Source organism: Euphorbia lathyris, chromosome 6, assembly GCF_963576675.1.
Source record: "Euphorbia lathyris chromosome 6, ddEupLath1.1, whole genome shotgun sequence".
Lineage (NCBI taxonomy): Eukaryota > Viridiplantae > Streptophyta > Magnoliopsida > Malpighiales > Euphorbiaceae > Euphorbia > Euphorbia lathyris.
The window spans coordinates 35,227,929-35,300,017 of record NC_088915.1 but is presented as its reverse complement, the minus strand read 5'-3'; the positions used below and the strand labels follow the sequence as shown (position 1 = coordinate 35,300,017).

General features: G+C 37.4%; 5 protein-coding genes across 5 annotated transcripts; 2 read left to right on the top strand and 3 right to left on the bottom strand.

Annotated features, from left to right (window-relative positions):
• Positions 1-16,332: 16,332 nt before the first annotated feature.
• On the top strand, positions 16,333-19,318 carry LOC136232166 (uncharacterized). Its single transcript, XM_066021205.1, has 2 exons — positions 16,333-17,199; positions 18,849-19,318. The coding sequence occupies exons 1-2, from the start codon at positions 16,898-16,900 to the stop codon at positions 19,069-19,071; spliced, it is 525 nt and encodes a 174-aa protein (XP_065877277.1). The 5' UTR covers positions 16,333-16,897; the 3' UTR covers positions 19,072-19,318.
• Positions 19,319-21,097: 1,779 nt separating this feature from the next.
• LOC136232001 (uncharacterized) lies at positions 21,098-24,147 on the bottom strand. The gene is made up of 4 exons (XM_066021034.1): positions 23,944-24,147; positions 22,786-22,900; positions 22,340-22,416; positions 21,098-21,421 (listed from the first exon to the last, which is right to left on the bottom strand). Exons 2-4 carry the CDS (start codon positions 22,884-22,886, stop codon positions 21,276-21,278), a joined length of 324 nt encoding a protein of 107 aa, XP_065877106.1. The 5' UTR covers positions 22,887-22,900; positions 23,944-24,147; the 3' UTR covers positions 21,098-21,275.
• A 10,922-nt stretch (positions 24,148-35,069) lies between these two features.
• LOC136232604 (mitochondrial import inner membrane translocase subunit TIM10) lies at positions 35,070-36,428 on the top strand. Its single transcript, XM_066021837.1, has 6 exons — positions 35,070-35,303; positions 35,430-35,482; positions 35,590-35,628; positions 35,711-35,780; positions 35,962-36,051; positions 36,146-36,428. The coding sequence occupies exons 1-5, from the start codon at positions 35,259-35,261 to the stop codon at positions 36,010-36,012; spliced, it is 258 nt and encodes an 85-aa protein (XP_065877909.1). The 5' UTR covers positions 35,070-35,258; the 3' UTR covers positions 36,013-36,051; positions 36,146-36,428.
• Positions 36,429-38,879: 2,451 nt separating this feature from the next.
• On the bottom strand, positions 38,880-41,593 carry LOC136232603 (uncharacterized). The gene has a single exon (XM_066021836.1). The coding sequence runs from the start codon at positions 40,429-40,431 to the stop codon at positions 39,331-39,333; it is 1,101 nt and encodes a 366-aa protein (XP_065877908.1). The 5' UTR covers positions 40,432-41,593; the 3' UTR covers positions 38,880-39,330.
• A 4,872-nt stretch (positions 41,594-46,465) lies between these two features.
• LOC136232602 (serine/threonine-protein kinase BSK5) lies at positions 46,466-50,215 on the bottom strand. Its single transcript, XM_066021834.1, has 10 exons — positions 49,754-50,215; positions 49,465-49,673; positions 49,242-49,377; positions 48,913-49,046; positions 48,734-48,839; positions 48,553-48,638; positions 48,125-48,313; positions 47,431-47,595; positions 47,004-47,117; positions 46,466-46,838 (listed from the first exon to the last, which is right to left on the bottom strand). Exons 1-10 carry the CDS (start codon positions 49,833-49,835, stop codon positions 46,596-46,598), a joined length of 1,464 nt encoding a protein of 487 aa, XP_065877906.1. The 5' UTR covers positions 49,836-50,215; the 3' UTR covers positions 46,466-46,595.
• Between the last annotated feature and the right edge of the window lie 21,874 nt (positions 50,216-72,089).

The window sequence follows — 72,089 nt, the reverse complement described above, 5'->3', positions numbered from 1 at the left end:
TTGTAAAATTTTTTAATTTTTTTTAAATAGGTAACCAGATACTGATAATATAATACGTGCTGACAAAAGAAAGTGAGAAAATTCAACTATTATCCTACTCTTAAAAAAAAATTAGAATGTGTTTTCTTAGATTAAAAAATAAATATATAAAAAAGAATTTTGAAAGATCATATGACATTCAAGATAATGAAAGATCATATGATATTCAAGAAATTTAAATGAAGAGTGTATTTATTAGCAAAATATAGTTCACAGTATTTCCTTAAAAAATCACAATATTCTTTTATTTTTAATAACCATCTAATTAATTCTTTTATTTCTAAAAAACCATTCAATTATATTATAATCAATTAATTAATTGTTATGAATAATTTATAATGAAAAAGTTAAAACTATAAACATATTGTAAAGCAAAGTTACATCGATCAAATAGTATTTTTTGGGCTTTTCTTTTATAAGTATGTTTTCAATTTATAAATTATCAAACTTCAGCAATGGTATTTCCAGATCCAATAACAACAAAATCATAATCTTAATTTATCTTTTTACATCTCTTTTGTCTGTTGTTAGAGTAGCCTCATCAAATGAAATGAATTAGCAGTTTGTTCCACGTGGAAATCCTTATTAGACAGTAACAAATTGTATCCTACCTCTGTTTCTCTGCAATTTCAACTCACCAGTATGCTTCAACAAAACTAACACCACAAAAGATGTAATTCATATTAGACTTTTTCTTTGCTGAAAAGTTAAGCCATGCTCACAAGTTGTATTAAATTTGTTAGACAAAATTCAGTTAAATTGCAACATTAATATAAAATAGATCAAACAAAAGAAACAAATAACACAACTTGACAGGATCGGTGATGAGAAAAATCAAAATGAAACTGGAATTCAATAGAAAAGAGGGAAGAAATACAAAATAATTAACAAAACAGCAAATGAAAAAAAAACTCGGAAATGAACCCAAGCATGAACACATCAGTTTCACAATATAAGTTGAATATTATCATTGAATCCAATATCTTCATTATAAGCATATTACTTTCCGATAAAAGCATTTCAAAGTCCAAAAACATTAAATCTATCTCTAAGCCTATGAAAATCCAATAAAATTATATAATTAGAGAAAAAACATTTGGTAACAGATCATCTGCCATCATAATGGTCTCCACACTTATCCCACCAGGACTGCAGATTATCAGTCTACCATAATTATGTGCCCTTTGTCAAGTCATGCCTTTGGAATCATATTTCTCGCACCTATGTTCAATTTAGTAAACTATTAATACACAAGGATAAGTGGTTATACTTCTTTTTACAGAAAATGTATACTTACAAAATGATTTACATATAACTTTTGATTCTTCCTAGCATTTCCCATCTTGTTAACCATTATTTACATGAAAATCTAGCATTGAAATATCATGACCCGAGAATGTAGTTTTCATCAGCAAAAAAAGTACCGTATGTGTCACTGTAAAATTTTCCATAAATGTGAAACAAACCCAAATCAAAATCATTTATAGATAAAACCAAAATACTGTGAAAAAGATAGATGATGATTAGAGGTTTGTATAATGCAAGAGAAAGAAGAAAAGCGTTCATCAAAGTGGTAATTGAAAAACTATTGTTCATAAAGATGAAAACAATCTGGTTCTCTTAAATATGTTTTTTTTATACCCGCTAACATTTTAACAATACAACTCAGTAGGTTACAATTTAAGCAAGTTCTTTTTTTTTCACATGCTAACATTTTAACAATACATTTTAACTAAAATTGTGTCTTCACCTGCTAACATTCACTTCACCTACTAAGATAATGTAGGCAATTGTTGAATTATGCAACATTTCGAATTGAAAACCATACCTGATTTTCTTCGAAATGGTATCAAATTCATCTTTGAGTGATAATTCCTGCAAGTCATTTCTGCAACTATAAATGTTCAAAACCTGAAATAATGCAATCAAAATTGCACATAACAAAATTTAGAAGAAACAATCATAATTTTATAGTTACTGTTGTTTTTATACCATATAGAATAACAAAAAAAAAATCATATGCAACCACTTCTACATGCCTAACAAAGCAAATTACTTGCATCAAATGAAAAGTGGTTTTTTAAATACCCAAAGCAACACCCAATGATAGACATTTTTTTAAATGGAAATGACGTAAGATAGAAGAAATTGGATTTGAGATGAAGTAAACCTGCCCAAACCACAGTTGCTCAAGACACTATTTGTAATCTGTGTGTTAAGATAGCCTCAATCAGGAGAATGTCGAGGTATAATGCCAAATTAAGCAATTCTAATCAAACTGCAAATCCTTTCAACAATCTAATATCAGAAGTTGTTACCTTTATATTGGTTATAATGTTGATGCCCAAACCACGGTTGGAGAAGATAATTTTTATAATTTGCACAATTTCCTAATTGACACATTCTGGAATCTGAACATGCAATTGAGAATTAGAAATTCAATATTAAAAAATTAAGCTATAAGAAAAGGAAAACTGAAATCATTGATGAGAAAAGGGGATAGATAGGACAGATCAGAATGTATACTCACCAGTGAAAAATCGATCCGAAGAAGAGGAAACCATCTAACACAAAGAGGAAGAAGAGTATAATCGATTTTCTAGAAACAGAGAGAAGTCGGAATGAGGAAGACAATAGTTTGAGGGTGGAGATGAAAGGTTTTAGAGTGAGAAAAGATAAAAATAAGAATCGATTTTCACAAAACATAGCATACGAAGCAGTTGAGAGAAATAGGCAAATCGAGTGAGAGAGGGCGAAGATGAGGGAACAACGTGAAAATAAGCATAGTTAGTTTCTTTAACAAACACTTGCAAAACGATTTTAATTGAATAATAAATAAAATTATATAAAAATTAAAGGGATGCTCTAGAAAAATGACATGTCAGCAATAACCTTTAAAATTCAGCCACATCACCCATTTTAATATCCAGCTTTTAATATATTAATAGATTTTGTCAATTTCATTTACAGGTCAGCAAATACCTTAGCCCATACATTAGCACGGGATGTAGCGTCTGCGTTTGACCGAGGTGGTTGCTCATCTTGGCCACCATTTTTCCTATGTAATGTATTATTGCTTGATTCTTAATACAACATCATTTTTTTTTAAAAATGTGCCTTATAAATAATGTCTGAAATTGATCCAATTTGACAATATAAGGAGTAAAATTGCTCTTTGCTACCAACAGTAGGGGTAAAATTGTATCATTTTAGATGTTAGGGGTAAAACTGTTCCTGCCTGTAATGTTATAAATTGCCATGATATTATTTTTTTTGACAGAATGTCTGAAACTGCACAAATCACAAAATCCTATTTGCAAGTTTTTAAACCACGGTACCGTATTTACAAAAAAAGGTTAAATCTCATTTTTTTTTTTGTATTTTACTCTAACAATACGGTAAAACGTTGTTGCCGTGTGACCTGAGGTCACGGGTTCGAGTCTTAGGAGCGGCCTCTTGCCAATTAAATTGGCAAGGGAAGGCTTGCCCCCAATACACCCTTGTGGTGGGACCCCTCCCCGGACCCTCGCTCAGCGGGGACGCGTAATGCGACCGGGCCGCCCTTTTTTTACTCTAACAATAATATAGTTGCTAAATGTTTCGTTCTCTGTAAATTGTCCTAAAAGTGTGATCTTTATTTGGTTTTTCTTGGTTGAGTCAAAAATTAATTTTAATAAACACCCTTAAAAATATATAATTCATAACGTATACTAAATATATAATATAAAATTATTTTTTAATATATAAAAAAAACTATATATAATAATTATATATATATATATATATATATATATATATATATATATATTATTATTATCTCCTACCTTTAAGGGAGGAGAGTGGGTAGTGCTTCACGTACCACTGCCAACTATCGCAGGAATCCCTTAAAAGGGATTCCTGCTTTTGCCTTATTACATTACCGTAATAATGCAAAACAAAATAACTTTTTCCTATTACAGTGGATAAAGCAATGTAATGAGACTGTTTTTTTAAAGAAAATGTTGTAAACAACCCATTTTATAGAAATAATTTTTAACTATTGAGAATTATTTTTCAAATTAGCACGATTTAGGGGTTTAACCCAACAAAGTGTCCGTTTGTTTTCATTTTTCGAAATTATTTTTTGCCTTTTAAGTCTAAATAGGAGACAAAAAGTGTTCGATAAAAATTCGAAATAACTGCTTTTAATAGAAAAGGCAACTAATATTTGCTACATATCAATAATAGCAAACAACAAATAGAAACATATGAAATAAACAAGTCCAAAATAAATTACAAGGTAGGTATTATTAAAAAATAATTAAAAGGTCACATCACTAAATGCTGAAAGTAAGGCATAATTTTGTAAGTTGCATTACATTAAAAAAAAATGTAAAAGAAAGGTGATTTTGACTCCGCTTGTTTGATGGAAAATATTGGGTAAAGAAATATTTTATATTGTAAAATAAAATATTGTTCGGTGTTAGCTATAACACCGAAAAAACAAAAAAAAATGATGGATGACTATTATTCTCAAAATGGTAAGAAGGAATGATTAAGAGTTCCAAAAGTTTAGGAAATGCTTTACTATTTTCAAAAGATAAAACATTTTTTTCACTTTTTTTTATAAATTTTTTAGTTGACTAACTTAAAATTTTCGGTTTAATACCAAAAGAATTAAAAAAAAATATTATCGTGTATAATAATTTTGAGCAAAGAAACGAATGAGTAGTGGTTGCGAAATGAGAAGAAAAAAGAAATAGTTACCAAAGAGGCTTTTATTAGTTTTATAGTTTTAGGCCTTTGACCTCTCTTCCAGTGCGACAGTTTTCATACAAAAATGAAATCAAGAATAGTATTAATTTAAATTTGTTCGTGATTTTTGATATGGCTATTAATTAATCATGTAAAGAAACGTGGCATAAAAGATTCCAGAATTGTTAAATTTTCGTTAGCACCAAAACATAATAAATCGAATTATGATTTGAGTTTGATTAAGAAATTAATTAGCCTGCCTGCAAGTTAAAAGATACCAAAAACTCATAATTGTATATAAATATGAATATGAATGTGAAATACATAACCATATTAATCTGAAGATGGCATTCATCATATTTCTTGCTTTCTCTCTTCTCCTTCAAGGAGCTCTCGGTACGTATTATTTACTTATTTTTATAGAAATTTCTTTATTTTGTTTACTAATTAATATTTGATTGAATATATAGGAAGTGAGATAGTATGTGAGGAATTGGGAATAGAGGTATGCTCATATGCAGTATCATCTTCAGGGAAGAGATGTTTGTTGGAGTATCAAAATACTATCAAAGAATGCAAAACTTCACAAGTCATTGTTCATCATTTACAGGGATGGATTGAGACCCAACACTGCATTAACGCCTGTGGTCTTGATCGGAATACTATCGGAATCTCTTCAGATTCTCTTCTCCAACCTCTTTTCTTGTCCAAACTTTGCTCCAATCTTTGTTTTCAATCTTGCCCTAACATCATTGACCTCTACTTCAATTTGGCCTTGGCTGAAGGTTTCTTTCTTTTCTTTTCTTTTTTTAATTTAATAAATCACTCCAAAATTATAGATAATTCATTTCAATCTTTACATTTTCCAGGACTTTATTTGCCGGATATGTGTGCCAATCCTCGTCGTGCATTGTCAGAGGCTAAGAGTTCCGGTGATGCAGCGCCTACTCCCATGCCTACCTACGGTGAAGTGAAGCCTGCTTGTTCTCCATCTCCCAATTGAATTAATTAGGGCTAAACGTTGACTACAAAGTTATTTTATCATTTAAACCATGTTATTCCTTCTCTTACATTGTTATTGTTGTTGCTCTTTATATTATAAACAATATATTTATATTTTTTTGTCTTAAGTTTCCAAATTATTAATAATATATGCTAATTGAAATGAAATTTTATAAATTATTTATATGAAGGCTTCAATGTACAAGTCAAATTGATTTCTCAGGACGTCTAATGAATCCGGATTTATCAATAAATAAATCAACAGAATTAGGTTTACCTCTTGTAGCGCAAATCCGTTGAACAACAACGGAAGTAATCAACCTTGGCTCCATATTACCGATCTAGAAAGTTACCACACTAAATGAGTAATCTCTATTGTTCCATGAACTAAGAACGCAACAAGGACAAAGAGAATGAGGGGGCGGTGGTTTTGGAGAGAGAGCAGTCTCTCTTTTGTGTTTTCTCTTGTACAATGTCTTAGGGTTTAGCCTCCTTAGCTAACCCTAACCATAATCCTAAACTAACTAGGTTACAAGCAGTCGTAAATGGATCAGTAAATGAACCAAGACCTGTTTACTCCATTTATCCATACATCTCCCACTCGCACGTAACGAAAACATATTCCATCACTTTGTCTCGTTCATACTCGCATATAGTTCATGCGACTGTCATACAATCAAGAACTCAAACGATGTATACTCGTTGGAGATATACACCCTCTCGAATTACGTGTATAATTAATAAATAGTATGCTTTATCCTAGACTTCATATCACGTCTACTGTAATTTTCATTATCTCAACAGTTCATCTATATTCACAAGCGTGCACATATGCACAACTATCCGGATTTGCGAAATATAGGACTACGAGATGTGAACTTGATAAAGTCTTTCTTGTTGAAACACAATTTCCACATAGATTTTGATTATGACAAAAGTATTAAATTAATATCTCCATAAAGAATAACACATTAAAAGATAAAAATGATTTATTTATACTAATGTGTTTGTTGAAGTGGTTGGTTAATTATAAGCAAAAGTTCAAAGATGTTACTCTGGGCATTAAGGCTTAAACTAAGCCCATCATCAAGAAGGCTTGCAAATCAAAAGCGTAAGCCCTGATCATAGAACGATCCAGAAGTTCTCTTGCTAGCTCTAAATCAAGAGAGTTCCGGAAGACAAGAATCAAGCCACGCTTGACAAGATCAACAGAGACAGAGTTGACCTGCACACAACTGTAGATTGCCCATACCTGATAAGGAAAGTTTCAGAACCATAAACGATATATCCCCTGGTCAACCTGAGATTGCCTGATTTGGTTAGACCAAGAAGTAGGGCTGCACAAAACTAACCGAAAAACTGATTTCCGAAACCGAAAAATAGGTTAACCGTAACCGATGGACTAGTTTATGGTTTTTATTTTAAAAACTGATGGTTAACCGAAACCGAAAAATAAGCCGATTATGTATTAATACACATAAAACTAGTATAAATATATGTAGAAATTTAATTATCAATCTATAAATATACATATTTATATTTAATTTTTAAGTTAAAAATATCAAAATAACTTAAAACTTATTTGTTTTGGCAATTTTGTTAATTAAATTTGAAGTTACATATTTTTATTTAATATTTAAATAATATATATTTATTTTAAAGTGAATAATTAAAGATGTAAAGTGATATTTGCTATGAAAAGTTACTAATGATTAACCGACCGAAATATAGGTTAACCGACCGAAGTTTATATTAACCGAACTATGGTTAACCAAATTAAATGGACTGGTTAATGGTTTTTGTTAATGGACTGGCTAACCGACCATGTGCACCCCTACCAAGAAGACTGACTCTGACCAACTCTGAACGACAGCGCAACAGACAAACCAACAGACACAAGATAAAAGATGATTGGTTGTAGGCTCTGGCCTCTGGAAAGTGAAAACGATAGCTGCACACTTTCCCTCTCAACGGTTATTATGAAATTCGAAATAACCTCTTCCTCAAATGTCAACTATAAATAGCCTCTCATTTGCAACCTTGAAGTCACACAGACATATGAGAGAAAGAACGATCTTCAAGCAAAAAGCTCTAAGTGATTATCTCTTGAAGTTTCAAAGAGGAAAGCAAAAAGCAAGAACTGCTTCACACAAACACCTTCATATTTCTTGTGTAATCTTTTCTTTCAGATCATTCAATGCGTTCTTAGATTAGAACAAAAATCATCAATTCTCTATAATAGTTCAGAAGCTCTATTTGTTCGGTATTTAGCAGACAGAGATAGATAGTTAGTCGGAGTGTAAAATTATAGAGGAAGGTACTCTGTAATTGGCTCAACAACTATTGTAAAGGTTTGTGCTCAACCAGAAAGAGCTCAGTCGTGGATTAAAGCTCAGAAGACGAATTTCGGGGACTGGCTGTAGGGAGGAGGCCGAACCAGGATAAAAATGCTGAGTATCACTTTCTAACTCTTACTCCCTATATTTGCTTGCTCATTATCTTGAAACTGTTAAACTAATCAGAGTATTATCTCTAACGTGCTTGGTTCGGAAGCCCTCTAAGTGTTGCTTTCTGAATCAAGGACAAGAGCAATCGTAGTTACCAATTAACCAACATTGCCTCTGATCCACAAAATTTGTACTTTGATATGTGATGTGTGCTATGAGAAACGTTTAAGAATGTACAATAGTTTTAAATCCTTAATAGTTCCATTAAACCCTCCCCCCCCCCCTCTGGAACTAATTCTAACATAACTAAGGGACCAACATTTCCCTCTTACTACGTTCTTTCCATAATAACTCATTTTACTTGCCCAGTTGGCCCCTGTCCGAGCTGAATTGGTACCTACCTCTTAAGGGCATCCCGTGTAACTTACCATGTGATTTGGTTTTGGTTGGGTTAGGTTAGGTTGGAATGTGTTTTTAGTCGAGTTCGTGTCACAATTTTTACTCAAAAAAATCATTAGGCGTGAATAGGTCTTCCGAAGTAGCCAAAATGAATTACACTTCTTGAATTAAGGGTATCAAGGATAAAGTTTCAAGAAAAAACATGTTTTTCATGTGGAGAGTCTCACGTTAGGAAAAAGTGAGATTTTCCTTTTTCCATCTCTTGGTCACAAAGCACACTTGGTATGAAAAACATGCGATATGGTGTTCAAATCCTTCCATCTGAAGAAAGCGCGTGTCTATGCTTAAAACAATGCCATATGAAGGTTTCAGTTTTGATGTGACATACCATCTAACCTTAGTCTCTCTCATTATAGGACTACCTTCGGCTATTTAAGACATAAGATTTCATTCAAGCAACTCTGATTAAAATCTCAGATTATAAATAATCTTTTGTATACATATTCATCCACTTTTATGTATATTTCTATCCTGCAAGCTAATGAACTTGGACCCACTGTTACTGCAATATGGCGTCAATTATTGAGCAAGTTCTCATTTACTCAAAAATTCACCTCATCCTTATCTTTGTTACCATGATTAACAAAATGAGGGTAAGCGCTCGTGTGAGGGAGTCGCTTCTTTGTTTGACATGCTCAATTGCAAACATTAACATCCAATATTTACATATACGTGTATTATAGGTGATCCAAAAAGATACTTTATTGAATTTGAAACACATGTTACAAAAGTTACATGTAATAGAAATATGTTTAGATCCTAAGTAATCCCTAGGACCTAATATGTTTCACAAAAACATCTCTCTTGATAGGTTTCATTAGAGGGTCAGCAACCATGTCATGAGTCGAAACATATTTCATACAGACTTCTTTGCGTGCAACTAAATCTCTAACAAAATGATACTTAATCTCAATGTGCTTTGCTTTACTATGAAATCTTTGATCCTTAAAAATAGCAATAAAAGATTGGCTATCACTGCTAATTATTACTGGAGAGCTTGTTGTAACAACGTTTAGGTGATCCATGAATCTATTCAACCAAATGACCTCTTGGGTTGTGGATGAGTAAGACACGTACTCAACTTCCATGGTGGATAATGCTATACATGTATGTTTCTTGCTACTCTAGGAGATTTCCCCATGGGCGAGAGCCGAAGGCTCACGGCCATGGGCCAAAGGCCCGTGGTTAAACTAATTGGCCCAATCTCTTGGGCTTGTGATCGGGTGAATGGGTCTGCTTATGTGAACCCGTGTTTCGAGCCGACGGGCCCGTTTGTGCGGGTCCAATGTTGTATTTGGCGTTTCTGTTTGAGTGAACTGTCTAGTATTTTTCATAATTTTTATTTATTTTTCGTGTTAATCAGTCATTTTTTATCATTTATTTGTAGGTTTTCATCATAGGTCATCTGACTCTAGTGTCTACAGCTGCCCCTACTTTATCATCTTTTGAAAGGGTAAATTTCATTAATGGAGTACAACATTTACCACATTTCACACTTTGGTGTAAAACCTTCAATTTGTCTCACTAATATGTACGACCTTATAGGTGATCGGACACTATGGTGTATAGTAGGTAAAAATGACTGGTCAACGCTTAGTTAATGCACCACCTCAGCTTTGACTGGTCAAAAGGTAAAAAAAAAAACCACTCAACATAAAATTACCTATATACCCTTATCCCTCCATCCTTTCATCTTCTTCTCTATATGTCTTTCTCTCTCTTCATCTTCTCCTTTTCTATTTGGTCTCTTCATCTCTTCAAATTTCTTTTTTCTCTCTTCAAATCTGAAACTAGTCATACAAAGCAAAAGTCTATAAAGGAATTTTCCGGTGTTACAATGAAAAGAAGGAAAACATGGTATGACCAAGGAATTGTAGAATTCCAAACTGAAATCATCATCTTCGTCATCAACGAGAAAGCATATAATATTGGCTTACGAATTCATGGATGGACTCTAGAAATTCATTTTCGTTAATTATTTCTAGCAAAACCATTCAAATTTTATGGTGCTTAGCTCATTTATTGTTTGGCAACTCTTATTGTGGATGCCATGGTAATAATTAGTCAGCTACCAGAAAATTCTAATTGCCATAGGAAGGTTTTTGAATTGCATTTTATGCCTATTTCAGAACTTATAAATTGTTTCATTTTCATTAATTTTTTGGTTCTACGTTTTCATCAAATGGGTTCATTTTCATCACGGTGGGTTGCGATTTTCAGTTAATGTAATTTTGGGTTTTCAATTGTTAAATTTGTTTGCATTAAATTTCATAACATGAATTCATTTGATTTCTTCGATTCCATTCATGCTTATTGTCTAAATAAAGATTTAAACATTACAGATGGATTTTTTAGATAGGAGATCTTAAACAAAATGTAACAGTTTCTCTCTCTAACTTCTCTCTCATTTTTTTTACAGTTTGATTTTGCAAAACATTGCCAATCGAATATAATTTTATACCTGGTGACATTAATGCCATACATTGGAGAGAGTTAGAGATAGAAATGAGTTTTAGAGTCAGAGAGAGAAATTTAGAGAGAATGATGAAGGAGTGGGTACAATGGTAATTGAATATAAGATGGGTCCCACATGTCTTGAGGAATGAGTTGAAAAATGATTATATGGCAGATTTGACCGGTCATTTTTACATGTTGTATACCATAGTGAGAGATCACCCATAGGTCGTACATATTAGTATGACAAAATGAAGGTTAATGTACACAAAGTGTGAAATGAGACAAATGTTGTATACCATTGATGAAGCTGTTTGGCAAATAGTTGTTAGCTGATTCCATTAGTTGTTAGTTGATTACCTTTTTGTTTAACTAATTTGACCAGCTATTTGTGTAAACTTGGTTGATTGCTAATAGTTGTTTATGTAAAATGACAAATAAGGACATTAGTATTTTATGACTATTTTTTTATATAATTCATATTATTAATCACCTTTTAAAAATGTCATATATACATGCTATAACTTAGGCCTTTATAATCACATCCGGGTCTGGTGGAGATTTTTCTTTCTTCTTTAATGTAAGCGCATTGTGCGCAAAAAAAAAAAAAAAAAGATCTTCATCTGTGATCCTAAATGTTGTTGGATCAAGAACTTTAAACTTAGATTATTAATAGTATATGGAATATTATATAATACATTTTCTAATATATATCAATTAATTTATAATTTAACATTTTACTAAAATAAAAACCTAATATTTTCATATTCTTTTCAAAGTTTCCAATAATATCAACTAATGGTTAATTTTAATCCATAGAATTTTGAATAGATATATAATTTTCAAAAACATAATATTAAATTTAGATTTATTAATTGACATCTACCACTAAAATATAGCTAGATGAATATGTTTATAATATTATTAGTTTATCTTTACTAAATGAACAAAACAACATTTGTTTTAAGTAAAATGTGGTAGTTAAGGATAAAAATATCATTTAAAAGAGATGGATTAATAAACTAATTGAAAAAGCTAATAAAACCAATATCCGGTTAAACCGGCGAAGAGTCCGATCCGAGCTGTACCATGTTTGTTAACTGATCGGTCTAAGGGGCCTCATTTCAGTGTGATATTTGCATCACTCATGTCGTGCGGGTGAATCCCTAACACGATGGTACTTCGATTGCACCCCTTACGTGTGAGAGAGTTTTTCTCCTAGTAATTAGTTAAAGGCTTGTAAAGGCCATTTGCTTATAAACTAGTTAAGATTCTCATTTCTTTCCTATGTGGAATGAGAATGCTTAATTTTCTTTTATCTTCTTTCAAACCATTTCAAGTGGTTCACTTTGAGTATCAATTCGTCATTCATCACTTATCCATTTTGAGTTTATAATATACCGTTAAAAAGATCATATGATATAGAATATGTTGATATATTTCAAGTTATTCTAAACTCTATTTATCCGTTATATATTTAAGCTTTAAGTTCATAAAAAAAATAACAAACCAAAAGTTTTTTATAATTTGTTTTGGATATATGTAATTTATAAAAATAATTTTAAATTATATATATATATATATATTATTTATTTATTTATTTATGACGTCATCCGGTCCGACCAATTCGAGCCATTCAATCCGACCAAGTGACCTAGTTATAAATCTAATCTGATTATGATAACATTGAATAAAACTAGCCTTTTCAAACTAGAGGTTTGAATCCAATTTTTTTTCAAACATCTTTTCACCAAACACCACTATTAGAGTTTTGCTAGTCAAAATCTTCAAAAGTGGTCAAAACCTATAATTTTACCTCAAACCTCTTACCAAACAGGACCACTAATTTTTGTTTCTCAACATTCACCCTTCATCATCCAGTTCCTAGTATCGATTTCCAGTCGCTAATTGAGCTTTTCCAAATTATTTCCTACAATTTCCTTTTTTCTAATTTGGAAGCTCTGTTTTTGCGGTCAAAATCGAATCGCCATTTTGGGCCAACAATTCTCAAAGTCCGAGAATTCAATCCTCATTATGTAGACTCTAACAGTTTCTAGTCTTGAATTTGATTCAATTACGCATACATTGCAATCTATCATTATCATCTTCTTATTTAGCTTTAAGCTCCAATTGATAAACTGAAACACTCAAAACCTCCATTTTTTTTTGCTGTTTTCTATTTACAGACTATTTTCAAGCTTTCCATCAATTCAAATTAATTGTTTCAGCCCAAAATCTCAATTTCGAAGGTTTCCAATTTGTTTTCCAAATCAATTCTTATCATAGAACAACTCCTTCCATACTACTTTCAAAAATTATTACGGCTACACTAAGGGCCCGTTTGTTTTACCTACTGTTTGCTGTTGCTGTTTGCTGTTTACTGTTACGGTTTGCTGTTTGCTGTTTGCTGTTACGGTTTGCTGTTGCTGTTACGGTTTGCTGTTTGCTGTTGGAAAAAGCTGCTTTTCCAAAAAGCAGAGATTCTCTGCTTTTGTAAAATGCTGCTTTTCGGGTGTAAAAGGCAAACAGGAGATCACTAACCAAACACCTAATGTTGCTTTTCAATTGTAAAAGGCAAACAGGAGCTCACTAACCAAACACCTAAAACTCTTCATTTTGAAGTGAAAAGGCAAAAGGAGCTTGAAAATGAGCAACCAAACACCCCCTAAGCTTCCTTTTCAAACAAATGTCATCTCAAAATCTTCACTTACATCCAATCTTTGAATTCTAACATTTGTTTTGATCAAAACGATCATTTACAACCTTTGTTTTAGCTCAATTCCAACCCCCAAAACTCCGTTTCTATTCAAATTTGGTTGTTGTAAATTATTTTTGCTAGCTGGAAAATTTGATCCACACCCCTCCTAAAATATTGCTTCCTATTCTTTGAATTAAAATAGTTTTTTAATATATTTTTTAAGTTACAGCTATTGTTTTAGTTGATATAATAATTAATATGTTCAAAGTTATAGTCTTTTATATATAGTTGTCATTTTGAATTATTTGAATTAACATTCAACCCAACCCAACCCAACTCTTTGAATTTGAATATTTGATGGGTTGGGTTGGTTTTAACAACTAATCCATGAACTATTTGTTTTAGTGGGTTGGATTGGGTTCCAAATACCAAAAAATTATTCATTGTACACCCCTAGTTAATATTGATACTCACTGGATTGTTTCTGAAGTTATTCATTAAGGACTTCCGACATCCGATTTATACCGCATGGATTAGTTTGTCATTTTATCCTATACTTATTTTACAGTTTAATTTCCTTATGATTTCTTGCAATTAACATTCTGTATATTTAAATTCTTTACAAAATTGAATTATTCAATGTGTAATTTCCTATTATCTGTAATCAAGAATTTTATAAATAAATCAATAAAAATATGAAAAATTAAAGAATTTCTTGGTGTTGATTGTTGGTGGTTTTCCGCAAGTATATGGTTTGCACGTTTAAGTAATAAAAGATATTGATCTCACAGAGAACATAGTTGATAATTAACTTATATTATTTCTTTATTCGTTTTCTCGAGGTTTATAGAAAAATGATATTTGTGAAATATTTTCTAATTCTAATTACAGAAATTAAATCTAAACTACAACTTATTCCAAAGTTAATTCATGCTAAGCCAAAAACACAACTTTAAACTTTGCTTTGTTTAAAGTAAATGTAATAAATTACCAATTGATTCAATTAGAGGAGTTAAACCATTATCAATCTTTTCTTTTGATCTTAGATTGAAAACATTAATTAAATTTGGAGTCTAAACCCGATTACTCGAATTACCGCAATGACCAAATCTAAATCTGAATTTACTTAAGTGTTCAACAAGGTTTGCATGTTCGAATGCTAAATTTCTTTTTAAGCATTTTTACATGTAAACGCCAATTAATAATACTTAAAGAATCTCAATCGCGACACGGGAGAGAGAGGGGGGGAGATTAGCGAGCGTCTTGGCCTGCGCGCGTCTCTACCGAGATTCTGGTAATCTCGACTTTGACTTTCTCGTAGAATTTAATAACTTTTGAATGAAAAAGTAATTAAACTTTTTGAACAAAATTTGTAAAGAATTTTTTCTGTCTTATACTTTCTCTCTTCTCATATTGGCTCTATTTGGGAATTAGCTGTTAGTTGTTAGCTGATTACATTAGCTGTTAGCCGATTACATTAGCTGATTTGATTAGCTGTTTGTGTAGACCTATTTAGTAAAAATTAGCTGATTGATAATAGCGGTTTATGCAAAAAGACGAATAAGGGCATTAATTTTGGCACAGGAGAAGAGGGAGTCTATCTATTAAGGTTAAAGAAGTCCATTAATTTTAATATTGCAAAACGCTAATTGAAAAAGCTCATTTTAAGAGTTTTTTCTAAATTAGCGTTTTCATCCCAAAACTCTCTCCCAAACCTCTCTCCACCAAACACTCCAATTAGCGGTTTGAGTGGTCAAACCTCTAAAGTTGGTCAAAACCGCTCTTTTTATCCCAAAACGCTCTTTACCAAACAGGGCCATTATTTTTTTCTTCTTTCTTTCACTTTTATTTATTATCTCTTCAGTCACAAGTACAGAGTTATATTTTTGAGGTAATGAAATTAGGAGAAGGTCCAATCCGTAGTCCCAAACAAGAGAAGAGTATGTAACTTAGGGCTTGATTGGATGGGAGGTTGTGGAGGGTAAATAAAGGAATGGAAGGGAAGGGAGAGTAAGGGGAAGGAAGGGGTAGGAAAGGATTAACCTTACCCTTGTTTGGTTGGATGGTAAGGGTTTATAAAGGTTTGTACCATTCCCTTGCTTGGAATGAAGGGTTTGTAAGAGAATGAAACATTATAAAATGACTAAAATGTATATAGCAACCATGAAAAGAGAAAGCACAACATCAACAGTAAAAAAAATAGAAGAAATGAACGTTGACGGAGTTCGGTCGGTGACGGAGTTCCGCCGATGAGGAAGAGAAATCGGGAGAGGAGGAAGTGAGAACATAGATCATAAATAAAATCTGGTATAGGTATTAAGTAATTTTAATAAGGGCAATATTGGAAATAAAAGTTTGAACCCTTCTAAACCCCCCAATTTGATGGGTTTGAAAATTGAAAGAAAAGTGAAGGAATCTAACCCTTCCAAACCCCTCAAATCCCTTACCCTTCTAAATTTATTTCTTCCAAGGTTTCCACAAACCCTTACTAACCCTTCCCTTGCTAACCCTCCCAAACCTCTCAACCAATCAAGCCCTTAATAAATACCAAAGTATGGAACTTCACAATATTAATAACACATGAGAAGCTAGAAGTAGAAATTAGGCATGGAGAGGGTCACATTGCAAATTAGTGAAAACTGAAAAGACCTCTCTTTTATTTAATGAAAAGTGAGTGAGAGTGAAAATGGAGGTTAGAAAAGAAAAAGATAAAAACTTGAAGTTTTGAAACCCAAGCCAAGAGTTGCGCAGCGCAGGCAGGCAGCACAATTATTCTGCTCTGTACCTACACTACACTACACAGCAGGAAGGCAGGGCAGAAGTTTCTTTGCGTTTCCTTTTCACCAACACTGACACACAGATATTGAGAGAGAAAATAAATACCTACTCCCTACTCTGCCTCTTCACATCCTTCCTTCATCTTAACTGTAAAATTCAATTTTCCTTTTCTCTCTCTCTCTCTCCAATTGAATTTTTCTTCTAGTTTAAGCTTAAGCATATGCCTCTAACCCATTAAAAAAAACCCTTCCTTTCTTTCTTTCTTTCATCAATTTTCTCGTTAGAAATGCCAACTGAAAACACAGGCCACCACTTGAGGCGTAGTAGCAGTGAAATGTCATTCTCCGGCGAGATTGGTGCCCATAGGAACTCAGATTGTTTGTCGGAGGTGGATTTGGAGAGTGGGAAGCTGCATTTATGTGATAATTATAAAACTGATCAGAGAGATTGTAGAATTTGCCATTTGGGTTTGGAGAGTAACGAGCAAGAGAATGGAGTCGCTATTGAGTTAGGTTGTTCCTGTAAAGGGGATTTGGGTTCTGCTCATAAGAAATGTGCTGAAACTTGGTTCAAGATCAAGGGTAACACGTGAGTAAACAATTTATTCTGCTTTTTCATTATGCATTTTCACTGCTGCTTGAATTAATATTCTACTGAAAATTCCAGCCATGCTATGCTATGCTATGCTTTTTTTTTTAGGTATTTTTAGTACCAATTTGTTAGCTGACTTCATTTCCTTTTTGAAACTTGCATCCTGATCCTACTTCATTTTGTTTCTCTGTTTTGTACTTTAAGTAAGTACTGAGCACATTTTTCTATAATATCTTCTTTTTTTAGGCCAAATAACAGGGAAAACCTCAATTACAAGACCATAATACAAAAAGTTTATTTTGTTTTGTACAGTTACTACTACTACTACCTTGGGATAGTTACTTTTACCTCAATTTGTTTATCATCAGTTTGATACATTTAAATTCAAAGGAAGTATTGTGCTACTTAAGTTCATTTAGGATTAGGATTCACCGACACAAATTGCTTGGAGATGCTCTCTCATGATTTATGTGTGCTCAATTCATATTTTTTGGTGCATTTGCACAGAAAGATTAAAGCTTGGTACACAACTTCCATGGAGTCTTCCTCATTTTTCAGCAACCAGCCCCAATAGCCCCCGTGGGATCCGCCCCTGACTAGTTGCACAGAAAACTCTTCTTAAGTAGCGTTTCAGCGTTCCGTTTCTATTTGAGTTTCGTTTCTGTTTTCATTTCCGCTTCCTAGCTACATTTTTTTTAAAAATAACTTTTTCCTGTCTGTTTCGGTTTCAATTCCATTTCCATTTCCATGCAAACATAGGTCCTCCTAATATTATGGGCATATAAGCATGTTCAGAATTCCAAACAAAGTTTTGCCATTCTTAGGTTTTTCCGTTGTTTGAATAATATATTAGCTTGACATCTGATAACTTTGTTCCTGTCATATCTTGAGCATGGTTGTCTTTATTCTTTTTGCCTCTTTGATAAATACAGTAGCACTTGAAAGCAAAGCAGTGATGATGTAGAAAATAGCAAATATGTTGGTCACCACCATGTCCTAAATCAAAGGAAACTTCTTCTCTTGAATCATAGTTTGGAACTTTTTTTAGTTACAGTTCTTATAAACCTTGAGCAGTAAGTGTTGAGGGATCCAATTTATATCTTACATGTTGTTTCTATGTAATCGCGTCGACTTTGGACTTGTATGCAGATATGAAATGCAATCCACTGCTGAATTTCTGATATATGGATTCATTTTAGTCTCTCTTCTTGCATATAATGACCCAACAACATTGGCCTGGCCTGTATGCAGATTTCAAATTTTATGTGCTCCTCAAGTTCTGATACATTAATATCTTCACTTTGTCAACATTTGGTTGTCTGTAATATTTATGCTAATGTTAAGCCAAGTTTATACTGATGATAGAGTAAATTTAATTTGCTTATATAGACAAGTCACTCATGTTTTAAGATCCATAGACTTGTTTATGTTTAGCAAATGTTGTGGATTAGTATCGAGTAAGAAATAGGAAAGAGGCTTCTGATCATAAAACGGTGAAATTCAAAACATAATGTTCACCATTTCTTCCTTTTTATTATTTGTTATCTAGTGAATTTGAACCATGTCCGTCTGAGTGTTCTCAGGAGACGGGACTTGATTAAGCATAACCTTGTTTGTTACTTCATTTGGTTTTTGCACGTCTGCAGTATATGTGAGATATGTGGAGGCACTGCCCTTAACATTACTGGGGAACAGCCAAATGAGACGCATAGTACAGCAGCTGCTGTCTCGTCAGCACCAGCAGCACCTATGATCCTAGTTGAAACTCGAACATTCTGGCACAGCCGCCGCATTATGAACTTCTTGCTTGCGTGCATGGTCTTTGCGTTTGTTATTTCTTGGCTCTTTCACTTTAAAATTCTTTCGTAACCGCATCATGTATCAAAGAGAATATAGATGTGACTCACAAGTAGCACAAAGAGTGGAGAGTTAAATGTTATGAAATGGTTGTTTTTATGGCCTTTTAAAGAAGATGTCTGATTATATAATTTGGTTTCAGACATGTAAGTATGTATGTGTATAAATGTACATTCTCTCAGGTGAAAGAAAGGATGTCTTTAGGCCTTGTTTGCTAACCTCTTTCAAAGCCCCCATATTGTTTGACCAGCCATATCATCTTCTGTGAACTCTTATGTTTTAATGAATCTTCAATAGGCCAGGTCAGGTCAACTAAGATTTTATCTTATCATCTTCCCAAACAGAATAAGGTATTTCCTTTGCCTATTCAATCTCACACTGTAACTCCATCAAAAAAAAAAAAAAAAACTCACACTATAACTTACTGTACCATCCAAACATATAAAATTGTATAATTATATCTCTAATGTCTAATTTTGTCCAATTTTTCCCTTAGACAATCTACTTGACATCAAATTGATATTGGAAAGGAGATTTGATGGTGGTTGGCTCTCTAACTATCATCAAACGGTATTCTCATTTTAGCGAATACTGTTTTTCTCCATCAAATTTAATGTTGCATCAAATTTTTTGATGCAATATCAAATAATATTTTATTATTATCTTCTTTTTTTTATATATAAATATAATTATTGTATATTTTGTTATATAATATATTATTTGAAATAAATCTTGTGTTTGGAGAGAGGAAATGAATTGGAGCAAACACACCATAGCAACATTAAAACGGAGAGAAAATGTAGAAAATATTTGATGGAGCAAAAATGATAATGGGTTGGAGATGGTCTTAGATCTTATCTCTAACATTCACAAATTGGGTTAATTTTTACATTAGTAGAAAATACAAATACTATATTCTCATATTCTACACCAGTTGGTTTAAGAAAATAGATTTTCCATTTTTTTTTTGTAATGTCAGCATAGGTTTGAAAATGTAATATTTTTAAATTCGATAAAATATTTCGATTTTTTTTTCTCCAACACTTGTAGACAGTATAATTTTTAAATTTTTTTAATTTTTTTTTCCATATGTATACATATATTAATGATAAGTGATAAAATGACACAAATATGTAGTGGAGATAACAAGATTTAAGATTGAAAACCGTATCATTAATGAAGTTTGAAATTTACTCTACTTACTAACATTATGAGTAAATTTTGCATAATTTTAAAAGTAACAAGTAAATTTGCTTCTTGTTGCCAACTTATCCCTTTATTGTAATTTTTTTAAGAAGTAAGAAATACTTATAACACAAGACATAGTAAATTTTTATCATTTCCGATATGGAACAATTTTGAAACCAAACAATAACAGATCTTGGATTGTTTGGAGTAAAAAAAAAAAAAAAGAAAAGCACAACCCATATGAACTAGGTTTAAAAGAATGTTGCCCATACATAATCCGTAATCAATGCTCACAAATGAAGATAGAAGAGCACACTAAGTATAGGAATGTTAACAAGCCGTATAAAAACAAGGTCTAGGTAAGCTCAAGTCGATCCAAAAATCGGTAAAGTTGAACTCAACTTGAAGCTCATCAAGCTCAAAAATCTGGCTCAGTTCAAGAACGGCTCGAGAATGATTTTGAGTTTAAATTTGTGCTTAAATGTGTATGTGTTAACATTTGTTATTTAATTCTAAGCTTACAATGAAGGAAATACCAACAAATTTAACATGTAGTTCACAACAAATTTATTTTGAATTAAAAATTAATAAAATACATATAAAAAAATAATAGAGCACATTCACAAGCTTTTGAGCCAAGTTTAAAGAAACTCATGCTCGACTTGTTAATGTAGTAAAACTTTGACCGAGCCAAGCTCTTTGAGCTACCCTGGTTCATTAACACCCATAGGCTGAACAATCCTATTTATCAGCGGTTCCCGATATCCGGGTGATGCATCGACACCCTTGTGTCTTCCTCACATTTTATGAATTCTGGTATCTGCTAACAAAATTGCTCCATTGCTCCATATACTCAAAATTAGAAACCTTGAGAGGAAAATCATTGCAGCATAACATGAAAGTTACAGTAGTAAAACGCTATAAATCACTGATTGAATAGTGTATGTACGTATTAACTATGTTAATGACAAATATCACAAAAAGACCTCAATATGACCTTTTATGACAAGCTTACAAATCTATCAATTTCACTCGCTATTTGTTTCCATTTCTGTAGGATAAGGATTGTTTGTCTTATAATCAACAACAGTCTTGTCGAAAGTTCCTCTAACGTGCTGACACATCATCATCAAATTCTGACATGCATCTTTCAATACTTCCCTAGCTGGATCACCTGAAAAATTCAATGCAACAAATTAAAACTCAATACAGTAATACAAGTGTGTCCAAATTCCCTAAACCTAAATAACACCAGCAGATCAGAAACCTAGAACATCCCATATTGTGATGGTTAAATCACCTCAGAAATTCTGAAGCTTGAACGGCTTTTCAACTTAATCCCACCCTTTAATCTTTTACAATCAAAGTTATAAGTTTAAGAGTTAATTTTAAATGTATATTAGCAGTCTTAAACGCATGCTAATCTTCAAATGAGATATACTAATAGCCTAATACATGAAACTATTCTTTGGTGGCATATGCGAGACTCTATTAGTAATCTAGAACAGCTTTGACTACTTAATGCCTGATTTTTCTCAAAATGAAGGCAAAACATGTGCACTATTGATGACATCTCGCTGACTTGGATACAATTAAAATAATTAAAAAAACTAAGTTACATACATGTATGAATGTCGAAAACTTTAAGATAGGATTAAATAGAAAAAGAAAAAAGAAACAAAATTCAGGACTATTGGGGCCAATGGGACTAATTGTAAATTAAGGGACTTGAGCCCTTTCGCCAATTATTTAGATCTCTCACAGCAAACGTAATCAGTGAGACACAGCCTAAGAATCAAATGTAAAAGAAAAACTCAAGACAAAGACTTCTTGTGATTCCAACATTATTCGATTACCATCTCACTGATTCCTGGGATAAAATTGCTTTGATAGGTTGCAGAATTATAGATCTTTACAACCTTCAAAAGAAGATACTAAAAAGGGGCAACACAGAAAAGTACATATAAAAGGATTACTCTTATATTCTTCAGTTGGTTCAAAACGTTTCCCAATCACTTAAATGTAAACATGTTACGAATTGGCTCAAAGCTAAGCTTTTATTTCAAGTAGAGAAGATGGATGTTCACTTTACCTGTTGTTTGGACCCTAATATTAACTCGAGCATCTGAGGGATGAGGTATGCTGTAACCACAGAATGATACCCTTGGACTGCAAAAACACATAATTAATCAAAAACATAAATGAATAGCTGGGAGCAGTTTCTATTCTTTAAATTATCCCCATATACCATCATCACACGATGAATCTTATTAGATTACTACAGTAGCTGCTTTACATGAAATCAAAACCCAATAAGAAGGGTAGTAGAGTTGGGTATTGACCCAACTTTACTGTCAAGAATAGCCTATCTAGTTTCATCATATGATAAATTCTTAAGATAATTTATACTACACTATAGCCAGCATATATATATATATATATATATATAATCTTCTTCAACTAACAAACTAAAGATTTGAACCATATGAGATGCAAGTAATAAAAGTTGAGAGGAAGTGAAAATATTTGGTAACTAACTCTTGATTCAAAGTGAACCTAACAGCATTTGCAAGAGTGTGATCTTCATCCACAAATGAGAAAGTTGCTCTGCTCGGATCCTGCACAGAGCCATGTTCCATTGCTTCTAGTTATTCTGCAGCCAAACCAAAAATGAAAGGTCAAGAAAAACAACAGCATGTTAAATAACTCATTAGCATATTTCAGGATTAAATAGACAAAAAAAAAGAAGCAGAATCTTCGACCATACTCCGCAATCCCTTCACAAACTGACTTCCTTTGGATGATTCTAAGAAAGTAAATATCTACATTTTCTATCTGAAATACAATATATTTGATTCATTGTTCTATTACAATATAAGAAACCCAACAGAAAAGAAAAATAACTGATTCTAGAGCCAATACAAACAGGTATGCATAGAAGCTGGAATAAACAAAAATCCATCAATCAAACACTCAACAAACACCCAAGTCTATGATACTTATACATCAACCCAATGCACTGTAGCTTTTAGGAGAAAAATATTAGTTTTCATATGCCTGTAGGGGCTAAAAACAAAGCTGGACTACGTTGACAGTTGGCCATCAAGTGTGGGTTCATTAGCAACTATAACTCAAGAGATCATAGCACCATTCAAACTGTGGAAAAAGATAAAGAAATTCTAGTGAACAATTTACATTGGCATAATATAGACAAGATAACTGTGTTCACTAGACAAGTTCTGCTGCATTATCATATTAAGATCGGCAAAAAAAATCTCAAATAAATTCGTTAGATGCAGACGCTTTGCCTCTAAATCACTCAATTTGGACTCATAAAAGAACATATACATGAATGAGCTCGCTGAATATTCTAGACAAGATTATCACGCAATTAAACTTTTTTAATTGCTCAGAAACTACATTCACTTCACATTATTTCGCTATATTGTTAAAGCATTCAAGAAAAGAGAGTATGTGTTGACGCAATTAACTATAAACAAAAGGTGCATAAACATAAAGGCAAATTGGTAAGCAAGTTCAAGGCAAACAATGTCATACAAAACAAGGACATCGTTCTTTTGTGGCAGGGAAGATGAATTTGGCAGACTTGTTGTCAGGAGCAGGAGCAGTAGCAAACAACAATATGCAAAAGAAATACAGTTCAGCAAACTAATCTGAAGAAGAAGAATTACATACTTTAGGCTTAGGGAGAAGATCGGCGACGCACCGAAGATTGAACTGAAGTCGAAGATGGAAAATGTAGTGGATGGGAGGGAGAGAAATTGAATCGTATTTGGGTTGGCTGCCAGTTTGCGAAATACTGGTCTGAATCGCTTGAAATAGAATAGAGGAGGAAGGAGTAAAGAAAGCTGCACCCAGTAGGATAAAACCCTAAAAATAAAAACCTAAAATCAGTTCGATTTTATTATTATTAGACTAAATTAGTAAATTCATACTTCATACCTTGAATTGTTAAGATTTTTATCTATATGTTCTCTAATTATTTATATTTCCAGATTGAATCTTTTAACTTTCACGGTTTTAATAAAGAGGGCTCGTGTAAATTAACTTAAACAAGAAATATTATAGACATCAAGTTAAAAAGTTGTAAAAATCAGAGGTTTAAATATATTTTTTTTTTCATATAATAAGAAAAAATAGCATGAATTGAAAACATTCAATTTATTATAATCAGCTAATATAAGATTATTATATCTTTTTGAGAGTGCTGTAAGCCTTAAAAAGACTTTTTGGTGTTCTTAAAATAAAAAAAAAAAAAAAAAAAAAGTGGTATAAAGAGAGCTTTTAATAACGTCCAAATTTATCTTTTCAGCTGAAATTGTAAGTTCGGCTTTAAGAGTGGAACTGGTTTTATTGATTGAATGAGGTAAAAATCCTTAAATATTCAGAATTCTCATTAAAGATAAAAGATTCTAACTATTACATTTATATGTTAATTCTAGGTTTGCCCATCAAGTAAACTTAGTGGCCAAGAAAATAATGAAACAAGTGTCTTGATCTAAGCCCTTGGATGAGATGAATGGTGATGATTTGATTGAGGTGTGATTGGGTGTGGTGATGAACACAATTGCTTGATGAAGTCCTTCTAGAATATGTCACTAAGCTGGAGATGACGAAAATGCCTCTGGCTTGTGCGAAAAGACGCATGTGCCCCTGAGCCTTTGTCTTGCGTGTAGATAAGTCTGCAAATCTTATTAAATGTACTTTACTCTTTCGAAAAGAGAAAGCCAAAAGTCTCAAGCTAGCCAAAAGTCTCAAGCTATCTTCTTCTTCCTCTTGTTCGATCTTCTTCTCCTTCTGTATGAAAAACCCTAGATGTCATCCGTTTTTGTGTTTGTAACTCTAATATCCTCCCTCAAACTAGACTTGATACTGGTTTTTCAAGCCTAGTTTGCTCAAAAGGAACCTTAAATGCGGCGAGTGTTGTGCTTTGGTGAATAAATCGGCGAGTTGCAAGGCGGACGGGATTGGCATGAGACGGATGAGGCCGGCTTGGACTCTTTCGCGGACGACGTGACAATCAATGTTTATATATTTCGTTCTTTCGTGGAAAACGGGGTTCTGGGCGATATGCATGGCCGATATGTTATCACAAAAGAGAAGAGAGGCAGTGACCGGCGGCGAGTGAAGATCTCGAAGGAGATTCGTGAGCCAATGGAGCTCGCAAGAGGTGGAAGCCATGACACTATACTCTACTTCCGACGAGGAGCGTGATACTGTATTTTGTTTCTTCGATCTCCATGAGATCAAGGCGGATCCGAGGAAAACCGCATACCCAGTCACCGATCTTCGTGTTTCTGTGCAATTTCCCCAGTCAGAATCTGTAAAGGCTTGTAGTTGAAGATCGTTGGTGACGGGAAAGAACATACCTAGGCCAACCGTCCCTTTAAGGTAACGTAACACCCATTGAGCTCTATTTTGGTCTTCTGTCGTTGGCTGTACAAAGTGTTGTGATAGTTGGTTTACTATGAAGGAAAGGTCTGGTCTTGTATGCGTAAGGTAGAGTAATTTGCCAATAAGTTGTCTGTATGGTGTATTGTCTGGCAACAATGTTTCATTTTGACTGGGCTTGTGATTTGGTAATGCCGGGCAGAATCTGTAAAGGCTTGTAGTTGAAGATCGTTGGTGACGGGAAAGAACATACCTAGGCCAACCGTCCCTTTAAGGTAACGTAACACCCATTGAGCTCTATTTTGGTCTTCTGTCGTTGGCTGTACAAAGTGTTGTGATAGTTGGTTTACTATGAAGGAAATGGCTGGTCTTGTATGCGTAAGGTAGAGTAATTTGCCAATAAGTTGTCTGTATGGTGTATTGTCTGGCAACAATGTTTCATTTTGACTGGGCTTGTGATTTGGTAATGCCGGGGACGAGGCTGGTTTACAGTCGATGAACCCCATTTCTTGTAATAGTTCTAACGTGTATTTCCTTTGTGACATGTGGAGACCATGCTTGCTGCGAGAAAACTCGAAGCCAAGGAAGTAATGAATGGTGCTCATATCCTTGATGCTGAAGGTGGCATTTAGATGCCTTTTGACCGCGGAGATGGCATGCATGTTGCTTCCTGCCAGTATAACGTCATCAACATACACCAAGATGGCGGTCGTGTGTCCTGCCTCCATTTTGGTAAATAAGGAAGGGTCAGCTATGGACTGAACGAAACCCATTTGTTTAATGGTTGCCGTAAGCTTGGCGTTCCACTGTCGTCCGGCTTGTCGGAGCCCGTAGAGGGCTTTGTTGAGCTTACAAACTTGCTTGCTGTGTTGTGGTTCAATCCCTGGAGGCAGAGCCATGTAAACGTCTTCGCTCAGATCCCCGTGTAGGTAAGCGTTGTCAATATCTAGTTGGTGTATGTACCAATTTTTGTTTATAGCCAAAGTTAGGAGCATCCTAATCGTTGTAAACTTTGCAACAGGAGCGAAGGTGGACGTGAAATCAACTCCCTCTTGTTGAGTATACCCTTTGGCCACGAGCCTGGCCTTGTACCTCGAGACGCTTCCGTCTGCTTTATGTTTGACCTTATAGACCCATCTGCACCCTATGGGTCATTTTCCCTCAGGTAAGGTGACCAAATGCCATGTTTGATTTGCTTCTAGGGCTGCTAGCTCGTTTTCCATAGCTTTGGTCCAATTCTGATCTGACTTAGCTTCTTGGTATGTTGTAGGCTCTTTGTGACAGATAAGGTTAAGAGAGAAAATTCTTTTGGCTGGGGAAAGTTTCTCGTATGAGAAGTGTTTTGAGAGGGCATACGGAGAATTTGTAAGACAAGGCAATGGCGAACCTTGTATTAAAGCTAAGTGATAATCCCTGAGATAAGTTGGTGTCCGTTTGGTTCTCTGTGGCCTTTCATTGGTTGGCTGATCATTTGTGAGTTGTGTTTCTGTGGGTTCATGATTATCTGTCTGTATTGCGTCTACATGCTGCATGATATCTGGTATCCCTGTTTGTATTTCTGTGTCTGGGGTCCCATCCTCATCATCTGTCATGGTTGCAATGTGCAAAGAGTCTAACTCTTCTTCGCTGCAAAAATTCTATGCTCCTTGGTTGATTTTCGAAAAAGGAAAGCATTGCTCAAAAAACTTGACATGCCTGGAAAAGAAAAATATGTTAGTGTTTAAGTTCAGGAGTCTGAAATCCTTTGTGCCATGTCTGTATCCCATGAACGCACATCTGATTGCCCTCTTTGTAAATTTGCTCTTGTGACTATCCAGTGATGATGCATAGGCTAAGCACCCGAATACCTTGAGTTCTATGTTACTTTTCTCTCCATACACTCTTTGATAAGGTGTCTCCCCTAGGATTGGTGCCGAAGGCAATCTATTTATGAGATAGACTGCGTGACTGACGGCCTTTGGCCAGAATTCTTTGGGCAAAGAACTTTGAAACATGAGTGCCCTTGTGGTATTCATAATGTCTAGATGCTTTCTTTCTACTCTGCCGTTCTGTTGTGGTGTTTCTGGGCATGATGTCTGGTGTATGATTCCATTTGTGACATAGAAATCCTTCATGATGAACTCAGAGCCATTGTCCCTTCTATCACCTTTATATCTTTGTTGAATTGTCGTTTGGCATATATGCAGAACTGTTGTAATGTTGTGCTTGCTTCCCCTTTTGTTTGCATTAATGTTACCCATGTATACCTGCTATGGTCATCAAGTATGGTTAGGAAATAACGCTTGCTAGAGTGTGATTCTATCGTTGGACCCCATATGTCTACATGTATTAGGTCAAAGCACTCTTTTGCTATGTTATGGCTGTTTGAGAATGAAGTCTTTTTCTGTTTAGCTTTTTGGCAAATGTCACATGGCATTCTTTTAGATGAATCAAAATCATTACAAGGTAAGTTGAGGCCTTTCGTCCTTTCGTAAGAGGGATGGCCAAAACGTTGGTGCCATACATTTGCTTTAATTGAAAAAACAGAACAATGACTACTAGGCAATGGATACTCTAAATAGTAAAGGCCTTTATGCTCCCTAGCCAAGCCAATCATCTTCCCACTTGTTGTGTCCTGTATTACACACATGGACCCAGTTATCACGATGCACAATTCACCAGTATCAAGTAATTTGCTAGTTGATATGAGGTTGTACTCGAAAGCAGGTATGCATAAGACGTTATGCAAAGTGAGTTGTGGGCTTAGAGTTACAGTACCAACATGTTCTGCCTTAACCCTTTCTCCATTAGGCAGATTTACCCAACATTTGTCTATTTTGGTGTACGAGGTATATAGTTTTGTGTCACAAATGATGTGGTCTGTGGCTCCAGTATCTATTATCCAACATGATGAAACAAAATTAGGGTTTAGGCTTTTACCAGAACTGTCTCCCTTAACAAAGGTGTTGACGTTGCTGCCTGAGGCCGGGGCCTTTCCTGAATGGCTCAATGGCAATAAGGCGACTAGCGTTTGATACTGGTCTTTGGTTAGAGTTAACGGTTCTGTGTTTGCCTGCCTATTATCCTCTTCACCCGAATTCCCGTTGTATCTGCCCTGATCTACTGCTGAGTTGGCCTTGGGTTGATTAGTTCTGAAAGGATTCCCCTTGTTTCTATTTCCATAGTTCGTAGTTCGGCGGAGAGCCGTGTTTCTTGAAGCAGATATCTTCAGTGTGTCCTGTGTTAGTCCCGTGTAATTAGTTCCAAGGGGGGGGGGGTCAGGAACTAATGTAACTTTTTCGCTTAATTATGCTGACTTAATTAATTCTTTAAAGTACTTTACTCAGTTTTGGTCAGCACAGCCGAGAGAGATGTAAGACATTAGTCAGAGGCTGACTAGAACTGTTTTACTTGTGAGTTGGGAATTAACACTTATGGTCAGCTTCCAACTCAGCACTCTGATTACTCAGTGTCAGCTTATACAATTTATATCCTGAGTAATTTAAGCAAACAACACATACACATATATATTGAGAGAATGAGTTAGAAATTACTCAGCAGACTTATCCTGGTTCGGCCTCACTGCCTACGTCCAGTCCCCAGAATCCTTCCGGGCTTTTTCAATCCAATATTGAGCTCTTTAAAGGTAGAGCACAAACCATTTACAAAGCAGTTGAGTATGCAAGAGTACCGTCCTCTATTCGTCTACTCAACTCTACTAAGCGCTATAACCGAACACTTAGATTTTCTCTACCGTTGAGTACTAAAACCGAGTACTCAGCACCACTCTCTCAATCTTTACAATTGATACAGATTTGTTCTTTCTAGATGAAGAACACTTTAGATGAATACAAATTCAATCTAGACTTTTACACATAAATGGGAATTGGGTGTAAGTATTTGCTTTTTCTTATTTGTATGTGCTTGTATGTATGCTTTTTTCTTTTGTATTTCGGTAAAGGATCCAAGTGAAGAGCTTGTCCTTTTATAGTGAATTCTGAGGCTGCAATCATTTGAATTAGGATGTATCCGTTGAATTCAAACGGTCTTCTTGCATCATTCACTGGTCAGCATACAGTTTTGCAGGCCAATCCTATCGTCTGAATTTAGCAGGCGTCAGGCTTGTCTTCTTCCGCCAGGTTCGTCTTCTAGCGCTAGTTTCATCTTTTAGCCAAAGGCCAGTTGACCCATGCGTCTCGAAACTGTCTCTTTGCGTAATTCCAAAGCTTCTGAATTGGCACAGATCTCTGTCAGATCTTGTCTTTTAGTTAACGGATCATTGGTGCTGTCCTGATGAACACTCAGCTTGACTCTAATAGACGTTGCCTTCGACCTTTGTCTCTGGTGATGCTGAGTCATGTTCTACTCAGCTTCTTCGGTCAGCTTCGTCTTCAAGCGTTTGTTCTTAAGAAGACTTTTCTTCTATTATGCTGAGTCGTGTTCTACTCAGCTTCTGTGCCTCATGCTGACTTCATTCTGTCGTACTTTTTATTTCTGTCCACTTATAATTATACTCAATATTGAACAAACACATTAGTACAATTAAACCAAAGCACTTAAATTTAATTGCCTTAATCATGGATTAACTTAAATAATTTTATCAAATCAAAATCATGTGGAAAGGTGTTTCAACAAACTCCCCCATTTTAATGTTGGCAAAAATATTTAATTGTGGAACTCAGCATCGAGATTCCCCATGATTGTTTTACCTTTTATTCTTCTGAAGTTACTCCCCCGTAAGGGTTGCATCTATTGACTCAATTTAACTTTAAACCTTCTAAGATTTAATCGAGTGAAATTAAGACATGCCTTTACCGACTAAGTTCAATTCTAGACCTTCCAAGATCTAATTCAAATGAGCCTAGGTCAGCTTTCAGAAGATGGTTAATACTTGGAACATACAGTTGTTACTCAGTGTTGCACATAGGTATCAGAGTTATCATATAGGTACCAGAGTTATGTGTGCTGAGTATATTTTACTTGTATTTTCCTTATATTCACAGGTTTTAATTTGTTGTTCAATGGATAGCTAAGTATGACAGATCAGCATATAAACACAACAAGTAAGCATCACATATAGATAAGTCAGTTTAAAAAAAAAATGCTTATATAGATAGTTAGCAACAGAATAGGACATGCCACATATGAAGTTACAAGCCTAAGACAATTTCTAAGCTATCTCTTTATGTTGACTTGAACTTGGTGGGATTTGCCTTTGCCCTTGGCAGTTCTTTGTTGCTGACTTGGATTTTTTGGGTCAGCAGAAGTTGAACCATGCTTCTGCTGAGTTCCGGCGGTAGGCTCAGTTATCTCCCCTTGTTTCTGCTGAGTTCCAGTAGCTTGCTTTTCTTTCTCCCCCGTTTTGCCAGCATCGGGATTGGGAGGAGGAGGATAGAAAGTTCCCTGTTGAACAGCACGAGACAGTTTTGATGAGTACATTTGAAGTTGACTCGTACTTTCCCGAAGACCATTGAAGACTTCCATGCCATCGAACATAGTGGAAGCGGGGATCTTAATGTTGGCACTGAGCATACTTAAGAGATACTCTTGAGATTTCCCGATCCAAGTTATGGATTCTGTCATTCTAACATATGATTGATGATACATCCTGAGCAGGGCAGTGTCATATTGTTGACGTTGAACGTTGGTGTGCTGAACCTGCTTAAGGGTAGACTGAGTGCATTGCAGAATCTCATTTGTCTTTACTAGGTCAGTGTCCATTTCCTGTTTATTCAGGTTGAGTAGGCGAATTGCTTCACCAATCTGTTCGATGGAACACTGGGAGGATGAGGAGATAAGTTCGCGAGCTCCGGTCAGCTCAGAGGTCAGCTGGGAAAAATGTTGAGTAACCTCAACAGAGGTTGCATAGGTTGAGTTCGCAGCTGTTAAGGCGTTGAGTTGACCTTGGATGGCGTCCATATGATTCACCATCATTAGCTGGAGTTCTGCCAGCTTGACTATAGACTCTTGCTTGGGCTGTTGAGATGTAAAGGAGGTCATGACACTCATTAAGTCTTTAAGACCTTTGATTTCGGTGAGAAGCTGAGTGACAGACGAGATTTGTGTTGGCTCAACATGATCAGACCCAACAGCATCGGCCTGAGTTTGATGAATGTCCTGAAGTAGTGCTTGAGCTGAGTCGATAATCTTCCTTCCAGACTCATAGGCATTTAAGTAAGCATAGGATTCATTAGTTTGTGGTTTAGAGGCCGGAATATTAGTAGCACCGGATGGAGAAGGTGTTTGGTGCTGTCCAGAAACAGAGGTGCCAGCGTGGTCAGCAGCTGGACTTTTATTCAGGTCAGTAGCAGAAGCTGACTGGTTATCATTCTGCGTTGAAGGATGAGGAAGAGGTGGATCTGCAGAATTATTGATCTGCTCAGCGTCAGTCTGAGGTGGAGTAGATTGTGGAGGTTGAGGCAGTTCAGAGCTGACTTGAGCAGGATTTTCCTTTGCTAACTCGTTGTTTTGAGCAGCATGGACTTCGAGCACTTGCTCGGCAGAAATAGGACCCTTAGGAGCTTTGGGGTCAGTTTGTTCCTCAGTTTGAGAAACAAAGGCTTGTTTTTCCTTTAGTTGGTCCGGAGTGGGCTCAGTGACAGTTGAGAAGAATTGAAACTGAAGCTTGGTGAGGTTAGTGATTGGATCCCTTAGTGGGGACTCATCCAATAGATCAATGAATTTTGGTTTCAGAGCTTTACGCTTAAGCCGTTTCCCTGTGCCGTCCTTATTTGTTTGAGGAGAGGGATCAGCAGCAATGGAGTCAATGGACTCAGAAGCAGAGTTAATACCAAGGTCGACATCAAGGCCTTCCACCACCTTGTCCTTCACTGGTGACTTCGCACGATGCTCAGCTTGGTCAGTATCAACTCGTTCACTTTGCTCAGCAGCAACATTCACACTCGGCTCAGCCGATCCTGTCTTGTCAGCTTGAGGCTGACCTCCAATATCACCCAGTTCTTCCTCCTGGTCACTAAGAGTCTTCTCAAGGTCAATTTCTTGACTCCGCACAAAGTGTGATTCCGGAGTGACCATGAAGTCAAGGGGGTTAGCTTCAATTGGCGTCAACCCAGATGTTTTCTTCCTCTTCAAGGGCATTTCAGGGGTTTCCTCACTTTCTTCCTCAGGCTCAACTTGCCTTTTCTGTTTCTCTGCTAACTTAGGTTCACATTGAGCTTGCGCATCAGCAGCTTTGCTAGAGATTATTCTCAGCTTTCTTGGAGCTGTGTTGACATCTTTTGCGGATTGGTCAGCTTTCCGCTTCTTGTCCTGTCTAATTCGGTCAGCGGGTTCAACCATTACCTTCTTTCCTTTCTTGGTTGGCACATCCTGTGCTGCTTCAACCATATTATCCCCTTCTTCATTTTCTTCTGCACCTTTTCCTTTCTTGAATTTAATCGGCTGGTTATAGGCTAACCCAAATAGCAGTGCCGCTGTAATTTCCTTACCCCAGATTTCAATTTCTTCGACGGTGCTCACCTGGTGGTCCTGAAGAATTTTTGTAATGAGGGAGCCCATCCCGAGTTTCCCAGTACTCCGTTGGAATGCGCTGATAAGAAAGACGGGCATGTTGAGTGGGATATAGTTCAGCATGTTCCAGATGAAGCACTGCTCAAAATTGGAAGCCGATGAGGAGGAGTTGACCTTGGGGAAGATGAAGTTGGTCAGGATGTAATGAGCCATTTTCTGAGGCAAAAATCCTTGAATATTCAGAATTCTCATTAAAGATAAAAGATTCTAACTATTACATTTATATGTTAATTCTAGGTTTGCCCATCAAGTAAACTTAATGACCAATAAAATAATGAAACAAGTGTCTTGATCTAAGCCCTTGGATGAGATGAATGGTGATGATTTGATTGAGGTGTGATTGGGTGTGGTGATGAACAAAATTGCTTGATGAAGTCCTTCTAGAATATGTCACTAAGCTGGAGATGACAAAAATGCCCCTGGCTTGTGCGAAAAGACGCATGTGCCCATGAGCCTTTGTCTTGCGTGTAGATAAGTCTGCAAATCTTATTAAATGTACTTTACTCTTTCGAGAAGAGAAAGCCAAAAGTCTCAAGCTCTCTTCTTCTTCCTCTTGTTCGATCTTCTTCTCCTTCTGTATGAAAACCCTAGCTGTCATTCGTTTTTGTGTTTGTAACTCTTATAGGTTTCGATCGTAAAGGGATCAGATCATGATATCTGAATAGACTTATGAGTTTCTGAATTGATTAACAAGTTGATCATTGTTTGAAGATTTCTCGTGCTGTCATGACAATATTTTACAGAGATGAAGGATGAACCCTCCCAAAATAGTAGGATGGACGTTCCGCTATTAACTCTAAGGTGTGAATATCTTTACTTTTCAACAATTTTCTTTACTTTTGCCGCTTTTACATATCTTTTCCTTTCAATGATTACTGACGTAGGCATCAAAGAGATCCCTCCGACTTTCAACGCGTTATTTGTTTCACATACTATGGTGATATCGGAGAACAAGAAGCAAATCTAGTGAATGTAAGTTTTTCCTAAACATTGAGAGTGTTCAACGGTCTCTTCGATCTAAAAATTAAGTTGAACTGACCGAAAACTAAATAATGACTAGAAAAGAGACGGATCTCAGAATAATAATAAAAAACCAAACCAAACCAAATTTTAATTGATGTGAAACCAAAGTTTGATTAAAAAATATAATTGTTTGCCTTAAATTTTAATCACATTTCAAACTTTCACATAATTGATTTGTAATTGTTATAAAAAAATTAATTAGAACTTACAGTAGCTTTGATGGATCAGATTAAAGGTAAAATTAAGTTTTCACCTTGCCCCTTAAAACTATCATTTTGGTTATATTTATTAGGTTTAATATATTATTTGCCCCTGAAATTTTCCAACGATTAACTTTCTGAATTTTCAAAATATTTTAATAGCTCCTTCAACTTGTTTAAAATACTGTGACAGTTCTCTCAACTTACTTAAAATGTAATCAATTGTGTAAGATGTGTTGCAGGTGCCTTAAAATGTTATTACATACAAAAATAGATTAAAATATATTAAAAATGAAGTTCTTATTTGCTTGGTTGTAAAACTTATCTTTTTTAATATTAGAACCTTATACCCCACATAGATCTTTTTACTTTTCAAAACGCATGCAAGATACTTCCCACATGTAACCTACTTTTTTACAATTAGGTGATTAATTGATTACATTTTATGTAAGTTGAGAGGTTATCTAGATATTTTATACAAATTGATGGGCTATCGTAACATTTTGAAAATTCAATTTGTAAATCGATTTTTTTGGATAAGTTAATAGATATATATATATATATATATATATATATATAAAAGTTATTATTATCAAATACTAAGTATTATTTGTAGTTGTAAAAAAGCCTATATGCATAAATACATGAGTTTTATTGTGCGATTATTTTGTTTTATTATAATTTATAAGTGCTTGAGGTCTCTTAAAGTTAAAACCCTAATCTTTTTCTTTTTCGAAGCTACTCTGTTTGTTCGTAAAGTCCCAATTTTATACGATAGTACAGAGTTCAGCTTGTTCTTATTGTACCATTGAGATTGAATTGGTTGCAATTCTTTTCTTAATCGGGTGTTCACTGTTTCAAGTTTAGATGGCTGCTAATTCAGAAATACCAGCAGGTCTGGATAAAGAACAGGTAGGTGGGTATTTCTGTTTAGATTTTCAGAATGAATTAAAATTGTTATTTAGGGGTTTTAGAGTTGTTTGCGGTATACTTTTGCTTTCAATTTGTGGGATTACTTTGATCTTATTGGTGTTGTAGATTTTCAGTATGCTAGGAATGGAGATGGAGTATAAAGTAGAGCTATTTAACAGGTATGTTTAACTTTTCTTTGATGGAACTTGATCTTATATGCAAGTATGTTGTTTGGAGTTAATATTTCTCTCAGATATTTTATTTATTTATTTTTATGTTAATTCAGGCTTGCTATGACATGTTTCAACAAGTGTGTTGACAAGAGGTACTTAAATCTGTATGAAAATGAAGTGCTGCAGTGTGACAGCGATGATAATACATTTTTCCTGGATTTCAAACATACACAGGTACAAAGAACCTGAGCTAAATATGGGCGAAAATAGTTGCATTGATCGCTGTGTCTCCAAGTATTTTCTGGTACTTTTCGCACTTGTTTTTTTAAATTTGAAGTGCAACTGGAATTAGATACCATCTACTATGCCTGAAAGCTTGAATCTCAAAGACTTAACATGATTTTGTTTTCCTACTTTTAAGTTATTGAAAATGGAAGCAAATAAGGTTGGATGAGAATGCTATAATGTTGTGTCTGTGTTTCCAGGTGAACAATATAATTGGGCAGATGCTTAGTGCTGGTCAGCGTCCAATGTGAAATTAAGGCTTAGGCTTGCTCTACACCATTGATCATTAGGTTTTGCTCTAGTTTTCCTTAAAAAAAAAGTTAAATCTGTCTTCCTGAATTTGTGATAAAAGTTGTTGTATCATGTCAAGTATTTTTGCTGCAGTGAGTTTCATTCAGGAACAACAAATAAATGAATTGGAAAGCATACTGGGACTGGGACTGGGTATTAGTCCAAGTCAAACATCAATTTCAAGCTAAGTTAATTGTGTAGAACCAAAAGAAGAAAAGGGTTTCTTTCTATACCAATAATGTTGCCAAACAAGGACAAATGTGAACAAGGAAACGTAATTTTCAAACAGCCTTGAGGTGCTTCCTTCTTCCCTGTAACATTGGTCTATCATTACCTAACTCTTCTTTTTTAATAAATAACTCTACATTTTTTTTCAGCTGTTTTTTAACTTTTTTTTTTTTTTTTTTTAAGAACAAAACCAAATCAATTAATCAAGAACAATTTCATTACAAATTGCGGAATTTAGAAAGCTAGGAATCAAAGTATCACTAAAAAGACTAGCATTGGAACGAGCATGCCTCGCCATACAGTGAGCCACCCCATTCGCTAGTCTTGGCACAAAAGCCACATAAAATTCATGGCATTCAGATAACAAGTTGCGAATATCTACAACCAAACCTCCGACCTCAGACCCGTCACAACCACCTTTTTTGATTCGATCAATAATACCCTTTGAATCAGATTCAAAAACCACCTGCTGCATTTGAAGTCTCCTGCACCACCTAATTGCTTCAATCAAAGCGATCCCTTCCGCCATCAAAACCGACGGGCTGCCAGTCTGATACATGCTTAAACACGCAACAAAAATGCCCCTCTCTCCCCTTATAACAGCACCTATACCGAATTCTCCCGAGTCACTGAACAAAGCCGCGTCGACATTACATTTTACAAAGCCTCCCGACCGCAAACCAATGGCAACCTGCTGCTGCTGTCGTTTTAACCCCTCCTGCTCCTTTACCCAGGCGACCCGCCATTCATCAGCACGACGCACCACCCTTTCAGCACTCTCCACAACACCATTCCAGATTTTGGCATTTCTGTACGACCAAATTGCCCACATAACCATTGCCGTTTTACTTGCTTCATCCCCTGTTTTAGTATTAAGGATATTGAGCATCCAATCCTCCACCCAATCCCATTCACTTCCCGGTGGCGACAAATTCATTTTTAACCAACATTCCTGTGCAAAACCACAACCAGAAAAGAGGTGCCAGCCGTGTTCCACATCCCCGTCACAAATTCCGCAAACCAACGGTGTCGGCACATGTTTATGATTCAACCTGATTCTGAAAGGCAAGATTTTTGAACAAAGTCTCCATAAAAATAGCTTGACCTTAGGGGGAACCTTTAGATCCCACAAATGCCTCCAAGCACAATTTTCGACCTCTCCAATTCTATTAGCCTTAAGTAACCGATATCCTGATTTTACCGAATACTCTCCATTTTTCGTATAATGGCACATTAAACAATCATCACGCACAGTAACCGGAACAACCATACGACTAATTATCTCCACCTCCTCCTCATCGAACCAGTTTTCTAATTTTCCCCTATCCCATATCCGCGTTCCTGGTATAAACAAATCAGTAACTATCGCCATTCTATTTCCCTCATTACTTTCAGATCTGATCCATCGATGATTTTCCGAGTTTAACCATGGATCCGTCCAAACCGAAATACTATCACCTATTCCCACACGCCAACGAAAACCTTTTTCAATAACTTTCACCGAACCCCAAACACTTCTCCAAACGAAACTAGGATTGTTGTCTAATTTGGAGGACAGGAAAGAACCTTGTGGGAAATATTTAGCTTTGAAGATACGACTTACCAAAGTGTTTGGATTCTTAATAAATTTCCAGCCTTGCTTTCCCAACATAGCCAGATTGAACTCATGAAGATTTTTGAACCACAATCCGCCATGTTCTTTGCGTACACACATCCTATCCCAACTACTCCAATGTATTCGTTTACCACCATTCTCCTTCGTACCCCACCAAAACGAGTTCATCATTTTCTGAAGATCTTCACATAAGGATTTTGGCAACAGAAACGTACTCATACAAAACGTCGGGAGAGATTGTGCAACAGATTTTAACAACACCTCTTTTCCTGCATTTGATAAAAATCGATGTGTCCAGCTGTTAACACGTTTTACCAATCTATCCTTAATAAAACCGAATATCTCTTTCTTCGACCTTCCAATTAGAGAAGGAAGCCCCAAGTACTTTCCAGTATCGAGACTTTCTTGCACCCCTAACCGGTCTTTAATTAGCACCCTCGTCTCTTCACTCACATTCGAACAGACTTGGTAAAGTTTACCGCCTGCCCAGACATAGCTTCATATGATGAAAGAATATGACGGATCTGATCGCACTCTGCTTCCGTCGAACAGAAAAATAGCATACTGTCATCCGATTCGTCTTCATGTGACACTCCCTCCTCATCAACAAGACAATCAATGTTATTTATTTTGTTTCGAGCTGTAACACAGGCATGAAAATTTTTTGTGTTGCTATCTCCGTCCTTCAGCCAAAATGCTTTCGCTCTTTGTCTCCAGTAAACCTGCTCTTGCTCTAGAACTCTATCCAATTTATTTCTGAATTGTATAAATCTCTCCACCGAAATTGCATCAGACTTATCCTTCAACCTTTCCATCAACGCTTTCAACCTACAAATCTGAGCCGAAAACTTGTTTTTAAAATCCAGTCCCCATCTCTCCATAACAGCGCAACAGTCCGCCAACTTCTTCTGAATATCAACAGATTGATTTGACTTCCAGCAGCTTTTCACAATCTCGCTAAACCCCTCCTCCAGCATCCAGGCAGATTCGAATTTAAAAAGATATTTCTTCGCCGCTACCGGTTGGACGAAGGATTCCAGCAACAAAACCGAATGATCAGAATAAACAACATTCAGATTTGAGACACGATGATTAAGGAATTTCTCCATCCATTCACTATAAGCAAACACCCGGTCAAGCCTCTCCCTAACCCAGTGATTGGTCCCTCTCCCTCGCTCCCACGTAAACTCGCTACCCCTAACTACCAATTCATGAAGATCATTCGAATTGATAGTGTCCGCAAAACGCTGAATTAAATAGTTAGGGTAAACAGGGCCCCCTCTCTTCTCCGACGCACGTAAAATGCAATTAAAGTCGCCCATATAACAGCTTGGCAAAATAGACGACTGAGCAATCTTACTTAACAACTCCCAAGACTCCCTCTGCCTATTACGATCAGCCAACCCGAGACCCCGACAGTTCCAACTAAGGCACGTCATTTGTGCTGGCGGACCTGAGCTTCAGGCCTCGCCAAAAACAGAACATCTGTAACTGTAGAATCCTCCTTATTCAAAGAAACTCCAGTTACACCAGTTATTCCTTCCCCCGAAGACGTATCCATCCCTTCAACTTCAATATCCTCGTTGTTTAACCTTGCTTCAGCTCTCCTCCTCTTCTTAATTTCTACCAGGACCAACTCCTCATCTTCTCTTCCTGCAACTTCTCTTTCAGAATTAATAACAATCTCCTTCCCCTTACCCATATTGATCCCTGATAAATTGGTACTCTCTGTATTCTGCCCTACCTTCCAATCCTCCTCATCCTTCAAATTTGGTTCCCTCAACCAACGCGAAGTCTGACCAGCTCCCCCACGTCTGGCCTGAGCAACAAGCCAAATTCCCCATTCACGTTTCAGCCCTCTTGTATCTTCAATAAAGAGATTATCACAGAATCTTTCCGTATGCCCTAATACTCCACACAGGAAACAGAAGTTACATAGTCGCTCGTACTTAAATTGAAGAAACGAGAATTCAAATACCGATCGTTTGATTCGTTTGCATCTTTTCAGCGGACTACGCACATCCACCCTAACTCTAATACGCATATATTCCATCCTACGTGAGCTCATATCATTATTCCCATCATACTGCACAAAACCACCAATAAACTCACCAATCTGCCTACCTACAGCTTCCGAAAAGAAACCCACAGGTATTCCGTATACCTGAACCCAAATTGGCAACATTGATAATTCCACTTGTTCAGGTTTCTGCCCTATCCCACACTCTCCTAACACCAGCTTGCCATCAAACGACCATGGACCACCCTCTTCAACCCTCTCCTTATCAATCTTGTGGTAGAATTTGAATGAGAATAGATTCGCATTAACAGCCGTAATCCAGACCCCTTTCTTTGGCATCCAAATATCTGCCATTCTGGTTTTCATTGAAGTAAAATTTATCACCCTTTCTGTTAGAAATCTACCAATCAACACCAAACTTTCTGTCCCTCCTGAATCCTCCTCCCTATTCGCCAGGAACTCAAAAGGAGTTTCTTCATCTTCCGCCAGCAAAAGATGATTCAAGTCAAGATCCATTAAACCCTAACCTCAACTCAATTAACAAATCCTGTATTATGCAGTACCTTCGAATCCCCACAAAAACAGAGCCAGAAGAATTCGCACCAAAAAATCACAAATATTGTTCAATTCAAGTCATGATCCATTAATCCCTAACCTCAACTCAATTAACAAAACCTGTATTAAACAGGACCCTTCGAATACCCACAAAAAACAGAGCCAGAAGAATTTGCGCCAAAAAATCACAAATACAGTTCAATTCTGAGATCAGAAATTGGAGAGGGATTGACAACACCAAAATGATTCATGGCCTGATTCATTAAACCCTAGCTGCAAATCAAATTCCAAATCGATACCCCACAAAAACAGAACCAGAAAATCGAAAAGAAATTGAAAACAGAGATCACATGTACAATTCAATATAGAGATCAACAATCGAATAGGAATTGACAACACCTCACGCATACATCCAAACCAGAGATCAGAATACGATACCTTGACTCCCACGAGAAGGAGAAACCCAAAACCCCCATGAGAGAGGTAGGTCAAATTCGATTTTTACTCTCTACTCCTTTTTTTAACTTTTTTTTATTTGTTCTTCAAATTATTTTCAAGGATCAATATACAATTTTTGTCACTATATTTTCTATCATAATAATTGTATCCATGAATTATGAATTGAATTTTACACCAATTAAATCCTTGCATTTTTTAAAATGAAATTAAAATTAATATCAAATTACGCACCATAATTAATTAGTGACTCCATTTCTATATAATTACCCGCTGTAATTACTTTGGGGGTGCTTATCCATGGACAACTTAAGCACATTTGAAATCCAGTTCCAACAGTTTGATATCCAGTTCCAACACCATAGTTAATTGTTAGTTTTGTAATAACGAATCCTTCAAAGACTTGCGGATAATGATCCTTTCAAGCTTGGAAGATTGTAGACTGCCTATTCAAACATCGTCAACATTTTAACAGAAGCTCAAATGTGTTTTTAGTTGAAGACTTGTCATTGCTACTATCTGATACTTTCAATATGTTTTTATACATTTCCTTGTCTTCTCAATATGTTTTTAACAGAAGACTCATCATTGTTAGTTATTATCCGATACTTTCAAAGTATCTTTCATTAGATGGTCAATGAACCGGATAATTATTTCTCTTGTTCGGGTGTCCGACTCTCTTTCTATTCATTTCGAACCCTCTCCTTCAATGATATAAGATAACAAGTGCATGCACATAGTGTACCCATTCACCCAAAAGAATGGTGTTTTTTCCCATTTGGATTAAGACGAGCACATTTATGGATTGTCTGTGGAAAATCATGGAAAGCTTCCATTAAACAGGATTATGGACACCGACTTGCATTTCATGTCTTAGGCTCTGTTCTTTATCGCTGTAAAAAACTGAACTGAACTGAATGCTACTAAATACTGAACTGAATTTAACTGAATGCTACTGAACTTAACTGAATGCTACCGAACTTAACCGAACTTAACAATAATGATGATATTAGACTTTAAAATAATTTTCATGATAATATTGGACATTAATAAACTTATAATAATAATAATGATTCTAATAAATTTAATAATCTCAATAATAAATAAATATATTATTAAAGATACGAGCCCGCTAACGGGCGCTAAATAAGAAAAAATAATTGTTATTAATTGCTACATTGAAAGAATAAATAAAATGACGTCATTATTGATCATTAATCATTTTTTTACTAATTGAACATTAATCTTTTTTTACCATAATCATTTTTTTTTTTGGTAAGAAGGGAAGAAAAAAAACAAACAAACAAAAACCTAACCCGAGATCAGTCTACGAAGACTGACTCCAATCCTATCCTCAAGAAGAGAAGGTAACAGAAAAGAAGGAGGAACGGAAAGGGTAGAAACACCTAACATCCCCCCATGCCCAGCAGCTGTCAAGCGATCCGCCACGCGGTTTTGCTCCCTATAAATATGGGAGAAGGTAAGAGAATCGAAGGCAGGACGAAACCTCAAGATGGCTTTAATGAGATTCTGACTCTTAAGACAAACAGCCTGTCTATCCGAAATCCTGTTGATAGCCTCCAAATTGTCAGACTCCACCGAAAGTCTTTTAACACCCATGCGAATGGCGAGTTTAATGCCAGACAAGATCCCCCAGAGCTCCGCAGTAAAGGAGGAGCCCGTACCTAAGTTATGGGTAAACCCAGCCAGCCAGGCGCCACCAGCATCCCGAAGAACTCCACCAGCAGCAATTCTGCCATTACTAAGGCAGGAGCCATCCGTGTTCAACTTGACAACCCCTTCCCTGGGCTTCCTCCAACCAACTAACTGGACCTCTTTAACCGGGGAGGGGTGAACCAGGGGCTCTCCTTCAAAACTCTTTGTAATAACAGAGAGTTTTTTCGAGAAGTAAAACCGGAGGTCAGGAATAAAGACAGTCTTCTCAGCAAATAACTCTTCATTCCTCCATTTCCACATTTGATGACAAATAATAGCGAAGAGAATAGCCCCGTGCTCCATACTGGCCAACAAATTCCCATTAACGCCTTCAGAGAACCAGTTAATATCAGAGAACCCCATAAAGGAAGGAAGGATGTGGTGAGGAAGGACCCCTTCCCAAACCTTTCTACTATTCGGGCAATCCCTCAAAGCATGGCACAAGGTTTCCACATGGCCGCTGCATCTGCTACAGGCACCAGATACAGCCAAGTGCCTTCTGTGTCTATCTGCATTTGTGAGGAGCCTGTCTTTGACTCCCAGCCATAGGAAACTCCTAATGCGGTAGGGGACTTTGAGGGCCCAAATGGACTTCCAAATTTTCAAGGGAGGATCAGCCCTATTAGGGGTAAAAGCTTCATAGGCCGATTTGCAAGAATAAGAACCATTATTAGTCAAGGCCCAGCAGTGTCTGTCCTTATCCTCCTCCTGATTACTAATCTTCACACCTCTAATATTAAGGAGGGTCTCCAGGCTAAGAAAGGAGTCGAACTTAGACCAGATCCAGTCTCCCTCAGAGTCCACCACATCAGCAATTCTCCAAGAGAGGAGATCATTCGGCGGAGGGGCGATGCACACCTCAATCAACGGTTTGTCACCAATCCAGGTGTCATACCAGAAACTAATGGATCTCCCATTACCCACCTCCAAGCCAATCCCCGTACAGAACTCAGCAAAAACAGCACTAAGCCCTTTCCAGAGGAAGGAACAGCTGACAACCCTCTCCTTCGGGCCACCAAAGATTCTATCTTTCCTATACTTGCCGCACAGAAGACGAACCCAAAGGAAGGAGGGGGATTGCCACATTCTCCAAAGAAGCTTCATTAACAGGACTTTATTATTGTCCTTAGCTTGCCTTATACCAAGACCCCCCCTGCTCTTAGGCTGGCAGACTTCCTTCCAAGGGACCAGGTGAATCTTCCTCCCATCCCCAGACTCTCCCCACAGAAAACGCCGATTAATTTTATCAAGGTCGTTGAGGACCGGCTCAGGGAGCTTACAGGCTTGCATGATGTGATTTGGAGCAGCGCAGTTGATAGACTAGATTAAAGTAAGGCGACCTGCAAGGGAAAGAGAATTAGCTTTCCAGCTAGCACACAAACCGTTAGATTTGTCCAAAATGTCTTTAAAAGAGGCTTTGGACACCATGTCACTATGAAGAGGGACCCCAAGGTATTTTCCAAACGATTGAGTCAGGGGAATGCCAGACATCTCACTCAGTCTTCTACACAAGCTATTATCCATATTCTTGGAACAAAGCATACGGGATTTATGGATGTTAATCTTCTGGCTAGAAGCCTCACAAAAGCAGTCGAGGATATCCATCACAGCCTTAATTTGTTCCTCATTACCCTCCACAAAAAGCATGACATCATCAGCAAAGAGTAAATGGGTAACAGGGGGGCAATGTCTGTTGATGGAAACAAGGTGGAGAGTCCCTTTGCTCACCGCCTCTTGGATCAGGTGAGACAATCTTTCCATGGCAATAACAAAAAGGAAGGGGCACATAGGATCCCCTTGACGAATACCCCTGGATGGAGAGAACTCATCCGACATATCCCCATTGATCATAACCTGGAAAACAGGAGAGGAGATACACTTTCCAATCAAATTCCTCCAGTTCTCCGGGATACCAGCTTTGGCTAAACTATCCAGAAGAAAGCTCCAGTTCAACCTATCATAGGCTTTCTCCAGATCCAGCTTGAGAGCCACGATCCCTTTCTTGCCTTTCTTAATCTTCATAGAATGGACAACCTCCTGGGCAATAACAACGTTATCCATCAATTGTCTTCCAAGAACAAAGCTCCCTTGATTTTGGCTGATAATATCCGGAAGGATCTTCCGGATTCTATTAGCCACAATCTTAGTAATAGCTTTATACAAGACATTACAAAGACTGATGGGTCTCATCTGGAGAAAGGAAGAAGGCTTGGCAACCTTAGGAATCAAGACAATGAGGGTTTTATTAACCAAACTGATATCGTTCGAACCACCAAAGACACCTAACACAAAGCTGTATATACCCTCTTTAACAGTGTCCCAGTGTTAATGATAGAAACTAGCGGGGATACCATCAATACCAGGAGCCTTAGTGGAACCGATGCTGGAGAAGGCCAGATCAATCTCTTTAAGCTCAATGGGATGGAAAGCATTATTAATAGCATCCTCCCCCAAACGAGGAAAGGAAATGCCAGAGTGGGCACTCTCTAGGTCCACAGCTTCCTCTCTGAACAGGTCCTTGTAGAAATCAAGGGTAAGGCGCCGAATGTCCTCCTCCTCAAAAATCCACTCACCACTGGCGTCTTTAATAGCCTCGATCCTATTTCGTTGTCTCCTAATGATCGTTGAGAGGTGGAAAAACCTGGTATTCCGGTCCCCGTCTTGAATCCAAGCCTTCCTAGATTTCTGGAACCACAGAAGCTCTTCCTGTCTAAGCACAGCTTCCAACTCGTTCTGAAGAGCTCTTAGGTGACCATTCAGGCTATGATCAAAACGAACCTCCAAGCAACGCTGAACACCTTCCATTCTCCTCAAGAGTTTGTTCTTCCTCCTGATAATATGACCAAAAGTATTTTTATTCCAAACAGCCACATTCCTCCTGAATTCCTCAGTAGCGAGGAGAACATCAGAGTGGGGATGCCAATTGCTTTTAACGAAATCCTTAAACTCGGGGTGAGACTCCCAAGCCACCAGATACCTAAAAGGTCTATTACCTTTCAGCCGATTTCCTTTGACCAAATTAATAAGGATAGGGCAATGGTCTGAGTGACGGAAAGGGAGATTAAGTACCTTGACCTCAGGAAACCTATAAATCGATGCAACATTAGCATACACCTTATCCAACCTAACAAACACACTATTCCTTTTCCAGGTAAATTTGTGGCCAGCAGCACCCAGGTCCGAAAGCCCGCACATATCCATACTTTGCTTATGATTAAGGCACCGGTTCACATAATGATTACCCCCTCCTCTCTGATCACTCAAGAGGGCAATGTCATTAAAATCCCCGGCAACCAACCACGCCTCCACCATGTTAGAGCTAAAAGAATGAAGGATCTCCCACAGCCTTCTTCGGTTAGTCGAAACAGGATCAGCATAGACGAAGGTAATAAAGAAGGGTTTATTACCCGGGTAACACACCTTACTATGGATGAATTGACTGTCCATAGTAACAATATCAATATTGACTTGACCTGGCTTCCAAAAGAGCCAAATCCCCCCTGCCCGGCCAGTAACCATAATCATTTTTTTACTAATTGATCATTAATTACTCCATTTTATTCCCACCATAACATCTCATTCCCTCCGTAAATTATAGATAAATAACAATAATAATTATAATAAATTATATATAAATAATTATAATATAATAAATAATGATAAATTACTAAACACTGAATGCTGAAACTGGATACTGAAACTGAATGTTGAACTGAACTGATTGTTACTGAAATTAAGTGATAAAGAACAGAGCCTTACCCGAAAAGAGCTTTCTTTTCAATTCTCCTGCAATCAATTAGATAACAATGGGATAATGCCTTGATTTAAAAAAAAAAAAATACATATAAATATAACTGTGGTGCAGCAGAAGCTCAAATGCCACATGGAAATAGATAACACTAAGTATTTAATGGATTAAAAATTTGTTTTTTTCTTTGAAGAACTATACAGTTTCAGTTTCTATGTCTTTGGGCCTCCAAGGTTGTCCCATCTTTAAGAGTTTCCTGGGCATCACTGTCCATCCCAAGGCTGAAGAGGGCAGCAGCTTGCAGATAGAAGGCAGTCGACCACTCCGGAGATACCGCCTGAGCTTGCATTGCGTCGCCTAGAGCTTGCTGTGGCATGTCACTTATCAAGTAACACAAGCAACGTCTAGCGTATACTGTTGGGGATACCATTGTCCCACCATCAATGAACTACACAAACAACACAACAATGTTACTCTGGACCTACATTAAACTTTCATATTCTTATCTGTTGAAAATTGAGGCTTTTTTATGCTTCCTTGTATAATTGAATGTAAAGCAGTATAAATCTCCAGAGAAAAGGTTTAAAGGAACTGTGAGCTAGAAATGCCTCACCTGTGTGTATGAATCAATGGCAGTAGGAAAGTCTTTACTTCGAAAAGCCATGTCTCCACGTTTCTTACAATTGAGTGTTTCCTGTATTTGATCTGTCCACATTTGGAAAGAAAGCTGCAAAGCAAAAGAAATTCACTAGCATTCCCAATAAAGCAGACAAGTATTCATGAACAAAATAAACTCTGCTACAATAATATGCCGATTATTTATGCTTTCACGATAAAGATGTTAGCGTGACAAGAAAAGACAGTCTTCTAATGACAGGCACATTAATGTTAATCAGCAGACAAGTGATGGGAAATATAAATGGCACATTTTTCATATATGTGAAACAGAAACAGCATCGTAATATCAGCAACTCAAACCTTAAACTTACAGGCACTAATGATATTATTGAGACACAAAACATCAACCAATAGATGCTTACCTCATTTGCAATCCCCTCATCATCTTTATATCCCACATTCTCCAGTATCTCATGTATTGCAGTAAGATCTAATCTTGAGCAAGCTTCACCAAGAGGTGTTAACAACAATGTTGGCTTTGGTGATGGAGCTCCATGCGGAATACTCATCAGTACATGTGATGGAACCTGTAACATTAAGTATTCAATATGTTAAATTTATATTCAACATGAATGCCAATACTGAACAACAAATGAAATCAGCTCCCTTCAATAACAGTAGTGAGAAAGTCTGGTTCTTGTCTTTTAAAAATTGAGCTATGCTTGAGGTTATGTGTACTCAGTTTGAAATGTCATGAGCTAAGGTTATCCATTTATGCTATTTTGTAGTTACAACTATGATTTTGTAATATGTTCAAATGATTGTAACATCAATTCAAGCTTGAATTACCCTGGACTACCAAAATGAATGGAGTCAAGTTGTGGCTAAAATATAAAAACTTGACTTCATTCATCAGTAAGAAATTACATTCGTTAATTGAAAGTACAATCTCCCACCAAAAAGCTTGCAAGTAGTTGCTAATTACGACATGGTAACAATCTATAGCATCATAAAGGTGGACCACTCATTGACATAGCCATATTGTGTTACATGGAAGAGACAACCTTCAGCTTTATGTGGATGGTAAGTTTAGGATTTAAGATGATCATTGCATACCTCTGTTTCTTTCTGTAGAGGAGCGAGAGAAGTAACTAGAGTCTTTGCATTTGGCCTCTCACGAGGTTCATACTGTAAACAACGTGAAGCTAGCCGTACTAATTCAGTTCCATCATCATTTGAAAAATGACCATCCAAACACGAGTCCATCAGCATCAGAAAGTTTTTCCCCCTTATAAGGTCAAGCGCCTGCCAAAGAAGGGAAGCAAGAAGCATCTATCTTAATATTTTCCTAAGTGACAACAAAAACATCAATTATAATATTGATAAGAAAGAAGTTTAAGCTAACTATATGTTGTCTGTGGATTAAACACAAACATGATTCATGAACATAGATTATTTTCACTAAAGGACGCCATCCAAACACAGGAAATTTCAACATCAAATTCCACCAAATACGAAGACTATTCTGAGGAGGAATACATTACATGGCTTGGAGGTATGTGTTTGCCACTAAGAAGGTCAAGCAACAATGTGCCAAAGCTATAAATCACACTTTCCGGTATGACTCTTCCTGGCATATGAAAATATCCAAATGAGCTTGATCAAGAAGCAACAGAAGAAATTAGATGAAAAGAGAAACACATTAGCTGGAGAGAGTAGTAGTACCAGTCCTCAAGTACTCAGGAGGGGTGAATGCCAAGTTTGTACTATAGCTCTTTCCGTCTCTGCTATTCTTCATTAAACCAAAGCAGGAGAGCCTGGGATCACCCTCCTGTCAAGTTCTACCAGTATAAGTAGCTAATCAAGTTTATGCTCAACAGATAGACGTAAAATGATGAAACTACCTCGTCAAATAAAATTCTATAAGCATTCAGGTCGTGATACAAGGCCCTTCCTTTGCTGCTACAATATTCCAAAGCTTGAGCCAGATAGAAAGCCACTCTCAGTCTCATACTCCATTTCATTGGCTGGCTCTCCCCTGAACCAATTAAAAGTATTTCAACATCCAAATCATGACCTAAATAAGTATCATAAATTGGGAGACAATGAAAGGAAAATCAAAATTTAGACGGATCTCTTTTTTTTTCAGAAGGCTTAGTATGATCTGTTTGAAACAGTTGATATCAAAAGCCATAAATTTTGCAGAGAAAGAGAGAGAGAAGTAGGGTCTTACAATGAAAAAGATGCTTAGAAAGAGTCTCATTGGGCATAAATTCAGCTACCAGCAATCTCTCCTCTCCTTGGCAGCAACAACCTATCAAATTTGCTAATCTCTCACTTCTCAACAGCCCCACAGCTCTGGCCTCCTCCTGAAAGAAAACAGAAACCCCAATCACATTCAAACAACCACCAAAAGCAATCAGAAGAAAATGACAAAACGAAGGTAGAGGACAAACGAGGAACTGGCGAGAATCAGGCCAAGCAGACTTATTGAAGCGTTTAACGGCGACTAAACGATCATCATCTCGAAACCTGCCTCTGTAAACCACATTAGGAGCTTTTTCTCCATGCTCAGATACTATATTTTCCGTACTAAACCCTGACGTGGCAGCCCGAAGCTGCTCCAAGGTGAACTCCTTAAACCCAGGCAGTAAGTCTCCATTCTCTGCAAGTTAGTAAGTTAAGTTCATAATAAGATTTTTTCTGGAGGAAGTGACAGAAAATGAAACAAGTGAGTTAACTAACCAAGATCGGAGGAGTGATTGAGGTTGGATTTGAGATTGGATGGCCACCAACAGAGTGATAATTTGGAGCAACGAGCTCCCATTTGACTAAAACTTCAATTTCTAAAAAATCAGATGAAGAGTGAAAGTGGAGCTTGAAGCTTAAGCTTAAGCCTAGTAGTTTAGTTTGTTTCAGTTGCTAGCTATCACTTTCTTTGTTGATGAGTGGAAGAGAGGGTTTTAAGAAAAGAGAGAGAAAGGGAGAAAAGGGGAAAAAGGTAGTACTGAAAAGGAGTAAATGTGTGTTTGGGTAGAAAGAAAGAAAGAAAGAATGTAAGAGAAAAGAAAGGAAACTTTTTGGATCCAATCCATTCATCCAAGTCCAAGCCTCTCTGCGTTTTCACCGCTTCATCATTCTCTCGTTTTTCCTTCCTTTTTTTTTTTTAATTCGGAAAAAGTTTCAGTTTTTTTAGTTTCTCCTCCGTTTTCTAAAGGCATCCCCACTCTCCAATAAAGGGCGTCATTTCACCTTATGAAGACAACACTAAAATTCATATTAAATTTGGAATATGGTTGAAAAACATCTCCAAATTCCTGTTTATTCTGAAAAAGATTAAGAAATTTCTTTTGTTGTTGAAAAAAATAAACGAAATAGGATTTCGAAATGCTTACAAAAATGGTTTATTTTTTTAAAAGGATAAAATATTTTTCTAATTTTCTTCGTATATTTCTCGATTAACTAACATAAAATTTCTCGTAAACTTATTTTGCTAAACAAACAAACATCACAAATCAAAAAAATATTCTCCTATATAGTATTTTTCGACAAAAGAATGAGACTTATCTTATTTGTCAGAGATAATTTTACTCTAAACCTTAGTAATATGAATCATGACTGAAGTTAGGCCTCTATTAATACTATCTATTAATCACAATATTTATAACATTGAAAGTAAATTGATTTTTAGGTTACAATAACAAAGTGTTTTTATAGAACAATAAAGTCTTAAATTGTTTAGTTTTGTTCTGTAATTTGGTCTGTGTTAGAAGGAGAACCAGTGATAACACATGTTCCTGAAGCACTTTTTGTACTTGAACCATCAAACTTCAAGGTCTAAGATACCTTGTTGACTTCACAAATAGGTAACTCAACTTCAACTTCTTTCTCCATGGAGGAAGGATGTGCTGATAAAAATTCTGTCAAGACTTGTCCCTATACTATTGTTTGTGGTAAACGAACAAGAGTGTACTCTGCCAAGTCAAGTGCCTACTTCCTAATATTTCATGTGATCAATGGTTGATTGAGCATCAACTTGAGCACATTCTCTTATGAAATCACAAAAACTCGTGACTGTATGAGATAATGTCTCAATTTTGTACAGGCAAAGTACAATGTCAAGCATTGTTTATCAATGGCTGAGTATGTCTTCTCTGCATCATTTAAGCATCTTCTCAAGTAGTAAATTGCTTATTCATGGCTAACCTAGTTGTTTTGAGCAAAGAGATAACCAATAGAATTATCTACAGTTAACAAGTAGAGCTTTAAAGGAATCTCTTCTCTAGGTGGCACCAATACATGAGGATGAGTTAAATACTCCTTGATTCTCTCAAATACTTGTTGATGACTCTCATCCTATATGAATTTTGCCCCCCTTTCAAAGATAGCAATTCTGAAAGGACTTGGGAATTTCCAACAAGATTAGCAATAAATCTCCTTAAGTAATTCACTAGCCCAATGAATCTTTACAACTCTTTTTGTTCTTTGGAGGTTGAGCTTCAAGTATAGCCTTTGCCTTATTCTTATCCACTTCTACGCCGATGTTGGTGCACTGAGAACCCCCAAAAAAATTATGCCTTAAAAGCACATTTAAGAGGATTACTTATGCTCTCTCATTCTAAGAAAGCCCTTTCTTAAATGTTCTACATGATCATTCTCTCTTTTAGACTTAACCACTATATCATCAATATAAACCTCCATAAATCTACCCAACATATCATGAAATATTGTATTCATAGCCCTTTGGTAAGTAGCACCAACATTTTTAAGAATAAAGGTACGACTTTCCACACATAAGTACCCAAAGCCCCATAAGCATCTAAAGGCGGTCTTAGCAATATCCTCTAATGCAATCAAATTTTGATTATTGCCAGAAAATCATCTAAGAAAGGCAATAGATAATTCCTAAATATTGCATCTATCAACATATCAGCTATAGGCATTACATACACATCCTTAGGTGTTGCATTATTTAAATCTCACCTAAGTTTCCCATTCTTCTTAACATCGGGCACAATATTAGGTAACCATTGGGCATACCTTATAAGTTTGATTAATCCTGCTTTTAGGAGCCTTTCTATCTCTTTATTGACTTTCAGCTCCACTTTCTTAGACATTCTCCTAGGTGGCCGATGAAATGGTGTGAACTTAGGCTTAATGGGTAATCTATGTTCAACCAAACTCCTATCCAACCAAGGCGTGTCCTCATCACTCTAAGCAAAACCGTCTTTAAACTCTCACAAGAGCTCAATGATTCTCTTTTTTAATTCTGGCCTCAACAAGATGCTAACAAAAGTAACCTTTGGATCATCCTTAGTTCCCAAGTTCACCTCCTCCAAAGGATCCTCCACTTGGCAAGGATTATCCTTGAGCTTTTGAGATGCAGATTTCAGTTCATGTAATTGGATCTCCTCAAGCCCATCATCTTCCCTCTTCATCTCCTTCCCAAATAACTTCTGCTCCAACACTTTGAGATTCCTCGTACTCTTTTAAGATCTTCTCAAACACACTATGAATATGCAATTTTATATTAATGGCTGCAATGACTGCTTTTTGTTCCTTCTTTAACTTAATCATCGATCTCCTCAATAATTAGAGTATCCCCTAGTGGCCTAATAGTACTTGGCATAACTAGAGATTTCTCTTCTCTTGGTCTTCCTTCTCTTTTGGAACAACTGAGAACTTCTTGGGGTCGCCAAATTTGTTCTTCCACACAAAACGAATTGGCCTAAACTCCCGCCCATTAAACCTTGCATCTATTGCATCTGAAACAGTGCAGAATGGCTTTTGTTCTACCCAAACCACTTCCATTTCGTCACCCTTACAAAATAAGAGAAATCGGTATAGAGAGGACGGTACACCAATTAGTATGAATCCAATCCCTTCCTAGAAAAACTTGATGGTTTGCAATAGAATTCACAACAAAAGAAAGCTGATATGTGAGTTTTTCTTCCTATTGTGACTTCCAATGGAAAAACCCCAAGAGATTTACTAACCCATCTATTGAATGTCAACATTGTAACATCTGTTACAATGAGGTCTTCTTCTCCTTTGCCAAGAATTATCACCATCTTCCAATGCATGATATTCAAAGTAAACCCACTGTTAAATAAGACTCGGGAGATAGGTTTTCTATTGAGACGAGCCTTAATATACAAGGGTTTAAGTGTTAAGTCATCTTCACTGAGGGCTTCTCAAACACTACTTTTTTCGATCCTCCATCTTCATATGCTTGGATGGTAACACCACTACATATTCTTGGCTCATCCTTAAAAAGTTCACATTCTTCAAATTTTGCAAATGTCTCTGATGCCTCTGCCTCATTTAAAGGTTCTCTTGATTCCTCATAGTTCTCCTTGGAAATCTGAAGGCAAGGTTAGAGAAGTTGAATCTATAAGAATTACAAAATCTCCAACCATGATTTCTTTGACATTTGAAGAACTCACATAATCTTTCTTGGCCTTTCCTTTCTTCGTTTTATTATTTTTCATGACTTTGTACCTCTCAGCTAGTCTATTCCTTAGAAGCCTCCTCTTCTGAGTTCTAGTCAGTGGTGTTGGGAACTTTTTATATGCCAGCACACGCCATTATTTGCTTGGTTTGGAAGGTGGGGAAACTACATACCTTGCTTGAGTTCTAGTGCCCATAGGTTGTGTTCCCCTACCCTTTTTGCTTGGAAACTCTAGCCTTTCATGTACACTGCCTTTCTTCTTAGGCTTCCACGACGTGAACTTCCTTGGAGCACCCCTAGGATTCTCTTGGAATTCTTTGTGAACTCCTTTGGTTATCTTTTTGTTCAGTACTTGTCTAAGATAAAAAGAAACCATATGAACAGAGACAACTACTGGGAGTGGGTCCTCATCAACTAGCATAAACTCCTTCTTCTCCAGGAATCTAAGAACACCACGATCAATGTGATCTTGCACCACATTCTTGAAAGACCAACATAAAATGGTTCCAAGAATCAAGATATTTGCAATAAGTTTTTCTCCTCAAATATTCTTTGGATAGAAATTTGAAGTTTGGAGGAAAAGTAATGAAATTCTCTTTGACAAGAAAGTAAAAAAAATTCTTCTATCTTCCCAACATCAAATGTATAATTAGGATTGCTTTTCCTTGTCTCGCCCTCATTGCTTAACTTGAATTTGAATGGACAAATTTGAGCTCCTTTATCTGAAAGCTCAACTACTGCAATTTTCGAGTTGTTCATTTGTTGGTATTATAAACCAACTAATGTTTTCTTTCTTTGGCTTTCATCCTTTGAAAGTTCTTCATACTCTGACACTTGAGCAGTTAGTTCATTGAAAACTCTGAACTCCATTCCTTGAAATTAATTTCTCAACTCTATGTTTAGCCCGCATTGAGCCATTCTCACAAACTTTTGCTCTAGTAAGAACACTCTACATCTTCTCCTCATACATTTAAAGCGAGTAATGTACTCATCAGCTCTTTCACCACTTTTTTGTGACATTCTAGATAGCTTAGCCACATATATCTCAGGTTCATCCTGAAAGAATTGGGTATGGAATTACCTCTCCATATCCGACCATGTAAACACTGAATTACAGGGTAAAGTAGAATACCAAGTAAATGCCATACTGGTGAGTGAGTTTGGGAATAGCCTAAGCTTGTAGTTGTTGAAATGTGGAAGATTAGCCAATTCTCCGCACTGAATTGTGAACCTAGTGACATGCTCTAAGGTAGTTTGTCCATCTTTAGTAGAGAATAAACTGAAATTTGGGCTATGATAGCTCATTGGGTAAGGATTCTCCATATCAATAACCTCTCTATAGGGTTTGTGAAACTTTGGCTTGCCCACTTGTCTAAGTCTCAGGCCCTAGAGTCTTGAACAATATCTCTCACAGGATCAATGTCTATTGGATTGTTCATAGGTAGAGGAGTTTGCACTTGAAAACCTCATGTTTGAATTGTAGGATGCCCTCCATTTCCTCTATTCCTTACCATGCCCTCTAAGTCTATCTCCTCATATCTTAGATAGTGGTTAAATATCAGCAACGTCAATAGTAATAATAATAATAATATGACCATGGAGACAATATATATTTCTTTCTTAAAATACTAGTCCTTCAATAAAAAAAACAATATTCAATTCTTAAATAGTCAAATAAAATTAGTCGATTTTCTCTTTGAATTTGGACGTAAAATTTGCGAAGTCATCTACAAAATTTAGGGAAAAAAAATTATATATAAGTCTATAATTTGACGAAGTAATTAAAAAATTTGCAAATAAAAGTTATGTACTATCTATAGTTTTCAAACTTAGTTACTGCATTAAAATTATTGTCGTAACTATTTACCTAAAAGGAAGCAATTTGTAACAATTAGAAAGACTCGCTTTGAAAATTATCTAAAATACAAGGTTTGATTTTGCAAATTAATTAAATCACAAGTATTCTTTGATCGAAAAATTGACTCACATATCCTTTAATTGCAAATTTCACAAAATACAAGATCTCTGTCTGTACACTTTTAAACCATGAAAAATATTTTTGCAAATCGGTCAAAGTACAAGATTTATTTTTCTACAGTAAACCTTTTGATTAGTTACTTTATAACACATTAAATCATTTTTAGTTGTGTTAGTTATCTATGTCTTTGTGACACGTTATCTGTGATTCCCCGTAAAATAATTATTTTCTATCTGCATGTAATGTCGCCTTTAATTTAACATTAGCACATTAGCCCCCAAACTAATTTGAAGCTAATCCTGATGGCATCCCCAATTTCATATATAAACCCTGAAAAACTCAAAAGATGGAAATTTCTTAATGATGAATGGAGTCATGTGAAGTTGATGATTTCTGCTAATACAAATTGATACTTGACCCTTGCTTCATTTCAATCATCACTAATACCACAACAAAACGGGATAAATTACTTTGATTATTTTACTTTAAAGCTATGGCAAAATTAGTTTCTGGGTTAATGTGGTAAAGTTTTTTTTTAATGAAAATATTTATAACTTGTTAGATTAAAAAACAAGTAGAGCAAGAACATTCGAATCTGAATCACTTCTTTTGATACAATCATATAGATATATTGATCCAGATAAATTGTTTGCTCTTGTTAAATCCTAAAAATGTATAAACGAAAGAATAATAGAATGCATATACATTCTGACGGATAAAGAGATCCGATAAAATATATAGACACTCACTAAATATAAAATAACAGTAAAACACATAAAATTTAACTCGGTAGGAGGAGAATTTCCTTCTTCCTACTTGTGGTAGATCGTCAATAGAGTCAAGCTTTGAACTTGAATGAAAGTTAAGATGTGATAAAGTTATCTTTAGAGATAAATATTTAGTATTTTTTTTAATCAACATCACATATTTAGTTAAGAATAAATATAAAATATTTTATTTGATAATCTATTAATTGAGGGGTAAAAAGTTTCTATCTTGTGGCTATTGAAATATTTTTTTTACCTAATAAAGTTACTAAAATAATAAATTTATATTAATAAAGTCATTATAGTTAGATTCGGTGATCAAGACTATAAAAAACTATTATGACTGTCGCGTTAATAATACCTCACAATATATCTTACATATATCACCATACAGCAAATAAAAATTACTTGGATCAATTTGTGCTACGGATTACGAGTTAAGATATTCTAACAATTTTTTTAATTGCCAAATGTTAGAATGTGGCTACTATGTTAGACATATTATGTGGTGTTATTAACATTACGTTCACATCAACTTTTTAGTAGTCAAAATCGTTAGATTCAACTACATTGATTTGTTAACAAGAATTTAATATTTCTGTGCTTTTATTGGATTAAAAACAACTTTTTATCATAGAAACTTTTTACCCATGATTAACACATCCAAAATTTTGATTAAGAGCTTAATCAATAAAATTAATAAAGGTTTTATTATTATTATTATTATTATTTGTTCTATTTTAAGAAACTCAGTCTAGACACATGCAATAGAAGGTGAGTAAGTGTCACGCGCAGTAATAAAACTGTGAAAAAAACAAAAGGTGTTAAAAGGAAACGGGAATTTATGTTGATTAATGAATCGGCAACGGATGCGGCGATTAATCGCTGAAGACGTGTCTGTCACGTGGTGGAAGTCAAAAAAGGTGGAATTCAATTGGGAATTTGTGATTAATACTTACATTTAATTATCTTGATAACAATATTATCATTACTAATAATGATATTGCTGTGTCATTATCATCATATCCTCTCCTCTTATATTAATTGGCTTTTCTTCTCTTATTAATATTATGAACCATATTTCATAATTTTATGACATATTTATAAAAACAAAATGCAGAGATTGTTAAAAAATCTCACTGCAAATGAAGGATTGTGTTTCAAATTTAAAAACTTTTCCTAACATTGTAATTAATATTAAGGCATTTCTTTTGTCAAAACTATTTAATTAAAATTAAGAGCTAATTACAAAAAAAAAAAAAACTAAGGGGAAGTTTGGTTCGTATAGAAGTAACATAATAGATCAAGAAAGGGAAATAAGGAAAAATGTGAAATGATCCTAAATTCCATTATATATTTGTTTCGGTTCCAGAAAGGGAATGATCAGAGCCCAGGCCCGGGGTGCGCCGGCCTAGGGCCCATCGCTGGAGGGGGCCAAAAAAAATTTAGAATTATAAATAAATATCTTATGTTTTAAGTATGATAAATAAAGTGGGTTACTAAACCCAGCCACTAATTTATACTTCTAGCCCCGTGAATAGACCGAACTACCCTTTGCACTAAATTTGAAAAAACCCAAAACCTCTCAAGAACCCTATACGATTTTTGCTCAAATTTAGACAAATTAGTGAACCGAATCATGGATGGTGACAAAAGCCGTAAAGGAAAAGCTAAAGTGGTAAGATTTACCGTTTTATTTCGTTGATTTTTACATCGAACTGAAATCTGTGGGGTTTTTTTTGTATTCGCCGGAATCGCAGTCGGGCGTATGAGCATCACGTCCGACCTGTGGTTCCGGCGTGAGAGCATCACGTCCGACCAGTGGTGCGGGCGTGATAGCCACATGCTCGCACCACTGGTCGGGCGTGATGCTCATACGCCCGCACCACTGGTCGGGCGTAATGTTCATAAGCCCGACCAGTGGTCTGGGCGTGATTCCCTTATGCCCAAGGTTTTTTTTATAAAAATTTACATTATTTACAATTTTAGTAATTTAGTGTAATTTTATAATTTTAGTTTAATTTTAGTATAAATTTAGTATAATTTTAGCATAATTTTTACAATTTTATTAATTTAGGGTAATTTTATAAATTTAGGATAAATTTAGTATAATTTTAGTATAATTTTAGCATAATTTTTACAATTTTATTAATTTAGGGTAATTTTATAAATTTAGTATAATTTTAGTATAATTTTATTAACTATATGTAATTTTTTTTGTAGACGGAGCGGCCTACTAGGGGTGGGAAATCCATCCCGTCATCTGCTCGTCGTCTAGATATGGACGGCGAGGATGATACACCATGCCATACGAGATTGTGTGGTATTGATATATCCGGTCGTAGGCGTAGAGGGGTTGCGACGGACCAGTTGAGGAGGGGACCGATTGTGGAGCAGCCCGATATTGATGGATCGGAGGGGGCGACAGATTTTGATGACAAAGAGCCTGATAGCGATACTTTTGAGGACTACCTGGATGTGGCAGCTCGGGCAGTGCGACACTCTGCAGTTGCACATGATCGCGAGGTTGAGGATAGCGATGAGCAGCCGACCCCGGGGAGACAGCCGACCCAGCGCGTAGGAGGTCGTTTTGTGAGTACAGGTATTTTTTTTTATAATTTTAGTACACTTTTAGTATAATTTAGTATAATTTTAGTACAATTTAGTATAATTTTAGTATTTTAGTATAATTTTAGTATATTTTAGTATAATTTTTAGTATAATTTTAGTATTTTAGTATAATTTTAGTATATTTTAGTATTATTTTAGTATATTTTAGTATAATTTTAGTATATTTTTAGTATATTTTAGTATTTTAGTATTTTAGTATAATTTTATAACTTTCAGGGACAAGCAAACGTCCCAAAGCTAGTGAGGACGAGAGCTGGCTAGTTACTGGACCGGTGGATGGTGGCCCCGTTGATGGTTCCGTGATTCCTAGTTTTCTAGAACATGTTGCCTCACGGATGTTGGGAGGAGAGATTCGGTCGTTTCTGACATGCTACAACAGATCATCAGTATGCCGAGATTTGTGTCAGTGGTTTTATGGTGCGTCACCCGAGGTAAGAATAATATAGTGTGTCAACATTTACTGTAATTTGAATTTTTAACTATAAACATAAAAAAAACATTCAGTAATTGTATAAATTGTATATGTGTCATTTTACAGCTGAAGGAGATGATCGAGAAGACTGGTTTGTCTCACCTTCCACATGTCATGTTTAAGAACCTCGACACTCCGCTGTTGACTGCGTTCGTGGAGCGGTGGCAGCCCGATACGAACTCCTTCCATATGTCATTCGGGGAGATGACTATCCAGCTGCATGATGTGTGGCAGATTCTTCGGATCCCGATCGACGGTCCGATGGTGTCCGAGTCTCCCACTACTGACGGGCTTCATGCCATGTGCATGATGATGTTTGGGGTGAATCAGGATCAGCTTCTGTTGCCGGGCCGACATTTATGGGGTGGTGGAGGTGTATTTGTTCAGGCTGTACACGGGCTTGTCATCGAGGGTAGGGATGACGCTACTCGGGCCACAACGTGGATGTGGCTTATGCTTGGATCCACACTGTTTGTTGACAAGAGTGGAGATAGGATTAGGTCGACCCATCTTGCAGAGGTTTACGGCGGTGTCATCGGGGCAGCTGGACTATCATGGGGGTCTTCTACACTTGCCATGTTGTACCGACAGCTGGGGATAGCGAGCAGAGGAGACTGTTCAGGTATATGCGGATGTTTGACCCTACTGTAGGTATGGATATACGAGTATTTTTCTGGTGTTCCGGCCGCATAGAGGAGCTCACTTGATCCCAGCTGACCATGCTCGTGCACTGAGATGGGAGGTCGGGGTACCAGGCAAGATGACCACCCGACTAGATACCATACGCGGGCAGCTGGACCGTATGACGGCGGCAGAGGTATTTTATAAAATTTTAGAATTAATTTAAGTATTATTTATAGTATATTATTATTTTTTATTGAGTATTTTTTTTTTCAGGTGACGTGGTTGCCTTATGGTCCTGTCCCCGATGATGATCGGCTTCGAGTGTCCTATGTCGGTTGGATATGGTGTAGAGACATCGTCCAGCCGTATATGCCCGATCGAGTGCTGCGACAGGTCGGATATACTCAACCTATCCCAGCTGAGCGTATTAGACCTGATAAAGCAGTACGACCATGGAGATCTATAGCGTATAAGCTCACGCATTCCTTAGTCACAGTTGAGGATACTTGGCGGAGATTTCCATCGGCTCGGGACATTGATCGGAGGAGATGCCGACCAGTTGGATACAATCCCACTGTCTGTGATCCTGCTTATATGGACTGGTATATGCGATATTCGCATCCTCATCTCCTTCATGCACCACAGGCTGGACCGGTACAACATACTCGCGCCAACAACGAATTTGTAAGTTTATTATTATTTAATATTATTATTTAGTATTAGTTTATATGTGTTTAATTTTTAATATTTATTTATTAATTTTTTTTTCGTAGTGGGTTAGCTGGTTGTGGCGTGTCACCCAACTATCGGCTACCCACCGATCTGACGAGGATGCTCCACGCATTAAGAGGGATATGAATGAGTTTATGGATGCGTGGCTTCGGGCGAGCTGAATTTTTGTTGTAGAAATTCATACATTTTAACACTTTTGATATTATATTTACTCTTTTATGTTTATAAATGTTTATATTTATTAATGTTTATTTTAATGTTTATGTTTTTAAATTTTATTTGTGATGACTAGTGGAGAATTGCCGATCGACTTCCGTCTCTGTGGGGGCGTCGTTGGGTTCGATGGGGGGAAGCTCCGATGCCAAAGTTAGTATAGAAGAACAAGAGAGCAAACTGAATTGACAAAGGGTGAGTGAATGTGTACATTGATAGCTTGAGATGCAAGCTATATATAGTAGTGAAGTTGTAACCATTAGTAACTAAAAAGTCTCCATTAATGCTCCATTAATGGCGGTTACTGGTTTCCTTTATGTCCGTTAGGAAATTGATTGCTTATTAATGGTCTTTATTGCGGGATCGGCTCAGCTGTTTCAATAGCGGATTGGGCGGTTATGGCGATTCGCCTCATAGGTTCGCCCGCGGATCTCTTGTGGTGAGGTGTTGGTGATCCGCCTGTCGGATCCTTTTGCTCAATACGCCGTGATACTCCGGTATCAGGTGGTCAACACGTGGTGTTCTAGGCGAATATCCCTTTTGATCCTTGGGATAATATCACAATGTTATCAAAAGCCCCCCTAAAGTTCCTTTAAAGTCCTTTAGGGCTTTTGAGCTTCTTCGCGCGCCGTCATGATTACCTGCATTAATGGTCACTCTGTTCGATGCCAATCGATGGGTGACACGTGTTGTGGGCGCGTCGTTCGAGAAAAGAGAAAACGCCTTCTTCCTTTTTCTCTTTCTCTTTCTTCCTCATTTGTTCTTCTTCTCCATTTTTTCTTTGCGCTTTCTTTGCCCAGAGTTTTTCCCGGAGTTTCAGAGTCCTCCAAGCTTTTACTTTCATGTAAGTTCATCTTTTTCATTCTATTTTTTCTGAATGTTTAGGAGCTCTTCTTCATCCTCCGAATCGACCTTCGAACTTTTTAATTTAACCTCCTCCTCTGAAATCGTAGTCAGCTGGACTACTTCTTCATCGGAAAATTCTTATTCCTCTGAAGATACAGTTAGCTCTAATTTAGCTGAGTTGCGTAACTTGGCGTGAAATAGTGGTCGAACTCGTTCAAGTAGAATTCAAAACCTTTCCGTCCCCATTACTGGTATTGCTCCGGCAATAGATTTTAGGCGATTTTCCGGGATGGTGGCCTCTTCTTCTGCCCCGTCTAGGAAAAAGGCGCCTCATGCGGAGTCTACTCCATCTCGCATGAGCGCCGCGGATCTAGCGGATCTGGTGAGTCGCTTTCCGTGGATAAATAACTATGAGACCCAGTTGGCGGCTACCCATCAACGACCTGCCTGTCCGCCAAGCGGATATCTGTCTGTATATAGTAGTCACATAGAAAGAGGGTTCCGACTTCCTCTTCCAAAGATGATGGCGGACATCCTTGCCTACTTTGACATCACTTCCAGCCAATTACATCCAAATGGCTAGTTAGATCTAGCTTTAGATTGTTACCTAGCTTCAAACTTAGGGGTAGTGTGCACCCCTCGTGTCTTTCGATCGTTTCATAAACCATCAAAGCGAAAGTCTGAGTCTTTCCTCACTTTTGCAAAGTTTGGAGTATATTCGTCGTTTAGCGGCAAGGTGTCCAATGTCCATCTTTGGGACGAAAAATTCTTCTATGTCAAGATTCAAGAGGGCGAGTCTTTAGGCTTTCCATCGTATTGGAATGCCAAACCTCTACATATGGCGGGAGATATGCGCATTTTGATAGATAGTGATGAGGTAGTGGCAGAACTCATGAAGAGTGTCAAGGCGGATGCTTGGACATACGCTGACGCCTTGGACTTCATGATGAATGACATTCCCTTGATTCGCTGAGAAGGGGACAAGTTCATTTACTCAAAGTTTGCACAACTTGATCAAGGTAACTTTGTTTTTTCTTTGAACTTTGATTACTTTATTATTCTCTTTGTCAGGGGTTTATCTAAGGCCAATCACGCTCTTGTAGAGATGCGCAAGAAAATGAAGGATGATGAGGCTCGAAAGAAAGGGCAAGCAGCGGATCCCCAAAAGGGCGCAGGGAAACGTCCTGCGGATATAATGGCCGACCCGCCTCTGAAGAAGAGGAAGCCTACAGCTTCCGGTGGACAAAAGTTTATGGCGGATGCCATGAAATCCACAAGGCCCTTGGTGGGGAAGGAACAAGTAAGCTGTTTTACCTTTTCCTCTTGCCATATTTTGAATCTAAGTTCTGACCTTCCCATCTTTGTGTAGATGGCGAAGCCTGACCTGGGCGGTTACTGGTCCGCCAAACATGGTATCAAGGGATCTTTGGAGAATGAGTCTGTCATTAATGATCTGGACGAGGCCCATGGTCAGTTGGGCGAGGTGCAAAAGAGCCAGAACCAGATCCCAGGATCAGCCCATGTCCAAATGGGAAAAACGGAGCTTCTAACGGTAAGTTCCCTCTGTCCTTTTGCTATTTTTTAGATGAATGAGTGATCTCCTTTAGGGAGAATTTTACTATGGTTCTTTCGTTTGAATGGACTGTTTGCATTGATAGATGTATACTCGTTTGCGTGCCCTGGAGGCTGAGCTCCTTCAAGGTGTGGCGGATAAGGCCACTATAGTAAAGTTGGAGAAAGAAGTTGTTGATGCTAACGCGAATGCCGCGTCCGCCATTGCCCTCAAGGATGCCAAGATCCAAAAGCTGAAGGAAAAGATCGAAGCAGATGCTAAGGAGCACGAGGATGCTTTAGCAGATGCTGAATTCATGGCAGGGGAGCAGGCTTTCTTTTACGGTGAATGGATCATGGCGTATGTCCAACTGGCGTATCCCGAGATTGATTTTACAGATTCGGAGTTCGCCGTTCTCGACCCGGATGTTGTCCTCAAATATCGCAAAATCCCGGACGTCAAGGATTACATCCATGATCACGTTCGGAAATGGATGAAGGGATCCGCCGAAGAAAGCAAACCTCCTGCCAGCATCAAGCTGGTGGACCTTGAAGAAGTACCTCCAAAGGCGGGTGAGGAGCTGATAACTGATGGCACTCTTCCTCTTGAGGGAACTACTTATGTGGAAAAGGAAGTCCCTTTGTCGGGCGTATCTGGAGCCGTTGAGAAGGAAACCCCACAGGAGGGCGCATCAGGCGAGAAAGATGTTAAGGAGGATGCTCTTATCAATGTTTAGTTTTGTTTGTAAAAATTAAGTACAGTTGTTTAATCCTTGCTATTATTTATTTTACTTTTACGTTTGCGTAAGTAAATTTATAGGCTTTCAGGATTGGTTTTGAAGTAGGTGGCCAGCCATACTCCATTGTGCGAACCTTTGTGAAGGTTTGTAGCTGTTTTATTCCTTTAGAGGAAGTTAAGCTGCCTTAGGGATCGTCTTGCTACCTATCTTTGAGGTGAATCGATCCGCCTTTAGGACTTATGAACCCTTCTTTGGGAAGGACGTATGAGAGTGTAAAGATCTCGCGTCCGAAAAATGTTTTAACTCTATCTCTAATGGCGATCAACTAAGGATTGATTCGCCCATGAGATTGATCTCCTATCTTTGAGGAGAAAAAGTAGCTATGTGATAGCAGTACTTTTTGTTGTGGGAAGCGTTAAAGCATTGGGTGCCCCCCTTCTTTTTTAGACTGGAATATTTATATTGCTGCAAGAAAATACTTAAAAAGAATATTGACAATAGAACAATTGCTTTTTATTGATTGGAGATACGCTTTATTACAGCAAGCGGGTCTTATATGTGAGCCTCATTAAAACCTTTAATAAGAAAAACCTCATGGGAAAAAAGCTTACTAAAGGAAAAAGAGTACTCAAGACCTTGTTTACATTCTATTTTCGGGCGAAATATTTGCGGAGATTTTGGAGATTCCATGTACGCGGCAGCGTGTTTCCCTCCATGTCTTGAATCTTAAATGTGGCGAACCCAATCTTGTCGACTATTCTGTAGGGACCTGTCCAGGTGAGCCCCAGCTTTCCTTTTCCTTCCTTGGATTGGATTTTGTATGCTTTACGGAGTACGAGGTCTCCCACATTCAAGTTTACAAGTTTGGCATTCTTGTCATAATAAGCTGCGATCCGCTGCTTGTAAGCCGCCATGCGTACGTATGCCTTTTCTCGCCTTTCTGTTGGGGTTTAGTGTCCTATAGTCAATTGTTGCATGATACAAACTTAATGTAAATGAATTGTTCTTTATATCATTTGTTTTAATGAGATATATATTTTATAACTATATAAAGGCAATCCCTTTTAAGCACTAAATAAAGTCTAATAAAAGGAAATCCGTAAGTTTGTTTAAAGTGATTATAAAGTGTTCATACAAGCATGAAGTGAGACAAAACTTTATAATAAACTAATAAACTTAAAACCACCCCAAGTCAAGTGATATGTTTAGGATTGATATATCACTGTTGAGACTTGTATGTAACAATGTCTTCTGTCCGACAGAAAGCTTATCTCACAAGCTTCATATATATAGATATCTAGACAGTTACATAGATCCGATGAAACGTCGTTCATTAGGATTGGGGATCCAATTTGAGATAATAGGATGGGTAGATTCATCCTTGTCACCTGTTCATCTCATTGGTATTAATAGGTATAAGTAATCCTCAGACTCAAAGGAATGTTAATTGGTCATCCTGAATTACTGAATGTGAGACTTTGATCCTGTGGTCCCACGATCCTTAACAGAGATGACTCTGGGGTGTGAACTGCAAAGGTTGGGTGTCACAGGAGGTAATGTCAGGGTAGTTATACATTGGATTGAGCATTTATCACTCCCGATTAATGGGAGATATATCCAAGGATCGCTTGTGGAAGACTCGACTCTAAATCCTTGCAAGGTGATAGCTTAAGAGTAGAAATACAGATTTCACTTAACCTATCTATTTGAGTTGACTCGGCCTGTACAAGTAAAACGAACGTCTCGCTATATGTGACTTGACATCACCCATAGTCATAAGATTCAGTTCAAGGATATAGTTGATAAAGGATCGAATTATATTGTAACTAATACGGAAGGGTTAACGACAGAATCAACCTGTCTTCTTAACGGACTCTGGGGGAATGATTACAGACTTGCCAATAACATACTCAGTACATCATTCCGTTATGCAAGGATTAAATATAATTCTTGAAGAAATTAATTTAATAGTTGCATACGGTCAGAAGTAGTAAGAACCTAATGGATCACACATAAGACTTGGAACCAAAAGAGAGATGGATGTGATTAATAGATGGAAGCCCAATTGAGCCCAATAAGGCCCGTTTAAATGGAGGGGGCCGAAATTTATATATAGAAATAAGGAATTATTTTAATTCCATTAATCCTAATTTGATTAGGTTTGTGAATTAAATTAATTAAGAGATAATTGAGTTAGGAGTTTTAATTAGATTAATATACTCCTATTATTATCCAATTAGGTTATTTATTATTATCCTAAATGTATTTGATATATTATAAGATAATAATTAGGACTCCTATTCCGAATGGAATTCCTATTAAGTAACCTATTCCTATCTAACTAGGGTTTAGATACAAGCGACTATATATACCCCCTCCTTATGAGAATTTCGACTAAGCCTCCTAACTCCCCTTTATGTGATTTTCGAAACCTACATTAAAAGAGAGAGAGTGAATTCGCATCCCCTAGTTCGTGGACAAGAATTCATACGGCTTCCGTCAATTGATTAATCTCATTCATCTCCTTTTCTCTTTGATCTTGTGTTGGTTAATTAGAGGCAATCTATTTTGGTTGCATCTCATAAGGGTTGATTTCATCTTAACCTCACCGTGTTATACTTTGTGGTTGGAATCTCGGAGAAGAATTGTGGGCGCTTCTTTAACAACGGTAGATTGTTCATCGAAAGGTATTCCTTCTTATCCCTCTTTATATGAAATAACGATTAACGGATCCTATGGTTAAAAGGAAATAGGCTAAAATTTTTATATTTCCGCTGCTATACCTTAGCCTTAATTTCCTTCACTTTCCTCCACTTGATCAAGACTTTCTTTCAACTTTTGGCTGTTTTCATCCTCGCAATAGAATGCAACTCTGTCACTTGGGACCTGTATTTCAACTGGAATTACAGCTTTGACACCGTGACAAAGGGCGAACGGCGTCTCGCCCGTGGCTGTTCTGGGAGTAGTGCGATACGCCCATAGGACGCTCGTTAACTAATCCGCCCATTTCTTGTCATGCTCTCCCAATCTTTTCTTTATTCCTTTAACGATCATCCGGTTCGTAACTTCGGTCATACCGTTTGACTAAGGATAATAAACTGAGGCGAATCTGTTCAGAATGCCCAATTTTTCACAGAAAGTTTTGAACTCCGCACAGTTGAATTGTGTTCCATTGTCAGTGATAATCGTATGAGGAACTCCATACCTTCCTACGATGTTATCTTTGACGAACTCCACCATTCGTTCAACATTGATAGAGGAGACAGCCTCCGCCTCTACCCATTTAGTGAAATGATCCACAGCCACGACAACATACTTCCTCTGTCTTCTGGTGGGAGGAAATGGTCCAACTATGTCAATACCCCAGACCGTAAAGGGTCGACCTTCGATGATGGGCCTTTGAAGGTGTTTAGCGGTGTGTGATTCATTTGCATGAATCTGACAATTATGACATGACTCCACAAACTGTTGAGCATCAAGTTCTGCTGTAGGCCAATAAAATCCTGCTAGCCTGAATTTCTTTACAATTGAGGCAGATGCCTCATGAGCCCCACACGCGCCTTTATGCAACTCTTTGAGGATCTGTTGTCCTTCTTCCGGCACGATGCACTTCAGCCAGGCGTGGCTGATAGACTTCCTGTATAGGCAATCGTTTATCACGGAGAAATAGGCCGCCTTTCTCACGATCTGCCGAGCTTCTTCCTTGTCTAAAGGCAATGTTCCATCTGTTAGATACTGGCGGATTGGCGATCGCCAATCGTTCTCCACAGGCATGAGTAAGGATACCATCTCCGAGGCGAATGCCGGGGCTGTTTTAACCTCAAACGGGCATTGCAGATCCGCCCAATGCTCTTTGCTTGAAGCCATTTTGGCTAGGTGATCAGCCTCTGTGTTGGATCCTCGGGGCACATGGATTAATTCCCATTTGGTGTCTTTGGCTTCGAGGTGATTTAGCAGTTTCTTAACTTCTTCAACATATTTGGCAAGAATGTCATCTTTGACCTCGAAATTTTTGATCACTTGGTTGACCATCAGTTTGGAATCGCTGTAGATCACAATCCGCTCGGGAGTGATCTCCTTTAGCAGGCGTAGTCCCAATATCAAGGCCTCATATTCGGCTGCGTTGTTGGTTGCGAGGAAATCTAATTTTGCGGCATAGTGTAGCTTTATATATTGGGGACCTTTGATCACGATTCCTATACCTGCGCCTTCTGCCGAAGAAGCCCCATCGGTGTACATTGTCCATTCCTCGACTTTAGCCTTGGGAAGATTCACTCCCTCTTCGGTGAATTCATTCACAAAGTCTGCCAAGACTTGGCTTTTCAGGGCTGATCGGCTTTCATAACGAACATCGAACTCGCCTAGGCGGATTGCCCATTCCATCAACCTTCCTGAAGTTTCTGGCTTTTGCAACACTTTCCTCATTGGTATACTTGTACGAACTATGATAGTATGAGCTTGAAAGTAAGGCCTGAGGCGTATGGAGGTGGTGACGACGGCCAATGCCATTTTATCCAGCTTGGAATATCGGGTTTCAGCATCTTTCAATACTTTGCTCATGTAATAGATAGGATATTGCTGGCCCTCTTCTTCCCTTATCATGATCGTGCAAACAGCCTTATCTGTAACTGAAACATACATGTAGAGATTCTCACCTTTCAAGGGACGACTCATAAGGGGTGGTTCCGTGAGAAACCGTTTGATCCCCTGGAAAGCTTTCTTGCAGTCCTCGCTCCACTCAAACGCCTTTTGCTTCTTGATTACTTCATAAAAGGGCTGGCATCGTCGGACTGAACATGAGATGAACCTGCCCAAGGCTACGATACACCCATTAAGACGTTGCACTTTCCTAATATTCTGTGGCGCTTTCATCTCCAAAACTGCTTTGATTTTATCAGGGTTTGGGCTCACTCCCTTCTGGCTAATCATGAATCCCAAGAACTTTCCATATGTCACCCCAAAGGTACACTTCTCCGGGTTCAACTTAATGTTGTGATGTCGGAGTACGCCCAGTACCTCCTTTATATCATCCGCATGCTTCTCTACAGTGGTACTTTTGATGATCATATCGTCCACATAGACAGAAAAGTTTTCACCTATGCTTTCTGCGAATATTTTGTTCATCATCCGCTGATAGGTTGCACCCGCGTTTTTAAGCCCAAAGGGCATGACTTTGAAGCAATAGGTGGCTTGGTGAGTCACGAATGAAGTTTTGATCCTATCCGAAGGCTCCATTGGGATCTGGTGATAACTCGACTTCACGTCGGTGAAGGAGTACATGGCGTGTCCCGCGGTTCCATCTACTAGGATATTAATACATGGCAGGGGGTAGTTGTCTTTGGGACAAGCTTTGTTGAGATCTGTGAAGTCAATACACATGCGGTATGATCCGCCCGCTTTCTTGACTAGAACCACATTCGCCAGCCATTGTGTATAAAGTACATCTTCGATGGCATCCGCTCGTTTGAGCTTGGTGATCTCTTCTTCTATCACCTTCTGCCTCTCAGGGCCATGGTTTCTTCGTTTTTGGGCCACCGGTACCGCGTCTTTGTCGATGTTGAGTTTGTGAGTGATCACATCTGGACTAATCCTGGGGAGAATCTCATCTTTCCATGCAAAGACATCTTCTGACTCATGGAGAACCTTGGTGATAGCTTCCTTAATTTCTCCCTTGAGCCCTTTAGCCATCCGTACCTGTTTTTCATCCGCCATGAGGTACATCTCCGTTTTGCCTAAGGCTATTGTGACAAGTTCTTCCTCGTCCTCATCTTTAGACTGTGGGCGAATCATTAACGATGCCGAATACATCTCCTGTGCCACTTTTTGGCTTCCTCTAATCATTACACCTCCCTTGGCCGTGGGGATGTAAAGAGTTAAGTGGCGTATGGAGATAAGGGCTACAACTTCGGAGATAAAGGGTCGCCCAAGGATGATATTGTAAGCTAACTGGCCATCTAGGATGGAAAATTCCAGATCTCCTTTCCAAATTTGATCTTCATTCGCTAACTCACAATCTAATGTTACCTGGCCCTTTGTTTGGATGGTGTGTCCTGTTACTCCCAGAATGTCCACTATGGTGGTTTCCACTTGGATTGGGTCGACCATGAGTTTGGCAAATGCTCCTCTTGTGATGACATTGCATGAACTCCCAGTATCAATCATCACTCTTTTCATCTCCCAACCTTCCACCATCATAGTAATGACCAGAGCATCTGTATGCGGAGAGATCGCCGGACCGGTATCCGCAAAAGGGCGATTAAGTGATGCCCTATCTAGAGCAGTAGTTTTTGCCTTTTTCAACACAGGTTGGTACCCAGGTCCGCCTGCTATGACATTGATGGTCCCTTTTGCCTTCTTCTTCTGATCATCTCTGGATCTATCACCGTCTCCCTTCTTGCAATCATTTTGGATGAACCGGTCCAACTTTCCTCTTTCGATAAGCCTTTCTATCTCTCTGGCTAATTCCCAACATGCGTCAGTGTCATGGCCATTCTTCCTGTGGTATTTGCAATAATTTTTAGGATTTTTCCCAATGTTGGTGTACTCCCCCCCTTTTGGTTCAGGGTATGAAATGATCCATTTGTGCTGACTGTTCTCAATCCACATGAGCACTTCGCTTTTAGAGGCATTGAGCGGCGTAAATGACGACACAAATGCCGATTTGTTCTTAGAGCCTCTTCGCCGACCTCTAGAGGATGAGTCCTGGTGCTTGTCTTTCTCCTTATCTCGATGGCGAGATTCGCCTCTGTCCTTCTTGGGCGGAGACAATGACTCCCTGCGAATGTCATCTACCTCTATGAAGTCCTTGCATCTTTCAATTAATTCCGCCATACTTCTGGGCTTCTTCCAAATTAAATCTTCCTTCAAGCTTTTACACGTGGTGTTTTTCGCTAGAGCCTCCGCTGCCATGGAGACATCCACATCGACAATTCGTATACACTATTTGTTGAAATTGTCTACATACTCTCGAAGGGGTTCATTCGCCTTCTTCTTTAATTCAAAAAGCTTCCGTGATTTGACCACTGGAGGAATACATCCGGCGAATTTAGCACAAAACTCTCTACTCAATTGATCCCAGCTGTCGATTGATCCGGGAGGTAAAGATTGGAACCAATCATAGGCGGGGCCTCCTAAGGTGGTGATAAACATCCGGCATAAGACCGCCTCACTTGCACGGTTAAGGCTGAGCAACATTCGGTACTTTCTTGCATGGGCCTCCGGGTTGTCTGCACCCATGTAAATGGGTATATTAGGTATTTTAAAATGCCTCTCCGTTTCTTCAGCTTCGATCCATGCTGTAAAGGGCGAATCACGATTAGCGAATGGATTATGTCGGGCATTCTCTTCATTAATGCGAAGCACCGCAGCTCTAACACGATCATCAAAATTCTCCGGACCCGCCCTCGGCGGTCTTCTAGGGGGAGATCTACTTGGAGAAGATGAGGAGCTAGACCCGGACGATGGATCTGATGGCGAATGCCCACCTCCCCCACCCTATCCTCCAGGAGGAGCTTGGCCGTTATCCTCTCCGTGGTCTCCCAGAGGAGCGTGTCTATCCTCTCCTTGGTTTGGTGGTGGCGGTGGCCTATCCGATCGTGGCGTCTCTACTGGCCTCTTGCTTTGTCTACGACCAGTAGATGGGGGTGATCTATCCCGATGGGAAGATCTCTGTCTAGGGGGCGAAGGTGATTTCGACCGCCTGCTTTTCCCCTTTCTCCGCTTTTTGTGCCTTCGGCCTTCTGATCCGCCTTCGGGGAGATTCGACCGTGGGCGGCTTGGGTTACCTGATCCGCCCAGATTTATTCCTTGGCCTGCGGATCCCCCAGGGGGAGTTTGGTTATCCCTTCGACTTTCTCCTGCTTCATCAGAAAATAATTACCGATTGAGTGGCGGGTTATTACCTGCTACGGTAGTAGTCACCATGGAATCCGTGGGTTGAATTTGGAAGAATGAAGAATTATGGGCGTTTGATCCTAAAGTGGCCTGTTGCCATTGAGATGACGAAGGATTTGTGCGCCGAAGATCTGGTGCAATCATGAACGACCTTAGGCGTCTTTCCATCTCAGGGCCAAACGC

Excerpts from the sequence above, each read along its gene's own strand:
- LOC136232166 (XM_066021205.1), top strand. The coding sequence starts at position 16,898 with ATGCCAACTGAAAACACAGGCCACCACTTGAGGCGTAGTAGCAGTGAA. Across the intron at positions 17,200-18,848 it reads TTCAAGATCAAGGGTAACAC|TATATGTGAGATATGTGGAG; the intron begins GTGAGTAAACAA and ends GCACGTCTGCAG.
- LOC136232001 (XM_066021034.1), bottom strand. The coding sequence starts at position 22,886 with ATGGAACATGGCTCTGTGCAGGATCCGAGCAGAGCAACTTTCTCATTT. Across the intron at positions 22,417-22,785 it reads AGGTTCACTTTGAATCAAGA|TCCAAGGGTATCATTCTGTG; the intron begins GTTAGTTACCAA and ends GTGTTTTTGCAG. Across the intron at positions 21,422-22,339 it reads TATTAGGGTCCAAACAACAG|GTGATCCAGCTAGGGAAGTA; the intron begins GTAAAGTGAACA and ends TGAATTTTTCAG.
- LOC136232604 (XM_066021837.1), top strand. The coding sequence starts at position 35,259 with ATGGCTGCTAATTCAGAAATACCAGCAGGTCTGGATAAAGAACAG. Across the intron at positions 35,304-35,429 it reads CAGGTCTGGATAAAGAACAG|ATTTTCAGTATGCTAGGAAT; the intron begins GTAGGTGGGTAT and ends TTGGTGTTGTAG. Across the intron at positions 35,483-35,589 it reads AAAGTAGAGCTATTTAACAG|GCTTGCTATGACATGTTTCA; the intron begins GTATGTTTAACT and ends ATGTTAATTCAG.
- LOC136232603 (XM_066021836.1), bottom strand. The coding sequence starts at position 40,431 with ATGGATCTTGACTTGAATCATCTTTTGCTGGCGGAAGATGAAGAAACT.
- LOC136232602 (XM_066021834.1), bottom strand. The coding sequence starts at position 49,835 with ATGGGAGCTCGTTGCTCCAAATTATCACTCTGTTGGTGGCCATCCAAT. Across the intron at positions 48,314-48,552 it reads AACACATACCTCCAAGCCAT|GCGCTTGACCTTATAAGGGG; the intron begins GTAATGTATTCC and ends CTTCTTTGGCAG. Across the intron at positions 47,118-47,430 it reads ATGAGGGGATTGCAAATGAG|CTTTCTTTCCAAATGTGGAC; the intron begins GTAAGCATCTAT and ends TTTGCTTTGCAG.